This window comes from Strigops habroptila, chromosome 4 (assembly GCF_004027225.2).
Source record: "Strigops habroptila isolate Jane chromosome 4, bStrHab1.2.pri, whole genome shotgun sequence".
NCBI lineage: Eukaryota > Metazoa > Chordata > Aves > Psittaciformes > Psittacidae > Strigops > Strigops habroptila.
This window is the reverse complement of record NC_046358.1, coordinates 2345570-2415570: the sequence shown is the minus strand read 5'-3', so window position 1 is coordinate 2415570 and position 70001 is coordinate 2345570. Positions and strand designations below refer to the sequence as shown.

Here is a 70001-nt window from a genome sequence, read left to right as displayed (position 1 = left end):
CAAGTGCTGGACTTCCTGAACCCTCTCTGGAGATGCTCTTCAATGTGTGACATTTCCCAGCCTGCCCAAAGGGAGGTGTCAGCTAGAACCCTACTCAATTGGTTTCCTTTTGCAATCCAGAGAGAGAAACAGGCACTTCTAGGACACAAGTTAACCCATTCTCAACAAATGTCTACATACACCAAGCAATTGCACCCTTGGCAGTACGTTATCTCCCTGTTGACTGTGATCTGGTCAGATATGCTGCAGATATCAGAAATGAAATGAGATAAAGCCTGCTTCTTAAACTTCTATAACTCAATGTTTTAACAAGACTCATCCTCCTTCTACGTGTCTCCCAAAAGCTGAGTGCCTGAGTATTTCCTGTGATTTTTAAGGAGAGCCCAGATGACCACCTAAGATTCAGACATTTTCATTTCAGACCGGATCAATTCCTTTCTGCCCTTTACAGCCATCCCTCTCCCATCTATTGTTTTCCACTCAGGCCTCATGACGCCAGAAGAGCACAAGAAGTTTGAGAGCTTGAATTCCCCCCACAACAAGTTTTGGATCCCATGTGTGTGGTTCTCCAACCTGGCTGTGAAGGCAAGGAATGAGGGGAGGATCCGGGACAGCGTGCTGCTTCAAGGCATCCTGAATGTGAGTGACAGGGAACAGGCAACTATTTGAGATCCTCACCTGATCCTCTAAGTGAAATTACAGGGATTTCAGAGTCAGGCAAGGAATAGGAATGATGAGGTAGGACAGTGAGCCAAACCTGTCCCTAGGGCTGTTACTCTGGAGGTCTCTAGGATTTGGATGGAAAGAGGAAGCATGTATCTGGAAGAGACCAGGAGAGGTCAAAAGCATCCCCAACAACCAAGGTCTCTTTGGAAAACTTCACTATTGAAAACTCTTAGACAGTCCTGGGAATCAGGCTATGCTCCACAAGACCTGGCAACCATCCCTGCCCAGCTGCAGAGAAAAAGGGTCCAGAGCAGCTTATCCTTCCTGGTATTCATGTGCAGAGAAAGTCACATTCTTTCTGTTGCCTGGAGTGAGATGTCTCCCTCTGGGCTATTTATCCAGACCCAGTGTATAGTCAGGAGAGAGAAATGGATGCTCCTGAGACATTCCTTGCCTAACCTGTTGGCTGCTCATTTTGGGAGGAGATAATTTCTGCTATGAGTTCGCCAAGGCACGCATGAGACTCTGGTGATGATCTGCTGGCGTGAGGCTAAGTTCCCCTTCCAGAGGAGATGTGAGCAGGTGGAAATGGGCTGGAGCAATGAAGGGCAGTGGGGCTGGAGAGGGTTAGTGTCCCCAGTAAGGAGATGCAAAGCTGTACTGACAGGCTCTTCATTTTCCTCACTGCAGGAGCTCAACACCTTGCGCAGCCAATGTGGGCGACTCTATGGGTACGACTGGATCAGCATCCCCTTGGTCTACACTCAGGTGAGAAGGGTTTCCCGCACCTATTGTAGAATCATAGAATCAAATAGGTTGGAAAAGACCTTTAAGATCACCACATCCAACCATTATCCCAGGACTGCCAAAACCACCATTAAATAATATCACATATCATTGCTCCACTGCCTGCTTGCTGCAGGGATCACATCGCTGAAGCAGTTTCTTCCCACTCAGCAGAGCTGAGATCCATCTGCCAAGCAAAGCTGCTCCAAGCAGGCAGAGCAGCTCTGATAGAGCCGTGCCACGTGTGTGAGAGTTGCGTGCATGTTCTCAGGTGTCTAATAGCTCCCTCGATGCAAACCCAGACAGACGCTTCGGCTCTTTTGTCAGATACAATCCAGCTGCTCAGATAACACTAATGCACTGCACAGTGAAACGGGAACAGCTTCTGTTCACGTGGCACTGAAGGTTAATGGGGAACACGCTGGGAAACTATTCCTGCACAGCCCCGTGTCCTGCACACTAGGAGCAAAAGCAATATCATAGCACATCTTTGCAGTACACAACACATTCTTTTTATAGATGCCCATCCACACTGTCATTCCAGGCACTCTCTATCCTGCCCATCACAAAACAGCCCTGCAAGGAACTGCGTGGCTAGCTCGAGAGTCTCGTGATGCTGGGTGGTTTTGTTTTGAGCCCTCTTTCTTGTTGCATGTAGAGACCATGCAAGAGCCTCAAGCTGCTTTTAATCTGAAAAGGGGAAGTTTCCAGTCCCGTGATTGCAGAGAAAAGCACAAAGCTCATTGCAGCCTGAAATCTGGGCAAGCAGGCAAGCGAATATAAAGCGCCCAACGTGAGGACCAGGAAGGAAGGAGCTAGTTCAGAGCAGCACTGCCAGGTTCCTCTGCCTGAGCTGGAAGCAGCCCTGCCAGCATGGGCTGAGCCACGAGGGGCTTGAAACAGCTTTCAGGAGAGGCAAAGACAGGAATGAAAAGAGCTCACAGCACCTCTTACCGCAGCAGCAGAACAACCAGGCAACCATGTGTCAGTCGTTTCAGCTCTTTCCATCCAGGATGTCACTTGCTTTCTTTCTGTGATGCCTACACAGATATCATTCCAGAGACAGCGTGGAATGAAATACAGTATATTTCATGTTACATATCTGTATTTCATATTACATAGCAATGTAATAGCTAAAGGGCAAAGAACATATTTAAAGTCAAAATGCACCTTCCTGCAGAAAGCAGAGGAGAAGCCAGTCATAAGCAGATGCTCTTTAAGGTCCCTTCCAACCCAAACCACTCTATGATGCTATTATAACTGAATCCAAGGCTTTCAAAAGGCTACAGATCCAGCAGCTTGTGGCTGCTCGGAGATGAGTGGGGTGGAACTGCAGAGAGGGAAGTCAAGCTGGGAACTCAGGCTCCTCTGGTGTGTCCGCTGGCATCTTTCCCAGGTGGTGACCGTGGCTGTTTACAGCTTCTTCCTGGCCTGTCTGATCGGGCGGCAGTTCCTGGATCCAGAAAAGGCATATCCTGGCCATGAACTAGATCTCTTCGTGCCCGTCTTTACATTTCTGCAGTTCTTTTTCTATGCTGGATGGTTAAAGGTAAGTCCAAGAAAATACATTTGCATCTGGAATCTGACCCAGTCTCCTGCTTTAATCCACACCTCTATGGGAGGAACAGCATTGCACTGTTCAAGGGATATCATGCTTGACTTCTGCCTAAGGGGAAAGGGGCAGGGATGACCATGGTGACCTTTGCTATGTGCTCTCCACATACAGGTGGCCGAGCAGCTCATCAACCCTTTTGGAGAGGATGATGATGACTTTGAAACCAACTGGCTCATTGACAGGAACCTGCAGGTAAAGTGAAGGCAGGGGCCTCCAGATGAGCCTCACCTGCAGAGGAACACTAAAGCAGGACTGTGCCTGAGTGGTTAGCAAGCCCTGTCAGTGCAAAGTTTTCCTGCAACACCTTCAGCATCCACCTCCCGTGCCTGCAATGGGGTGGAGAAGCAGTGCCCATTATCTTCATGCTTTCCTGAGGTGGCTGCATGTTAAGAAGGGCCCAGGAGCTCCAGAGGGAGATGACAAGGAGAGCAGGAGAGTGTAAGGCTTTCCAACAAATATGAGGGTGAAGGGGGACAGCTCAGTGCTCCCCCTCAGCAGGAGAAGAGAAGGCTCAGGGGAGGCCATAGAGCAGCTCCCAGTGCCTAAAGGGGCTACAAGAAACCTGGAGAGGAGCTTTAGACAAGGGCCTGTAGGAACAGGACAAGGGGAATGGCTTTAACCTGCCAGAGGGGAGATTGAGATGAGCTCTTAGGTAGAAGTTCTTCCCTGTGAGGGTGCTGAGGCGCTGGCACAGGGTGCCCAGAGAAGCTGTGGCTGTCCCATCCCTGGCAGTGTTCAAGGCCAGGTTGGACACAGGGGCTTGGAGCAACCTGCTCTAGTGGAAGGTGCCCCTGCCCGTGGCAGGGGGTTGGAACTGGGTGAGCTTTAAGGTCCCTTCCAACACCAACCATTCAATGATTGTATATGTAGTGTTGCTCACCTCGTGTGATGCTTCTGCTGTCCCCTGCAGGTCTCTCTTATGGCAGTGGATGAGATGCATCAGAATTTACCCATTCTGGAGAAGGACCTATACTGGAACGAGCCTGATCCTCAGCCTCCCTACACCGCAGCCACCGCTGAGTACAAGCGCCCATCGTTCCTTGGCTCAACTTTTGATATCAGGTGAGCACAGCCATGGGGTGTAAGAACAGCCTGCGTTTACATCTCGGAGCAGGTCTTGTGCAGGGTATTATACTTGAAGGTAAGAGCAAGCAGTAGTATTTTCCTCCATAATCTGTGAAATCTCACTCTAAGAGACTTTTAGGCTCATTCAAAGACAATTGCCAACATCCTCCACAGAAAAGGATGCCTCTGACCTCTTTTCCATGCCCTCCTTTCCTATGAGCATCCCTACTGTGGGGGGCCTGACATACCTAGTGGCAGCACAGGAAGAGATGCTTGCCACTGGCAGCAACCTCTCCCCCAAAACCCACCTCTTTTTGTGGCAGCCTAACAGCCTGCTCTGCCTCTCCCCAGCATGCAGAAAGAAGAGATGGAGTTCCAGCCCTTGGAGCAAATTAAAGAGAATGAGGAAGCCAACCACTCCACACCGTTACTGGGACATCTGGGCCGCCTCCTCGGTGTCCAGTCACCCAGCTTTTCCAGGTCCTCTTCCCGGATGAACCTGCTGCGCAGGAGAGGAGAACCCACATCTCCTTTCTCCCATTACATGTACCAAGACATGGGCAAGGCTGGAAGCCCTTGTGGCATCAATCGGCCCAGGGGAGACTCCAACTCCCAGGAACAGTGGGACAGCGAAGATGGGAAACTAAGGGAGTTTGATGCCTTCATGTCGACCCCATTCTATGAGAGACCTGGTTTCTACAGTGCTCCACAGACACCCATCAGCTCTATCCCCATGATTTTCCCTTCTAGACGCCAAGGCCGCAAGAAACCTCCTGCACTCTCCAGCATTGCTGCGTGCTCAACTTCTCTTAGGGATGTTGTCAGCACCTCTCCTTCCAGAGTCAGTGATGTGTATAAGAGCCAAAGCTCCCTGGGCTCGGGTGCAAAGGAAACATTTATTTGGCCAACAGACCGGAGCAAAGGTTCTGACTCACTGGTTGTAACAGCAGAAGAAAAGAGCAACTCTTACAGTAAAGGCAAAGAAAGTGCCACCACAGGAAGTCCAGGAGCTCAGTCCACAGCATCGGACAGCCCTAAGCTCCCCTTCTTGGCAGAGTCCCCAGACTATGAGAAGCAGGGTAGCTTCAAGAGCCTGAAGAGCTTGAAAGCTTCTCACCCTCCCTGGCTAACCCTGGAAAGCACAGCGTCACCCACTCCCAATTCTGAGCACTCAAGTGCCTTTCACACCCCCAGTAACAAAACCCCTGGAGGCAGCACCTCCTTCTGCTTCTCCTTCACTCCTGTAACATCCCCAGTGCTGCAGAGGTCCCACATGGGGAATGTGGGCCCTGATGCTTGCAGCCTAAGTTTAGAAGATGAAGCCAGCACTCCAGACCAGCATCCAGCAGAGGCTTCCAGGAACACAAGAGACTCTGGAAATGGAAGCATTAATGCTCCCCCTACAAAAGAGACAAGAAGAGCTGAGAGTCCATCCCCCAATGACTCTGGCATCTCACTAGCTGAAGGCGACTACGTGGGGCTGATGGAGGTGATCATGGAGACCAGTGAAAGCACATGTGAAGAACAGATGGATCAGTACAGCTAGAGGAGAACAAGAGACACAATTCTGTTGAGATAATGCAGTATCTTTACACTTGGCCACGCTGGCACTTGCCCAAGCAGGGCAGCGCAGCCAAACCACCTACTGCTGGAACATAGAGCTAAAGCCCAGCCTAGGCTAAAGCCAGCACTAAAGACTCACTGCTACTGGCCTCGGGTACAGTAGCAGGCACAACTTCAGTGTTGCAACAATAAAACTATCAAAACTCCCTCTACATCTGTAGCAAAAGACTTCTGAGTATGAAGTATTGCAGATACTCAACAGCAGAACGCTATCTCAGCAGGTACCAGCCTGGAGAACCTGCACGTGTAGCCCAGAACAGAAGAGGACTATAATTAATAGAGACATCTCCCCCCACCTCATCACAGCAAGAATTGTTATGTGAGCTTTATGTTAGTGTTTGTCACAAGATCCATTACACGTCTCAGGCAGGACTTGCACTACTGACAAGATACTCCAGGGAAAGGGACTGAAGCAAGTCACACCATTTGTGATGCAGACTCACAGTGCCTCAAAGTCATGCCTAGCAGTGTTTTCCAGTACTGGAAAAATAATGGATTAAGGCAAAGCAAGTGTCTACTAGACCAGGTGGCTGCAGGCAATTGGATTTGCCCTGCACATTGCTTTTAAAGTTCTGCATCACATCTGCCACGGATTTGACAAGGCTCAGAGTAAGTTGCTTGGATGGCAGCAGCCACCATACAGCTCTGAGTTTTTACTGTCCTCCCCTACCAAAATAAAAGCAAGGCTGAAGTCCAGGACCATCTGCTTCATTTCCTCATTTTAGTTTCCATGCAACAAAGGAATAAGAATAGAAAAACCACATTCTTCTACTTCTGCCTTCAGAAACAGCTGAAAACGTCCCGTATCACAGGGGGCATGTGACAAATTCACTTCCCACATCCCTCCCCAACAGCTGCCCACTCTCTGCCTTCCCAATACTGTCAACCTTGGCAAATACCACCACCACCTGCTGCAACTCCTGATAGTGTCACCAAGGCAGTTCCTCCAACGCTGCTGTTCCCGTTCAGCTTGGTGACAGTACACAGCTCAAGACTGGATTGACAGTACGTTTTCTCCACTCACAAGTGTGGCACCATTTGTTAGGCAGGCAAAATGCCAAGCAAGGCACAAACACCCTCCTCCCCCTTCAGTTACCTCATCTAAATTCACAGGGACGAGCTCAGGAAGTCCAGATTTAAGCTTTCCTTCCCTTGTGGTTTATGGGAACAGCTTTGCTGGCAAAAGCATTTAAATCACTTGGGTCACTAAAAACCTCCTGCAGTGGAGCCACTACACTGGAAAACCCAAAGAGACATTTTTATAAGAGCACTAAGCAAATAAAATCTGATCCCTCTAATATATTCCTTCATGGAGTAATATGGAAGGACTGAAGAGATATGAAGAGAAGGAATAGGGAAGGAATATATTATCCCATCCACACTCTATCCCTGGTAGTATTCAAGGCCAGGTTAGGCAGAGCTTTGGGTGACATGGTTTAGGGCAAGGCATCCCTGCCCATGGCAGGCGATTGGAACTAGATGATCTTAAGATCCTTCCCAACCTTAACTATTCTATGATTCCTTCATGCCCAATTTAAGCCAACTGTCACAAGAGAAACTACAAAGCACAATCCCACAAGTGCAGGCCTCTTTTTATCAAGAGAAACAGCAAAAGCCAACTTGAACCAAGTCACTTTATTGGATGGAGGGCGATACACAAAACACAAGAGAAAAGAGGGGTGATATTTGGTACAGAGTATAAGAACTGTTTATCTAGATAGCTGGAGATGCATGCACAGCTGGACAGTGAAGTAGGAGTCCCACTGAAATCCAGAGGGTGGCTCTTGACATGACTTCAGCTGTCACGGTCGCTGTCCCCAAGGGTGTGCTTGTCAAAGAGGTACTCTGCCATGCCATACTTTGGTGCCCCCATCTTCCTCAGGTTGGTCACGTGGTCACCCAGCTCCTTGATGGCTTTGACCTGCTCATCCAGGTAATGAGTCTCAATGAAGTCACACAACTGAAAGGGAGACAAAGAGAGTCTGAATTTAGGCCTGGGCACAGCTTATTCTGCTGCAGCAGCATCTGAAATCCTACCCAGCCTCTCCAGGGAGAGGAGAGGACACAGAATGACAACTTGAAAGCTACAGCCTTTAGTTTTGCCTTGGCAATGCCAGAACAAGACCAACACAAAGCCGGCTTAGCTAGGCACACTTGCTCCACAACCCTGCAGTACACCAGCTCAGGAAGCCTCCCCTCTTCCTCACCATGAGAAACAACAGCAAAGTTACTGAACAGATTTAGAACCCCCACTGCACAGCATTTTAATTCACCACCATGAAGATTCACACCTGTACAATGGTCCAGCTATGTTTCTTTTTAAAGAGTCCTCTAACTTCAGCAGGACACTGCCAAGAGTCCTTTGATTCAGAAACATTCTAATCTCTTCCCAATACTAAGAAGCCTCAATCCAGCCTTGCCAGTAACTTCCATCTGTGAAGAAACCTGTGTTTACAGGCACCGTGTTCTGAAGTGTCAGGGCTTTTAACATTTGGAAGCAGGAGCTCCAAAATCTTATGACAAAAAAGCCTTATGACAGAAAGCCTTTACAGGAATCCGCTGGTTTAAAGCCAGAACTCATCCCCCACAAAAGCAAGACTTTTTTGCAGAGCTTAATACATTTCTCTTCTTCAAGATGCATTCTGTTCTGAGAGCAACAGAGCGGTTTGCACAAAGCCAAGCACCCACTGTTTTGTAAGGTGGGCCTTAGGCACCCTAAGACACTACAACCAGTCCTCCTAGAAGGAGATGGCAACAACCATACCAAATAGTAAAGGTACAAGCCAACACCTCAGTCTTTCCCTTTGGAAAGGCCGTACCACCAATTCACACCCTTTTCCCACCTTCAGTAACATCACGGACACATGACTTGCCCCCAAACCCACACTATCAGACAGACATCTGCAGAGCTCCATTCTGAGCTTCCGCATCCACTTACATGTGGATCATTCTTTTCAGTTGCCAGTTTGTGCAGCTCCAACAGTGACTGGTTCACATTCTTCTCCAGGTGCAGGGCACACTCCATTGCAGTCAGTCCATTCTCCCAGTCATCACGATCTGGCTTCTAGAAGGGGAGAGCACATGACCACATTTTAAGTACCCACAGACCAGTAGGGAGCAAAGTCTTTCAGATCAGTCTCAAAGCCTATTTAGAGCAAGTTCAGGCATTTAGGCATCTTCAAACGTTTGGCAGGCACACAGTGCACACTCAGAACGGGACTGTATGTCCCAGACCTGTCCCCATTCCCTAGGTTCTCCTTGTAGGCAAGACAGCTAACAGAGCTACTGCTTTCCTCCTCCTGTTAAAACCTAATGGCTTAAACATCTGCCTGTGTAACTAAGGCAGTGGGCAGAGTCACAGAAACAAAGCAGTTAAGACACCGGGACAGGCCAAGTCTAACCTTCAGCTCAGAACTGCCTAGTAGTCTGGTGTTTCCAAGCACTCATGACTTACTAGTAAGCAAGGGAATTCTTCTCATGCTCATCACTCATTTTGTTTGCCGTTTTCCCCATGAAGAGTTAACTTGAATTAAACTGGCCTTACAACACTGCTTGTTTTCTGCTATTCTAAATTACCTGATTAAACTAACTTCAGGAAGACAGAACTATGAAACCCTGCAGTGAGCTTAGGAGACAATGGAAAACTTGTTTCCTATTCCTATGGCAAGTAAGTCAAAAGAGTTCTCTACAAAACAGCAGAGAGAATACTCACCATCAAATTTAAGATAGAAGAACCGCTTGTGTTCTAGTTACCCTCACCCTACAGGAAACAACCTAGGGCCAGGCATCCTCTTCTTACATAGAAAGTATTTTTTATTAGTCGATCAGCAAATTATCAACTTACTACCCATCTCTAGATTTCAGGCTGAGTGCCACACAGATCACAGCAATGCAGTATGTTTATCTACAGTCAGCTCCTTCTGGGAGAGGATCCACAGGGAAATTCACCCTCTTCCAGCCTGAAGACAGGCCACAAGTCTAGTTCGGCATTAGACAGGACAACCCATAGCTCCAGTCCTTACCTTGATGTCCTGCAAGAAGATGCGCCCGCCCCTCTGGTTCTGCAGCTTCATCAGTTTCTCAGCATGCTCACGTTCCTCGTGGGACTGATGCAGGAAATACTTGGCAAAGTTTTTCAGAGCCACATCATCCCGGTCGAAGTAGTAGGACTAAAAAAATAAGGACTCATATAGTCAAGCCCCCAAGCCTCGCTCCAGCAGCGACACAGTCAAATCTACATGGAAGCTTTGGATCTGTCCCCTCTCAGCCCTGCTCTCAGGGTGGCTGGAGTCCAAGGCCAGCAGCAGCACTGACATCAAGGCAGCCTGGCAAAACTCTTTCCTTAGGGGCAAGTTAAATTTTCCTAACTAGGATTAATTTTTAACCTGTATCCCTACCATTAGCACAAATAAACGTTATTTCTGGTTCAGTTCTGAAGATACAAAAAAAACCTCACATCCCACAGATGACTGTTCTGAGCACCACTCAAATGCCTTAAACACAGCAGACTTGAAAAGCCTTTTGCAAGGAGATGGAATAGTCCCTGCTCCCTTTGTTTGCCTGAGTTCGTTTACAATGATCACAAGCTATTGTTCTGCCTTGCAATACCACATAAGGGTGGCCAAGTTCAAGGTACTTCTGCAATAAAGCTCCTGTGGTTCCCCAGGCTTATCAGGGATTAGACTAAAAAGTACAATTCCTTCTTTTTTGGAGAAAAAAAAACTAGTATCACATTTAAAAGACAAAAGGAACTAAAATACATATTCAACAGCGAGTACAAGATTACTTTTTTTTGAAAGCTAAAAACCTGTAACAGCAGTTAGAAGCCTTCACACAGCTTGTTTGTTCTTTGGTCAGAGCCATTAGGCAGGATTCAATGGGAAGCTTTGTATCAGCTGCCAGTTATTTAACCAAACTACTGCAGAATTCTCTGCTCTTAAACCAGCAGCTTGCTTGGGAGGTTGGAGGCAACACACTGGTGCTTGTGTACCACTAGCATCCACCAACATAATTACATTCAACTCGAGAGGTTCAGACCTTCATGGTGACACAGAAGCAAGCTGTGAAGCTCTACAACTCCATGCCACAACAAACTACCGTGTCACCAAAAAGTCTCAAGTTACCTGCACATCTAAAGCACCACGATTGCTGCACAGAGGTCAAGAGCTGCTGGTTGGACCAAAGTTACTCATCTCGGCTATGGCTAAAATGGGAATCCCACACCACGTCAGGCATGTGAGCACAGCGCCAAGGAAATCCCGGATTCTTACTAATTCACTTCAAAAAAAACCCATGAACTATGAAAAACCTCGCCTCAAGAGACAAGGACGCCTGTGGGAAAGGTGCCAATCGCTTCGTTACTCAACTCCTGCTATCCAGCCCAGCCCCAAGGGCAGAGCCGCTTGAAAGCCGCTGAGCTGCGCTGATAACGAGCCCAACAAGGCCAACGGACGGAGCTCGGTTAACGTGTAACTGCAGCTCGCCACTGAGATAAAGGCTTCACCTATAGAAAACAAGCGGCCGCCCCACCCCCAGGGAAGGCTGAGAACGCCCCTGAGGCGAAGGGGGAGGAGGAGAAGGAGCGCGGCTGCGCCCGCAGGCACCACTCGGCAGCCAGAGCCCCGCTCCCCGCCGGCCAACCGGGGCACCGTGCGCGCCCCCAGGCTGGACCCTCGTGTAGAGCGGGCAGCGCCAGGGGACTGCAGCCCCACAGCTTCCATCCCTTCCCTCATACCCTTACCCTTCCCCATGGAGGCCTCACGTTGAGGGTGCGACGCTTCTCCGCCCACCCCGGCAGAGCCTAAACACAGCGCGGGCTCGGTCCCTGAGGGGAGAGGCCGCACCGGGCCTGGCCTAAACCCCCAGCCCCGCTACCACAAGCGCTCGGGTAGACCTGAAGCCCCCCCCACCTCCCTGTTCACCCCACACCAGACAAGCCCCGCTCGGCTCACCATGCTGAGGTACACATAGGAGGCGTAGAGCTCCAGGTTGATCTGGCGGTTGACGGCGGCTTCGCAGTCCTGGTGGTAGTTCTGACGCACCTGAGAAGGGGGCGCTGCCATGGCGCTGCCTTTCGGTGGGGTGTGAGTCGGTGAAGGCCGGCGGGATGATGAAGGGGGTTAGCGGTGGCGGCGGGCCCGAGCGCGGCCGGTTCCGTCCAAGCACTGTTGAAGCAGGAACCCGCTCCGCTCTGCCTCGCCGACGCGCTCTGACCGGCACCAGCCCCGCGCCGACGCTTTTATACCGACGCTACCGTCACCGCGCACGGCCGCGCTCCGCCTCCCGCCGCGCTTCTGCTGGCCCACCGTGAGTCAGCACCTCCGGCGCCCGTCACCGCGGCCTCCGGCCAGCTCGGAGCCCCCAAACTCCAAACCCCGGTGTAGGTGACCCCCCCCACCCCGGTCCCGGCCTAAACCTGGAGGCTTGGGGGTGTCTGTGAACCAGAACGCGGGGCTCGGGCCCCAGCAAAGGGAGCAGGCTTTGCCCAGGGGTGCGCCCTGCGGCCACGGTGTGTGGGGTTGGCTGGTGGCCCTGGAGAGGAGCGCGCTGGGGGTGAGCACCAGCGGTGGTGAAAGGGACCGTAGGCAAGAAGGCTGGTGAGAAAACAATGTTTCTCACCTTCAGATGTGATGTTGGCCTGGTGGGGAGGTTTGGGATAGAGGGCTATAGTGAGTTCAGACAACACCAAATATCATAGACTGCTTTGGGTTGGAAAGGACCTTAAAGCTCATCCACTTCTAACCCCCTGCCACAGGCAGGGACACCTTCCACTAGAGCAGGTTGCTCCAAGCCCCTGTGTCCAACCTGGCCTTGAACACTGCCAGGGATGGGGCAGCCACAGCTTCTCAGGGCACCCTGTGCCAGCGCCTCAGCACCCTCACAGGGAACAACTTCTGCTTAAGAGCTCATCTCAATCTCCCCTCCGGCAGGTTAAAGCCATTCCCCTTGTCCTGTCCCTACAGGCCCTTGTCCAAAGCCCCTCTCCAGGTTTCCTGGAGCCCCTTTAGGCACTGGAGCTGCTCTAAGGTCTCCCCTTCAGGAGCCTTCTCTTCTCCAGGCTGAACAACCTAGTAACCAAATAAAGAAGTAATTGATAAATCAAAGGTCAAATGGAAAAAAATGAGCCTTCTGATAATGAGATGATTATTTCAGCCACTTTTACAACTACTGCAGCCACTCAAGTTTGTGTGGTTTATTTTCAATAAACATTGGATTATCTTCCTTTCTGAAATTTTAAGCAGATTATTTGGATTTGGGAGTCCTTGGGCAAGGTTGGATTTGATAATCTTAAAGATCTTTTCCAACCTAGTTGATTCTATGATTCTGTAAGTGGAACCTTGAGGGCTAGAAACATCCTACTTAAACCAAGATCGTCCCATAACATCAGGCTCCCAAAGTCTTGGCTTTTACTAAGCCAACGCTCATATTGAAATACTACAAGTTACTGAGCCCGTACACTCGGATTAAATCAAGTTTCCTGTAACCAGTTCCTCCTTTAAGGTTTTATTGGGTGTTTGAACCTTCCCGGCAGTGCATGATGTCCCATGCATGACTGCACAGGCGTCTGTCTGCATGTGAAGGGCAGCACAAGGCTTGTGTCAGCACAACGGCACTTCTCAAGGTTCTCTGAACGCCTGAAGGAACCAGCAGGCAATGGCTTCATTTGCTTTCCTGTTTTCAGTTGCTTCTGTCAGTTAACCATCAGAAGGAATTAAGATCTATAAGTTAACTTGGGGCATACCTATCGCTTCAGGCTGCCAAGTACATTTGAAATCTCCTGTTCTCCTCCCACACAAATGCTTATGTAAAGATAAAAAGTCTTAATGGCTGGATGGACTTGCGTTGCTGTTTTCACACCGTAGTATTTCTACTAGCTTACAGGTACCTCAAAACAAACCTTGTGTTTGGCTGAAGAGGCTTGCCAGAAGCTAGGAGTTGTACTCTGGAAACACAGACTCGTGCTTTACCTGACACTCTATATATATATGTGTATATATATACATGTGTGTACATATATATATACAGACTGGGGGAAGAGTGGCTGGAAAGCTGCCCATGGAAAAGGACCTGGGGGTGCTGAGCAGCTTGTGCCCAGGCAGCCAAGAGGCCACCAGCAGCCTGGCCTGTCCCAGCCCCAGTGTGGCAGCAGGGCCAGGGCAGGGACTGTCCCCCTGTGCTGGGCACTGGTGGGGCTGCACCTCAAATCCTGGGTCAGTTCTGGACCCCTCACCCCAAGAGAGACATTGAGGGGCTGGAGCGGGGCCAGAGAAGGGCCCCGGAGCTGGTGCAGGGCCTGGAGCACAAGTGTGATGAGGAACGGCTGAGGGACCTGGGGGGGTTTAGTCTGGAGAGGAGAAGGCTCAGGGGGACATTATCACTCTCTACAAGTGCCTGACAGGAGGATGGAGCCAGGAGGGGGCTGGTCTCTGCTCCCAAGGAACAAGGGATGGGACAAGAGGAAACGGCCTCAAGCTGCACCAGGGGAGGTTTAGATGGAGATGAGGAACAATTCCTTCCCCAAAGGGTGCTCAGGCATTGGAACAGGTTGCCCAGGGCAGAGGTGGAATAAACAGTCTGTGGAAGTGTTAAACTGTGTAACAAGGCCCTTATTGACAAGGGTTAGTGGTGGCCTCGGCAACCCTGAGATAACAGTGAACTTGATGATCTTAAAGGTTTTTCCAACCTAGTCGGTTCTATGATATTGGTGGTTCGTTTCAGAGTACATTTCAGTATCCTAGAAAGACTAACCTTGAACCTACAAATTGTTTCATGACAAGGCTGTGCAATGGCACAGTTTGTAAGCAAAAGAACAAAAATTGCATTAATAATAGGAATATTTCCTCTGTCATTTGGACAGTCTGTGCCACCCGTGATTCAATGTCAGTAAGATTAGGGAAGTCTGCTTTCCGGATCAGCTGCAAATTGCACAATACACATTATCTTTGATGACAGCAGATTTATGTGGCCAGAAGAGGAAACTCCGGGTTGTGCAGCCTTGTGTCATGGTATCTTTGTGACCAAGGTGAAGAGTTCTCAGTGCTCCGTTCTTACAAGAGGTTAGGTTCAGCTATACTCAGACCTTTTCTGTCAACTGTGCAACTCACTCTCTCAAAAACTATTATCACATCGTGTTTTAATTTTAACTTTATTTCATGCTGGTTTCTTATGGTTTGGTTTAAGCCACCTTTTATCTTGTGCTTTTCATGCCTTTATAAGCGTTCTTGGGGAAAAAGGCTGCTAACAGCATTACCACACTCAGGCCAGACATCCCATCAAAGGACATTCACATTAGTTGCAAGCTCATTTGTTGCACCTTACAACACTTCACACACTACTATCCTATTATTTTCAGTAGGTAATAGTTAATTGCATGCCTGACTTATTAAACTATTAATACTTATTAAACTATTGGAGTTAGAGGGGAGATCCTGGCCTCTCGCATTCAAATCCAATAGATTAAAGATAGGAGAAAGAGCCTGGTAATCCAAATTCTTCTTTCAGTACACTTTCACAACATCACAGCTGCCCAGGGACTGATCCATCCTCTCAGCTGCACATACAGTGTTGCTTTGAATTCATGTTGGCTCTCAGCTGCTTGGTCTGAAGTAGAGGCATCCTTCATGCTGCCCACAGGCAAGAGTCAGCGTATTGTCTGCCTACACAAGCTTCAAATTGTTGAAGACAATCTCTGTTTTCCCTTGGATAAGATCCTATTATAGACAATGGAGCAAGCTCCCTTGTTTACAGCTTAGCTGCTTTACACAGAGCATAGACCCCAACACCAGCCAATTTAGGGACAGTAATGCTTAGCTTCCTCACAGGACAGCTGGAGAGGACAACTAGAGTGTGCAAAAATCATCACAGCTCCTCTGATGAATGTTTCCATCTACATAAAGAAGACGATTAAGTCAGGGAACTGGTGGACAGTGGACAAGGTATGCCTAGATGCAGAAAAATCCACCAAAACTCCATTTGCGCACACCTCAGTATCTCAGCGGTGGCACGCATCGTGTGTATCATAGAATCACAGACTGGTTTGGGTTGAAAGGACCTTAAAGCTCATCCAGTTCCAACCCCCTGCCACAGGCAGGGACACCTTCCACTAGAGCAGGTTGCTCCAAGCCCCTGTGTCCAACCTGGCCTTGAACACTGCCAGGGATGGGGCAGCCACAGCTTCTCTGGGCACCCTGTGCCAGTGCCTCAGCACCGTCACAGGGAAGAACTTCTGCTTAAGAGCTCATCTCAATCTCCCCTCTGGCAGGTTAAAGCCATTCCCCTTGTCCTGTCCCTACAGGCCCTTGTCCAAAGCCCCTCTCCAGGTTTCCTGGAGCCCCTTTAGGCACTGGAGCTGCTCTAAGGTCTCCCCTTCAGGAGCCTTCTCTTCTCCAGGCTGAACCAGCCCAGCTCTCTCAGCCTGGCTCCAGAGCAGAGCTGCTCCAGCCCTCGCAGCAGCGCCGTGGCCTCCTCTGGGCTCTCTCCAACAGCTCCACGTCCCTCTTGTGTTGTTGCCCCAGAGCTGAAGGCAGTACTCCAGGTGGGGTCTCAGATTGCAGAGTAGAGGGGGAGAATCCCCTCCCTTGACATGCCGTATGCGTCCATCGTCTGTCTGTCTGTCTGAGGGAGTCCCTGCCTCAGCCAAGAATAAGTAGTTATTAGTTTGGGAGCCTGGAGTGGGGTTTAAAAGGTGAAGACATATGGTTACAGCGAGTTTCCACACACAGGGCCATGCACAGCACCATGCAGCAAGAGCATCTGACGTTGGCAAAGACTTTGCATAGGGTAGGGTGTAGGGTATGCTATTAAAAAAGGGAAAGTTTCCATGACACACCAACTTTAGTATCGTTCATACTGACTCTACCTGTGCCTATCTTTCCAAATGACAGCAGTGATCTTACTGTGAGCAGAAAACATGACTTTTAAACAGATACTGAACAATATTTGCCCAAAGTAAATTTTGAGCTTGGACTTGATGATCTTAAAGGTATTTTCCAACCTAGTTGGGTCTATGAATAACAGAAGCTGGATTTTTGCTGATATCATCCTTGCGCTAAAACTTGGCATGTGACTTAGGCAGCCGCTGGACCTTCAACAAGAGGGCTCCCTTGATATGAGCAGAGAGAGCTTGCTGCAGTTGGGCAATGCTCAGGAATGCACAGAGTTTCATTTATCATCTGTAGAAATAGTTCTCCTCTACCTTTAAAATGCTCGGTGGTTTTGCCATGCTAGTTTTACAGTTGGAATAACAACAGGTCTGAGTTAAACAGCAACTGTTCCAAATCCAGTGAGCAAGAGAGAGCTGGGTATGCCTCGAGTATTATATCAACAAAAATATAGTAACCTTTTTTCAAAGCTCAAAGTCCTGTAAGTAAGATAAACTGTACATCCAGTCAAATATTTGTTATGGAGACCTTCCAATCAACCCACAAACTGCAGTGTAATTCAGCTCACAGACTTTATGTAAACACAAAAGCAACCCTAAACTTGGCTCCGAGGTTGGTCATGTGTCTGGAAACTTGACACTGATCTCAACTGCGAGCTTTGAAAGCCAGTTTGTTAAAAACATCTGGGTTCCACTTGTTCTCTAAGATACCCTAAAAACAGAACCACAGTTAACTGCAAATTCCTCCTCTAGCTCCTGGGGCAAAACATTTTACAGCCATTTCTTTTAAGTGTCTGAATTTCTACACGAGGGAAATGCAGGTTTTAGGCAATAGGTTTGCACTGGGTACTTACAGCACAGATGCAAACGCTTGTGTTATGCAGAACTGCTGGTTCCTGGAAACACAGTCCTAGGAAAGACAAAGGATATCTGAAGTTACTCTAGGAAATATGCTTAGAACACTAAACCTTTAGGCCATAAGCCCTAAAGACACAATAATCTCTTAACAGTCTGTGCTGCTGCAGGGGTTTGTAGAGAAGTAAAACAGAACTCATTTTAGACAGACAGTTTCTAAGTTGTGTTCCAGTTTTCTCTCTCAGGAGCATTTTGCACTGTCTGTCTGAATGAGGCTGCAGGAGATGATTTGTTCAGAATACACTTTTAATTCAAGTTTTCTTCTTTAACATGCCTCTAAAAATGTGTTTAGAGGCAAGAGTGAGGAAGAGCCATGTTAATCCAATAACTCCATTCCCCCGGCACCGGCCAGAAGCTGAATTTGGTGAACTTTCTAACATGTTTCAGCCCAATTTAACCCAATTTCAAGACTAACTCTGCTCTCTGTGATTGCAACGCTCTGCTCTCAGTGACAGCCTGTGCACTAGGTGAACATACCATAGCTTTCACACGACAGCTTTATTAAGTTGCAAAAGCCACAGTTAGTTTAGCATTGACATTCCACAATCCACAGCATTTGCTATACTGTCATCAGCCTCTTGTAGTGTGATCCACTTCCTTCCCCTCTCAGATTTAGAGTCTTAAAAACAAGGGGGTGGGCATCATTCCCATTCCCTGTTTCTGTTGTGCTTATTTTTCTCCACAGATATTAAAAAGCTGGGAAAAAACCCAATGCTTGCAAACAGAACCACCCAGCTAAAGTCAACAACTGTAGGGAAATTTCTCAACACATCACAAATCACCTCCTTCCTATAATGAATTCCCCTGCAAAACACTGGTAGGTGTTCAAGCCTTCATGAATGATTGGGCAGTGTCATTCCAAGCAGGATACACAGGCAAAATGTCATTTTTCATAGAATCATGGAATGGTTTGTGTTGGAAGGGACCTGAAAGCTCATCCAGTTCCAACCCCGTGCCACGGGCAGGGACACCTTCCACTAGAGCAGGTTGCTCCAAGCCCCTGTGTCCAACCTGGCCTTGAACACTGCCAGGGATGGGGCAGCCACAGCTTCTCTGGGCACCCTGTGCCAGTGCCTCAGCACCCTCACAGGGAAGAACTTCTGCATTATATCCAACCTGAACTTCCCCTGTTACAGTTTGAATCCATCACCCCTTGTCCTATCGCTCCAGTCCCTGATGAAGAGTCCTTCTCCAGCATCCTTGTAGTAGCCCCCTTCAGACACTGGAAGCTGCTCTGAGGTCTCCACGCAGCTTCTCTTCTCCAGGCTGAACAGCCCCAATGTTCTCAGCCTGTCTCCATATGGGAGGTGCTCCAGCCCCTGATCATCCTCGTGGCCTCCTCTGGACTTGCTCCAACAGCTCCATGTCCTTCTTACATTGAGGACACCAGAACTGCACACAGTGCTGCAAGTGGGGTCTCATGAGAGCAGAGTAGAGGGGCAGGATCACGTCCTTCAACCTGCTGGGCTGAGAGACAAGCTTCAAACAGATGTCTATCCCCTCTATCCCACAGGTTCCCAGCACAGTGCTTACAGCATGTTGTGGGGTTATCAAGCAGGAATAAGTCATGGCCCTGCACTTGGTCAGCAAGAAGACAGGGGCTGGTAGTGGAAGTAAAGCAGCAACACCAGCGCATAGGAGATGGAACCATGCAGCTTTCAAAGCTTCTCTATTCCATGACTGTGTCTATAAACCAGGGTATCCATCTGCCAATGCATGCTCGTATGTGTAATTATTGCTCATCCCCAAGATGCCACTTTGGCAGTTTGTGCGGCATCAAGTTGGAACAGACATTCTACAGCATTAAACCTTCCAGAGTAGGTGGTGGTTGCTATTATATTTAGCCACCCAAAAAGGGGCAGGCAGGCAAATGCTTTCAAGCATGATGAGAAGAAACAAGCTTTTACAGGGAACTGGCAGTTAAACACCAGCTTAAAGAACAAACACCAGCTTAAGGAACATGCACCAGCCCGATAAAGCACCAGCTCCACCAAAAAAACAAGCAGTGGCCCATGGCATGATCTCTGGCAGGACATGCTGATGGGGAGGGCACCTCCAAACTGCTGCTGTTGAACAGGTCCCTCCAGGAATTTATTTCATGGCTTATTTGGAGGAATCAAAGAGATTAGGTTATTTTAGTGGCTTAGAAGAACCAGAGGCATGTTTTCTACAGAGGTAAGGCATAGGTTGGTGAGGGCAAGTTGAAAGCGGAGGGAGATTGCTGAGCGTTTGTGGGAAAAGCTGGTTCCTGCTGTGCTGTAAAGGGACACTGAGGACACCCATGTGGTTTATGCAGCTAAGCTGCAGCCACAACTCCACAACCTACACACACACACCTTTCCTGCTGGGTGTAGTTTCCTCCTAAGCCACATCCAGCCCCTTGGCAGCAGGGTGAAAACATTTAAATGCAGGTTGAAGCTGGATCTGTTCCTACATGTGCTGTTTGTGGAGCAATGAAACTGGACAGAGACAGAAATAAATGTGGAAGATGGTCAGAAGGGTCTATTGGGGCAAGACCTGACCTTGATACTAATACATAGGATAGGGTATAAGGACCACGTATAAGTTGTCTTCAACTCAGCAGATGTTGGGCAATGCCCACAGATGACGACATTCCACCAACCAATAAAACAGTTACAGAACAGCCCACCCACTCCATGCAGGCAGCCAGATAACATGGAAAGGCAGCTATAGGAGTATGTACGCTACAGAGAGTATACAAACACCTTTGCAATCACATCTGGCTATTTCAGACCATAGCAGATGCTCTGCTGAACAGCCCAGGAAGAACCCCTAAACCCAGCAGACCACTGGCCTCTTAAACCTTGGCCATTGCTAATGCTGCCCTGTAGTTCTGGTCAGCTGGAAAGATACTCCCACTAAAAGCTGTTATTATCAGTCTCGTGTGGCAGCAAACGATGGCAGTCTGCAGCACTCTCAGATATTTCTAGGATAGCAGCCAGCTCCATTTCAGGTTCAAGACAACCAGAGAAATGCTCTGTCTGGTCTAAGGACTCAGTTCTTCCACTCAGTTGCTCTATGTGATGAGCAGGCTTGCTCAGTCATGCATGGCCACGCTGCCCCAAACCTGTCTAAATAGGCAGTGATGACCAAGACTGAAACTACTCAAATCAGGAACTTTCCAGTCTGACCAGAAAAACACAAGATTTCCCCTCCACACTTGTTTAGCACAGGCTAGACTCCCTGCCTTCTGTTCAATGCTCTCGGTTGCTTCTAGAAGCCATTGTGAAGGAGAGGAGTAAGCCTGGAGTAAAGCTACACCATGCAGCTGAAACATTCACACAGCTTGAAGCTGTCAAAAGGGGGAGACTGTAATCCTCATACACACACAAAACCCCACACACATACCCCTTACTTGCCTCTTTTCCCTATTTCCAGCCACCCTGCTTACCCCACACTAGCTTCAGTGTTCATCAGGGTCTCTGCAGGCCAGCTCAGCTCATGAAGAAGGAGGAGAAGAGGAAAAATCAACCTTTTTTGGCCAGTTTCTGGGCTTTGCTTTGCCAATGAATGGATCTAACAGGCTCCAGAGTGCAGTGCACGGTGGGAGGACAGCAGGTTGCTCGATCAGCTCAAGCATTCAGGTTATGCCTTCCTGCTGTGGATGAGGGGTGGTGGCCAAGCTCCATGGCAATGGGAAGCAGAAGGAGAGGGGAATAAGAAGTGAATTGTTTCAAATAACACAGCCTGATCCCTGAGAGCTATATATACCATATATATACCATATACACCACAGTATATGGTGCATACTTGAGAGCTAGAAAACACCCTTCCTGAAAGCAGAAGATGCTTTCTCACACCTGCATGGCCAAGGCATATGTACCCAAAATTTCATGGGCTATAAATCCTTTGCCTAATTTGAAGATATTAAATCACGCCTAAAAAGGAAGTGCCTGCAATGAGTTCTCTTACAAAGCATTTCTGGAGTCAGGAGGTGCAGGTTGAGCAACAGGCTGACATCAGCTAAAACAACAAGCTGGAGGGAGTGGCTCTGATGCTGAACCACGCGGATGTTCCTGAGGTCACCATGTAAAACATCACTCCTGATTGGGATGAAAAAAGAATTGCAGCACTGTTACTTAAGACAGGAAAATTTGTCAGTATAGTTCAGTTGTACGAACTGCCTCAGCATGACCATGCAAAAAATGTTACCAGCCTTTTACTGGAACCATAGAATGGTTTGAGGTGGAAGGGACCTTAAGATCATCCAGTTCCAACCCCCTGCCACAGGCAAGGACACCTTCCACTAGGGCAGGTTGCTCCAAGCCCCATCCAACTTGGCCTGGAATTCATAAGCAAGTGCATCCCAAGCCACAGCAAGGCTTAACTAGCAGTGAAGCCTGCCTGACATAGGCAATTCCTACTTCTTTCCCTGCTCCTGTAGCCTCACAGCAGCAGATCTTCCCTGGAGAAGATGCTGTGTGAAGCCCGGGTCCTTACCCAGCAAGGAGTATGCACCCCAGTCCTTGCTCGCTTGTTATCCTGAGTGCCTTACTTCCAGAGGAAAGGGTCAAATGGATTTGCCATCAAACCTCATGGTTATTTAACTCCTACTCTTACCACACTTCTCTTTGATCAGTCAATTCACTTCCAGAGACAAGGAAAAGGCTGGCTCACTGCCCTGTTAAGCAGTTTTGGATCTAAGGTACCCATGAGCCAGAAATGCCCCTGCCTATCCTTTGCCAGCAATTGTGACTGGTCCAAACAGCTGACAAGCGATATTTGCTGCTCCTGCTGTTGAACCATAGAGTACCATTAGGCCTCCCTGTAAATGTGAACATTTCTACATGAACAGGGTGAACCAGGCTTGTAAAGGAAAGACAAACATCCACTTCCAGTGTTTTCTACTGAAAACCCTTCTCCTTTGCATTATCACCTTAGTCCTGCTTGCAAGGCCCTGTGTCATCATAAACTGCCTCATGGGGGAAGGGTTCAGCATCTCCTTCCTCCACTCCAGAGGCCAGGAAAGCAGCTCGATCCAGAAGTGGCTCAGTCTAGGAGAAAGGAGTAATTCCTAAGCTATTTCAACCTAAACAACAAGTCACATCACAGTCACACAACCACACAGAAGCCTACAGTAACAGAGCTGACAAGCCAGGAACACAGATGGAAACTGAAGAGACTGAAAAAGAAGGAGGGAGGGGGCTGAGAATCTGTTTCTACATCCACATCCAGCATAAGAAACACCAGTGCATGGGGAGACTGAGGAATGGGAAGAGAAAGTGACACCATCATTAGTTTTGATCGTCTGGAAACCTTTCTCTTCTTGCACTAAGTCCTTCAACAGTGCCGCCTTTCAAGAACAACTGGTAGGAGGCAGTTCTATCCCTTTCCCCATAGCAGCCCCAACCATACTCAGACCTCTTTTGGATTCAGTCTGTTTGTGCTTTCCCCTTAGGTATCAGGATTGAGCAACAGCACCTACGAAAGCAACCAGACCCTAAGGGCTGGGAATTGGGAAGCGGACAGAACCTCCTCTTGACCAGTACATGACCTTTATCCTTTCCCTTCTTGAGAATGAGATGGTATTTCATTTCCAGGAGTGTTTTGTCCGATGTCTGCAATAACCAAACTAAGAAATGCAAAGAGCACATTTTAAAGAACATCTAGCAGATGGTCCTTGCATTATAGGACAAGTCAGGGGGGATGTAGAAGGTGACAGCACTTTGCCTGAGTTCCAGAATACAGTTGTCTTGTGAAGAATGCTGTCCTTTACACCTGTTTCTAGGAAGAGATCAGAAACAGCCACCTGAGAAGTCAGTCAGAACTCCCAGCACTCCTCCTCCTCCTCCCATTTCAACCCTTTCCCCCAAATGCAGAGGTTTAATAGCATTTAGGGAGGGTGTGGAGGGGCCAGTATCAGTACCATTTGCATAGCCAACACACCTGCCTAATCCTGCTATCATAAAGCAGGAAAGCTCATTTTCCTGTATGTACTTTCCACTTTGTTGGTATTCATACACATTAGCTTTGCTTCCTCAATCTGTACAACTGTGTCGTAACTCATCTGAACCTTCTCTCCCTCAGCAGAACCAATCTGAGCGACACTTCACCTCATTTCTCTGCCTAAAGGCTGTCTATAACATCTGGAAATCTCCCTGCTCTCCAGCCTACCCCAGCCCAGACCAACTCCAGCTCACCATGACCTCAACTTGCCATTACAGCAAACACACCCTGCCAGCAAGTAGTGACAGGAGAAGGGGAATGGCTTTAACCTGCCAGAGGGGAGACTGAGATGAGATCTTGGGCAGAAGCTCTTCCCTGTGAGGGTGCTGAGGCGCTGGCACAGGGTGCCCAGAGAAGCTGTGGCTGCCCCATCCCTGGCAGTGTTCAAGGCCAGGTTGGACACAGGGGCTTGGAGCAACCTGCTCTAGTGGAAGGTGTCCCTCCCCATGGCAGGGGGTTGGAACTGGATGAGCTTTAAGGTCCTTTCCAACACAAACCATTCTGACTCTATTAAGCTTTAGGCCCTTGGTGTCAGCGCACCTCAGGGGAAGAAGGAAACAGTGGTTAACAAGAGAGCAGAGCTAGGTACAGCCCTGAACTGCCCTTCCCCTGCTCCCAGCCCGGCCACTCACTCCTCACGCCCATGAGCAGCACACACCAGAACCACAAACCAGCACCCACCGCGCAGGCACCTCCTCCCCGGGCACGACCGGGAGCCACCGGGGCGAGGGGGGGACAAAGGAACCACCACGGCACCTGGCCCCGTTACCAGGGCCAGCACGGCCTCCCCTCCAGGCAGTGGCGGGGTAGCTCAGGCCCGGGACGGAGGTTACACACCGCTGTGGGGCCGAGGGGCGGCCGGGGTCCGGTGCTGCCCGCGGGCTCCCGGTCCTCGGCCTGGGGGAGCCCCGGCCTGCGCTGCCGCGACGCGGACGGCAGGGGGCGCTGCCGCCAGAGGAGCCCTCAGCTGAGCCAATCAGAGCGCTTCTATGCCGCGGAGCATGCTGGGAGATGTAGTCCAGGCCTCCACCGCTTCCGGTGCCTGCGGGAGCCGTCCGACGGGTGCTGTCGGCCGGTTCGCGTATCGGTGTCTCCCCAGAGCCGCTCGGGAGTATGCGGGGTATTATCCCGCACCCCGCAATGCTACCTCGGGCTGTGCGAAGGAGCCGGCCTGCCCCCGGATTGCGGCGGGGGCGGTCCCGCTGTTGCTATGGCCGCAGTGGCGCGGGAAGATGACGTCACAACAGCGACGCCAAGCAGCACCCGCGGCATGCTGGGAAGTGTAGGCGAGGGGGAAGGCTCTGCTATGGTTGATGTCTGCAGTGATGCCGGAACTAGATGAGCTTTAAGGTCCCTCCTAACACAAACCATTCCATGATTCCATAAGTACTGCATATTCACCTTAAGGGTACTGCCCCTCAGCTGCCATTCCCCAGCTCCTTTACCCGCATGCTGCAGGAACAGGCTCCCAAGGGCTGGGGAGGAACATGGGAGCAGTTACTGGGCTTGCAAAGAATGGGACTGGGAAACACGTAGTTCAGCTGCACATTAGAAAAGGAGTGGGCAAGGACAACTCGAACGGCTTCTACAGACACCAGCAAGTGGAAAGGGTTGAGTGCTGGAATGACAGGAAACAGTGCGCAGCCAAAGCAGAAGCTCATTGCACCCAGTGTATTAAGCAGGATATAATTAATCATAGAATTACCTAGGTTGGAAAAGTCCTTTAAGCTCATCAAGTCCAACTGTTCCCCAGCACTGCCAAGGCCACCACTAACCCATGACACTGAGGGCCTCGTCTACACGGAGTGTGAACACCCCCAGGGACGGTGACTCCAGCACTGCCCTGGGCAGCCTGTTCCAATGCCTGAGCACCCTTTGGGGAAGGAATTGTTCCTCATCTCCATCTAAACCTCCCCTGGTGCAGCTTGAGGCCGTTTCCTCTTGTCCCATCCCTTGTTCCTTGAGAGCAGAGCCCAGCCCCCTCCTGGCTCCATCCTCCTGTCAGGCAGTTGCAGAGAGCGAGAAGGTCCCCCCTGAGCCTTCTCTTCTCCAGACTAAACCCCCCCAGGTCCCTCAGCCGTTCCTCATCACACTTGTGCTCCAGGCCCTCCTCATCCCACACCTGCAAGTTCATTTCAAAAAGCAAAAGCTTTTCATTAGACCTCCCATTACTATGTTATCCATACCTGTGCTGAATGCTTCATTATTCCTTTCACCATAGGTGGCTGTTACCTGTGTGAGGAACTGTTTTGCATCCCAATAGGGCACCGTAAGATAAAGATGAAGGAAAAGTTTCCCAAGCTTTTATCTTCTCCCACTTGACCAAGGTAGCTTGGTGGTGACCTGGGGCTGTAACACGGAGTGAGGACAGAAAGCAAAAAACCAAAACCAGAAGAATGAAGGGAACAAAACACTAAAAGCAATACACAAAGAAAATGACAAAGAGAATCTTGCATTTGTTGATCTTTCCTAAGGTTCATTGAGTTCAGACTTTCCTGCATGTAAGTTAAGATATAACATAATTTTAGTTTATCTTAGTCACTCAGCCTAGGCCCTCTGTTCTCAGCTTGTACGTCAAATATATACCACACGAGTGAACTTTGCATGTCCCAGACATGTATTTATGTGTGTTTTGGGCTAAGAGTCACCAGGGTATTTAATAACTTGCTAAGTATGTACAATATTTGTTTATACTGTATCCAGACACCAGTATACTACAACAGTGCGTATGTGCTTTGTAACACTGTGATGCTGCCAATACCATACCCATCAACAAGCATTTTATAACACAATTAAGCAGAAAGAGCTAATTAAGCCACGAGAAGGGAAATGAGGGCTTGTGGTATAAAGACAGAAACAGATTATGGGAAAACATACACAAGTAGGAAAGTCTTTAAGGTAAAAACACAGGATGAAAATCACAAAAGATGTCTGGTGGGAGCAGAACAAGCAGGAAGGATGCGTGGTGAAACACAAACAAGCCCAGTCCTAAAAATGCCATAAATTGTGAGGAGATGAGATTCCTCTCACTATAGAGGGTATAGCAAAGCTGGCTGCTAAATAAGGGAAGTCTTTTACACTGTACAAAAGGTTTTAGTTTTCCAAGTTTAATACATACAATCACACCCGTATGTAGTAGTTGTTTAAATAGGACTTTTCTTTAAAGCATCTTGGTTGAGAGTTGTCTCAATAAGCATAAGCTGCAAAAATAGACCTTTCTTCTGCATTTGGGATAGAGGAGACGGGTTGAGGGAGTTGGGGTTGTTCAGCCTGGAGAAGAGAAGGCTCTAGAGAGAACTTAGAGCAGAGGAGAAGGATCCTTCTGGAATGGGAACCATCTGACCTGGGCTTCTGTTTCATTATATGGTGAATCGCCTTGTAAGTTGACTGCTTTCTTTCCCCAGTGATTACCAATGAACCTGGCAAGTTCAGATGCAGATATTCCTAACAAGTCACCTACATTTAAGTCAGGCAGTTCCCATCATTTGTGTTTTCATTGTCTGTTGTGCCAGAAACACATTATCTTTTCACTTCAAAGAAAATCACTGCGAAAACACTCTTCTCTCTACCATTCTCCGTAGAGCATCCTTCACCTCTCTGTTCCTCAGGCTATAAATGAGGGGGTTGAGCATGGGAAAAACAAGGGTATAAAATGCAGAGATCACTTTGTCTGTGTTCATTGAGTGGCTGGAACCAGGCTGTAAATACATGAAGAGCAGGGAGCCGTAGAACAACCCAACAGCCATGAGGTGGGAGGTGCAGGTGTAGAAGGCTTTGTGCCTGTTGTCTGCCACATGGATCCGGAGGATGGTGCTGAGGATGCAGGTGTAGGAAACAGCAATGGCCAGGAAGGTGCTGGTTTGTATAAAGCCACACAGGGTGAAGAGGAGAACCTCACTGATGTATGTGTTGGAGCAGGAGAGCTCCAGCAGTGAGGGAATATCACAGAAGAAATGGTTGATCACGTTGGAGCCACAGAACGACAATGTGAAGGTGAAAGATGTGTGCACCAGCGAGGTCAGACCTCCACTGAGATAAGCCCCAGCTACCATGATGGTGCAGACCCTGCGGGACATGACAACAGTGTAGACAAGAGGGTGACATACAGCCACATAGCGGTCATAGGCCATCACAGCCAAAATGAGGCACTCGGCATCAGCGAAGGCAGCAAAGAAAAACATCTGTGTTGCACAGCCAGTGAAAGAAATGGTCTTCTGCTGTGCTAACAGACTCACCAGCATCTTGGGAGCAATGGCAGATGAACAGATAAGGTCTAAGAAAGATAAATTGCTTAGGAAGTAGTACATGGGGGTATGAAGGCAGGCATTGAGCTGGACGAGCACGATGAGGCCAACGTTCCCCACCGAAGTGGTGATGTAGATGAGTAGGAAGAGCCCAAACAAAGGTATCTCCACCTCCAGACGGTTGGTGAAACCCAAGAGAATGAACTCGGTCAGTGTGGTGCAATTTTCATCAGGCATTTCATGACCTTGTGTTTGGCTTCGTACGTATGAGCTTTGTCAGGGGATCAGTCCTAGTGAGTAAGCAATGCACAAACACGTTACCTCCTTCACAAGACAGAAATGTAAGCATCTCGCCCAGTTTCAGAGGAGGAAACCAGTGGCTTAGATGATGCCCATTGAAAAGAAACCTTAGGAGGATATTCAAAGAGAGCTTTACACAATTTATATCATAAATTCCTTTCTGTATATTCCTTACATATATATATGGACAAGGTGCTGGGACATGGAATCCCAGACTGGTTTGGGTTGAAGGAACCTTAAAGCTCATCCAGTTCCAAGCCCCTGCCACGGGCAGGGACACCTTCCACTAGAGCAGGTTGCTCCAAGCCCCTGTGTCCAACCTGGCCTTGAACACTGCCAGGGATGGGGCAGCCACAGCTTCTCTGGGCACCCTGTGCCAGCGCCTCAGCACCCTCACAGGGAAGAACTTCTGCCTAAGAGCTCATCTCAGTCTTCCTTCTGGCAGGTTAAAGCCGTTCCCCTTGGCCTGTCCCTACAGGCCCTTGTCCAAAGCCCCTCTCCAGGTTTCCTGGAGCCCCTTTAGGCCCTGGAGCTGCTCTAAGGTCTCCCCTTCAGGAGCCTTCTCTTGTCCAGGCTGCCCCAGCCCAGCTCTCTCAGCCTGGCTCCAGAGCAGAGCTGCTCCAGCCCTCGCAACAGCTCTGTGGCCTCTGGACTCTCTCCAACAGCTCCATGGCCCTCTTGTGTTGTTGCCCCCAAAGCTGAAGGCAGGACCGCAGGGGGGGGGTCTCACGAGAGACATCTAGTCTAGGTCATGCTTTGCCTAGAAAGGTAGAACCAGGTGGTCCTTGAGTTCCCTTCTAACCTGGTGTTCTACAGTTCTGTGATATGAAATAAGACCTCAGATGGTATTTTATTTAAGAGCTAGAGCATAGTGCAAATATAGAAGCAGCTTTGTATGATACATCACTTGATGAAAACATCGAGTATAACATTTTATATACTATAAATTATATATTTGAGTATAGCTGCTACACATTTACCTGTGTGACCAGTAGAGCAAGGAGTTCAGGCACAGTTAATAATGATCTTTGAGGCAGCAGTGAAGTTGAACACTGGAAAAAAGATTGAAATGCTGGAACATAAACAGATTTATTACTTTTTTTAGACAAAAAGACAATTATTTTGGAACACAAATCATTGAGTCTAAAATGAAATATTGCCTCTCATTCTGGGATTTCTTACAAGTATTTTGTGGGTTCATTTTCCTTAGGCTGATTAATTCTTAAGCAATTGAAAAGAAAGCCATGAATATGGTTTTTAAGCATCCAAGCACAAATACTTTTAGATTTTCCAAGCATTTTTCCCCACTTTTTTTTTGGTCTGAAACTAATTGAATTTGAATTAGACTCAGTCCTCTACAAAATTAATTTTGGGTCTTCATTTTCCCTTTCCAGAAGTGCATCATTTAACTTAACTTTGCAAAAGTTAAGATACTTCCCTGCTGATGCCAGTATAAATTCTAGGCAGGGCAGATCTCTCTTATTCGCCTTCATATTTGCAGGAAATACAAGGATTGCAGAAGGACATTTAATAAAGGAACTGCTAGCAGGTCAGTTAAATAGTCCTGTAAATATCAATGCTAAGTAGAAAAAGGCACAGCCAAACCAGAAATGTCTATGTTCCTGAATTACATATATAATAATCTAAGCTGACTCATTCAGGATAGGACACTAGGTGGTTACAGTAGAGCCTGAGGGGTCAGAAAGGACGGTTAGGTTCTCAGCAGTGTTTCCAGGCACTCTGAATCTTACCTGTATTTGGCTTTCTAAAGGTTGGTCTGAGTGCATCATCTTTGGCTCCATTTATAACCACTGCAGAGGGGTAGGTGGGATGCATCATATCCTGGCTATGTGCATCTGTTGATGAGAAAGGAAGCCTGCGTGACCAATATCCATTCACTGCCAAAAGTTTAGATAGTGAGATGAATCCCATTTTAGACAGGTTTGTTTGATCTTTTTTGAAGATCCTTCATTCTTGGTGCATCCTAAAACCTGAATCGCTTTCTAGATGTGACCGTTTACTCTAGACGATGTCTGGGGTGACTCAGGTATCGTGATTCCTAGAATAAGGTGACAAGCTCTGCCAAAACTCAATTGTGTTTTATTTTTAGCTGAGACCAGTTAACCAGTGACCATGTAACATTACCACTTATTTTAACACTATCACAGGTAATTTAAGAGGTTTCTGATGAAAGTAAGAAAAAGAACCTTTCTGCTCTGAAAAATACTCCATAGTTACGCACATGTGGCCATTTCCTCCTATTTTCAGTGGTGGTTCATGCTCAGAAATTAAGGCAGAGAAAGCCTAGAAGCTGCTGAGTGGTCTTTGATGAGGACCTGCAAGAGGTATCAGATCAAAATTTAGGTGTAAAAAATAAAAATAACCCAAATTCCCCTCTTTTTAAAGATATATTCATATTTATTGTTTTCTTTTGTTATGATGCCACAAAGCTTTTCTGAACCTGCGATTCATCCAAAGCAACTGACTTAGAGCAATTCCTACATAACTCTCTGAATGGAAGGAAATTTTATTCATTAGGAGACTTACCTACTAGGGAAATATTTGGTTTATTTTCCTGGATGCAGGAAATGTTTCTTTTGGGGAATGTCACAGATTTTATATCTTCCTTTTGGACACGGGAGACCGTGATGTTCTCTAGGGAAGAGTAGAGCAAACAATTAAAGTGCTAAAGAGACTGGTGCTGTCTCAGTGTGGAAATGTTCCAATGAAATGATGTGCTGTAAAGGTATTGTACACACTCTTGCAAATGCTATTAATACTTCTTTTGACTGGAAACCCATACAGAGTACTGGTTTTAAGCTTCAAAACAGTGTTGAAATAAGGATGGGCATCTTGACAAGACGGAGTCCCAGCCTCTGAGCTGGAGTCACAGACACAAAGTCACCATGACCTTGAAGCAACAGCTTTAGGGAAAAAAGAATTTCAAATGCACCTCAAAATGATTGCAACAATTTAGAAAATGGAATTCCAGCAGCCATTAGAACTTCTGGTAACAGGATTATGATCATATCAAATTAAAGGTGCTTATTCACACTAGCTAAGGTCCGTATGTCATACAGAAATTGCACACCCAGAGGAAGATTTAGAGCAGTTTGTTACTTTGCTACTTACATGAAGCAGTAGTTAAATCTCCTTCATTAATATAAAATAAAGGAGCTAAACCTTGTTCTTTCATAGAAGAGTCCTGATATTGACTGTGAATAAAGAATATCAAGCAGCTGATGGACAGATACAATAAAAAAAAAAGCTTTAAATTCAGCCACTCTTTGCTAGCAGATGTTTAACTTGGCAAATGTGCAAGCTGATATGTTTTTCTAGGAGGAAACTTGGACAACTCCTTCAACATTTTTATTCTCCATCTAACAAGCTTTATTTGCATAGCTTGTCTTCTTCCTTCTATCTTGTCCGCAGGTGCAGAGGAAGTTCAAGTTGAATATAAGAAAGAAGTTCTTCCCTATGAGGGTGCTGAGGCATTGGCACAGGGTGCCCAGAGAAATGATAAATGCTCCATCCCTGGCAGTGTTCAAGGCCAGGTTGGATGGGGCTTGGGCAACATGGTCTAATGTGAGGTGTCCCTGCCCATGGCAGGGGGTTGGAACTGGATGATCTTAAAGTCCTTGAAGTCCAACCCAAAACATTCTACGATTCTATACATGTTCATAGGCAAGCACGTAAGGTCTTAGAGTTGTATTTCTTCTGAACCCAAGATATTCCTCCCAGTAGTCGCCAATAACATCTAAATGGAATGAGGACAGCTTTGTATAGCATGCAATTTGTGTTGGGCACAACATCAGACCTCAAAGGCTCTGGAGGTCAGAGGAACCCTCAAAATGCATGAAAATTCATCTTAACTAGTTTTAGGCATCTAAAAGTTACTAATCTAAGTTAGCTGGGTTCTTTCAGTTGTCATTGGCAAGAAATGGGCACTTCCAAAGGGTTATTCATCCCATTGTAAAGTAAGTTTAAGGAAAATAGCATGTTTTGCTTTCTGCAGGTCTCTCTGTCCCTACACTGACTACAAAATAAGTCCCAACAGTTAGGTTAGGCTTGCTTAGTTGAATTTTCTGCTTCTGGAATTATACCAAACAGATCCTTTCTTCCTATCCTTATACCCTGTCCCCCAGCACTTACACAGAACACAGCTAGAAGCTCTGGTGTAAAGAGTTCAGAGATTACATTCCTGAGGCAAGACACTAGATCTTGACCAGAGCAGTCACATGGGAGGAAAGCAGAACACCACAGCAGAACTGATTCTTAGTTGTCCCATTTCAACAGCCTGTGAAGAGATGGGAAAGCTCCACAGAGGCTTTGAAGACATGGGAAAGCTCCAATGAGGCTTCCAGTAGCCAGTGATGGATGTGTCTGGACCTTCTTAAACACTGGGCAGAGGCTAAACATGACACAACAGGAATGTAATAGATGCTCTGGTTTGGGAGGGGGTGATGTGGGAAAGCCAGTCCAGAACAGGGGGAAATTACCATGTTTGGGTTGTTATTCATATCTCTGCTCTTTCATTCGATATTGGTAATACGGGGTTTATCAGTCAACTTAAACAATTAAAAGTTACTTCTCTAAGCTTAAACTTCTACTGCTCTAGTAATCCATGTAGAGAAATAAACATTCAAATTCTAGGAAGTATCCAGAGTGCAAACATCTATATACAGGCTGTGGACATTGCTTATCTGAGTTCAGGAGAGAACTTTGTCTCTCTCTTCTGATCCAGTTGTACTTTCAGGGACAAATCATGTGTCTAATATTAATCAACCATCTAGTATTAATCTCAGATGACCACAGACTGTAAATCAGTAAAAATATAACTTAATGGTGCAACAAGGAAGACCGGCAGTGATGTGAACTACCTTTAGATTGAATAAGGAGAATGTGGATAAAAAACTGGTGCCGGTGGATAAAAAACTGGCTCGATGGCCGCACGCAAAGATTTGTGGTAAATGGCTCGATGTCCAGTTGGAAACCTGTAACAAGTGGTGTCCCTCTGGGATCGGTGTTGGGACCGGTCCTGTTCAACATCTTTGTCGGCGACATGGACAGTGGGATTGAGTGCGCCCTCAGCAAGTTTGCCGACAACACCAAGCTGTGTGGTTCGGTTGATACGCTGGAGGGAAGGGATGCCATCCAGAGGGACCTTGACACGCTTGTGAGGTGGGCCGATGCCAACCTTATGAAGTTTAACCAAGCCAAGTGTAAGGTCCTACACCTGGGTCGGGGCAATCCCAGGCACTGCTACAGGTTGGGCAGAGAAGAGATTCAGAGCAGCCCTGCAGAAAAGGACTTGGGGGTGTTGGTTGACGAGAAGCTTAACATGAGCTGGCAGTGTGCGCTTGCAGCCCAGAAACCAACTGTATCCTGGGCTGCATCAAAAGAAGCGTGACCAGCAGGTCGAAGGAGGTGATCCTGCCCCTCTACTCTGCTCTCGTGAGACCCCACTTGGAGTACTGCGTACAGTTCTGGTGTCCTCAACATAAAAAGGACATGGAGCTGTTGGAGCGAGTCCAGAGGAGGGCCACGAGGATGATAAGAGGGCTGGAGCACCTCCCGTATGAAGACAGGCTGAGAGAGTTGGGGCTGTTCAGCCTGGAGAAGAGAAGGCTGCGTGGAGACCTCATAGCAGCCTTCCAATATCTGAAGGGGGTCTACAAGGATGCTGGGGAGGGACTCTTCCTTAGGGACTGTAGTGGTAGGACAAGGGGTAATGGGTTCAAACTTAAACAGGGGAAGTTTAGATTAGATATAAGGAAGAAGTTCTTTACAGTGAGGGTGGTGAAGCACTGGAATGGGTTGCCCAGGGAGGTTGTGGATGCTCCATCCCTGGCGGTGTTCAAGGCCAGGTTGGACAGAGCCTTGAACCACGTGGTTTAGGGCAAGGTGTCCCTGCCCATGGCAGGGGGGTTGGAACTAGATGATCTTAAGGTCCTTTCCAACCCTTACGATTCTATGATTCTATGATTCTATGATTCTATAATATGGTTAAGTTGTGAATATTCACCTGTTTTTTCACTTCTCCATATTTGCTGTGAAGAAGGTGTTTCTTAGGAGGAAAAAAGGATTTTTTCCTTAAGCAAAATTCAATTATATTATTACTGTGTGCTTTTTTACTGTCTGCAATGCAACCAGGGCAGATTTTCCTGTCTGTCTTTTGTATGGTGCTGTCAGATATGAAAATGTGCAACATGAAAGAGGTCGTGACTGATTTCTTTTTCTCCTTTAAAGGTACTATCCAGTTGTAAAATTCAGGTTGGGTTATAGTTCTGGCTTTAAAATTCCCAATGTTTTGGGGATCAAAAAAGTTACCATTTACTATTCCAGTGCCATTATTTTTTTATTCTATGTGCAAAAGACAGAATCATAGAATTGTAGAATCACAGAATGTTTGGGTTGGAAGGGACCTTTAAAGATCATATAGTTCAACCCTCCTGCCATGGGCAGGGGCATCTTTCACTAGATCAGGTTGCCCAAAGTTATGTGCAAAGATGCATGTATCTGTCACTAACACCTTCCTTATACCCATGGGGCATTATAAATTTGGAATCAAGACTTTCAAACCTTCATACCCAAGACTCCTATTGCAGAAAGCTGAGTAAATCTGATTATGCTTTGCTAAGGCACCTTGTTTCCTCTAAGTAGGCTGTTTTCCACTGAAAATCTTTTATTCTCTTAAATACTTTGGCACATACAGTATGTGAGATCATAGAATCATAGAATGGTTTGGGTTGGAATGGACCTTAAAGCTCACGTAGTTCCAGCTGAGATGAGCTGTTTAGATGCAAAACAAATTTTAGAGCCAACATAAACACCAAGAACAAGAAGATTAAAGATTAACATGTAACTATCATTCACCTTGGACTGCACATGCAGTCCTTTCCAACCCTTACAATTCTATGATTCTATGATTCTGTGACTGGAATTCAGCTTGCATGTGTATTGTTTTATGAGGACCAGCAAAACTTGAAACAGTGATTCCCCTCCCTTCATGTCAGCTCCTTCTAGTCCTCATATAAAGGCTGATCGTTTCACAAGGCCAGCAATCCTCTGCATGTATGGCCCCATGTTAACCTGCCAGAGGGGAGATTGAGACGAGCTCTTAGGCAGAAGTTCTTCCCTGTGAGGGTGCTGAGGCGCTGGCACAGGGTGCCCAGAGAAGCTGTGGCTGCCCCATCCCTGGCAGTGTTCAAGGCCAGGTTGGACACAGGGGCTTGGAGCAACCTGCTCTAGTGGAAGGTGTCCCTGCCCGTGGCAGGGGCTTGGAACTGGGTGAGCTTTAAGGTCCCTTCCAACCCAAACCAGGCTGGGATTCTATGACTTACGAGGATCTGTGGCCAGAGAGAAAATGTCACGTATGTAAAACAACACAAAAAGAAAGTGCCAACTTATTGTCAGAATTATAGTATTTCCTGGAAAAGAATATTCTTATTCTTATTCATATTTCTCTGCTTATGTTCCTGAGGGTTTTTTTCCCCCTGAGGAACTCTGTATTCATGAACCAGAGATCTCAGCAGACTGCAGCCATTGCATCACTCTGATTCCTCTGGGACACCTACAGCATTTAAGGGACACTGGTTGTGGAAGTTGATTGGGAAGACATTGCTATTCCTTAGCTGACTCTGCACACCATCTGATCTGTAGTTAATGCCAGACAAGGAGGGGCAGAATGTGCCAACTTGATGCCATAGTCAGAGCTTCTCTAAATGCCTTTCTGTGTCCAGCTTTCTAGCAGCATTTGTTCCTGAGGAAATGAAAGCATCATTTTTAACCTTAGTTTCCAAGGTAGGAAACATATTTATAGCCTGAAATGTTATAAAGTCTGACAGACTGTTTATTGTGTCACTGTTTTATTCTCTAGCCTTACTCTGTACCTGAAATCTTGCACACAGAATGCACATAGTTATAGTCTCTGCTCGTATACAGAACAGTAAAAATTAATGAATTTTTATATAAGGAATGCTAAAAGGAAAGTCTACCCCCAAAAATGCAGTCATAGAGAGGAAAATTGTTTTGACCAAAGCTGGATTCTTTTCTTATTTTGGAAAATAGGAGAACAAATATTTGTACATGTCCATGTGGCTTCTTTTCCTAACACATGGAGACTTTTGGACTCTTGCTCCTGGAAATTTGTATTTAGTCAGATATTCAGTACTGACATTCAGGTCAGTACTTCACAAGAGAAGTCTCTGCCCTTGGCTGGCGCAGATCTGTGATAGCTTCAGTTCAGCCATTCTCTGTGGTTACAGCAGGTGCAGGTTGGTTTGAGTCTTAAATGTGCATTTGAGTCCTAAAGGTGTGTTTAAGTCTTAATCTCAAGCCACCAAAATCCACTGAAGTTCTAATATTGGCTCAGTGAGCACTGAAATGCGGGGTTACAGCAAAAGAAGAATTGTTTAATAGCATCTACTTATACAGACCATAGTGTTCGTCACTACAAATAGTCAAACTGCCTTTAGAACTTCCTATAGCACACAAAATTAATAGCAATCAAGCAGTTGGGCTCTGAAAGTTGCTGCTAATCAGTTCAACTACTGTAACTGTCTGAAAGTACACTTGATTTCTCAGTACAATGCAAATAGCAACAACTCATGAGACTTGTTTCAGTAAGAAGCTCCATCATGCAAGCTCAGGTTAATACACCTGCAATTAACAGTTATTTCCTACAGAACTCTAAACAGGAATGTCAAAACAAGAGCACAACCTGAAAACAAGAGGCATTTTTCTTCAAGTCAGTGTTTTAAGAGAAGTGAAAAGGTGGTAATGAGGTTATAGTGTTCTTTCCTTTGTTTCACCCATAGATATGCTGTTATTTAACATGGCAGGGGGTTGGAATTAGAGGATCTTAAGGTCCTTTCCAACCCTAACCATTCTATGATTCTATGCCTATAGAGTCTGATTGTCTGATTTGTCTGACTTAATATTATCCCCTACAGAGACAGACTTCTACAGCTTATCTAATCATTGTGTGCTTTTTATAAGCAGTGATAAGAAACCAGCACCTCTAAGAGGAAAGTCGTTTCACCCCAAAGTAAGTAGACATTTCAAGTGGCTTATGTGAATTTTGCCTTAAAGTGCCTATTTCTTTTTGATGCCTGTAAATGAAGCCTTGAACAGATACCTCAAGTGCAGCTATCCACCTAGGAAGCAGGTTCAATTTATGTGCAGCTCCTTTTTTAACACTGGACAAAAGCAAGTATGATTTTTGTCAGGACAAACTTTCCTCCCTGCCATTAGCACAAACAGGCTCAGGGACACAGGGCAATGTCCGTGACTACGCTGCCCCTGCCTTCAACTTTGAATTGTTATGTTTGGAATCAGCAAATAAGCTTTAATGAAATTAGCATCTGCTTTTTAATATAAACTGCTTTGCTACATGGATTTTTGTTTATTTATTAAAATTTGGGGGTATCTTCTTATGGGGACTTCTCAGAATTGCAGTGGCCAACTTAAGTGTCGTTCTTAGAAGCTGAGAGCTTCACTATTGAAGAACAAGAGAGCAGATAACCAGAATCATCCTATTATTCCTCCCAGGCACCATGCACACAGATAAGCATTTGAGGAGAATTGAACAATAGAACTAAACAGAAAAAGCTCAAAAAGATCAGAAAGACTAACAAGTTTCTCCTCTTTCCTGGAACAATCTCAGCAATGGAACAAAAGTAATCCTTCTTTGAGACTGTCATTACGGAGGTGTTAAATGGATAACAGCAAGCTTCTCAAGAGAATTAAGCATTTAGTTCTTGCATAGTAACAGGCAGCTAGGGTTCTGTTAAAATAAAGCAGCATGCCATTTTCTTCTATTACATCCCTACCTGACATTCCCAGTATCATTATGACTTATTTATTCCTCTATCCAGAGTTGTAACTTACTTGTGTTCTTTGATTTTTCTCCCCTCCTAAAGACTCGTGTTCATTCAGGCTATGGTCAGAAGAAACAATGCAACTGTTGATGAGTTCATTCTCTTGGGAATCACAGATATCTGGGAGCTGCAGGTCATTCTGTTTGTGCTGTTCCTTCTGATCTGTGTCACCTCGCTGTTGGGGAACCTCGGCATGATTGCTTTAATCAGGCTTGACTCTCGACTCCACACCCCCATGTACTTCTTCCTCTGCCACCTCTCTCTGGTAGACCTAGGTAATTCCTCAGCAGTTGCTCCCAAAATGCTGGTGAGCTTCTTTGAAGAAAGGAAAGCCATCTCTTTGCCAGGGTGTGCAGCCCAGATGTACTTCTGCGGATTCTGCATCATCACCGAATGTTACCTGCTGGCTGCAATGGCCTACGACCGGTACGTGGCCATCTGTAACCCCCTACTCTACATGACCACCATGTCGCAGAAGGTTTGTGTGCAACTGGCTGTGGGATCCTACTTAATAGCTTCTGTGAGTCAAATGGTGCTTGTCAGCTCAGTGTTCAGTGCGCGCTTCTGTGGCCCTAATTTCATCAACCACTTCTTCTGCGACATTCCTCCACTCCTGAAACTTTCGTGCTCCAGCACTACTGTCAATGAACATGTGCTTTTTACCATTGCTATTCTTGTTGCACTCAGCACTTTAGCATTCATTGCTGTCTCTTATGGTTATATCCTTACCACTGTCCTGAGGATGCGCTCCTCAAAGGGCAGGCACAAAGCTTTCTCCACCTGTGCCTCACATTTGACATCAGTCTCCGTTTTCTATGGGACTATGATCTTCATGTACCTCCGCCCCAGTTCTACCTACTCCCTGAACCAGGACAAAGCAGTGTCTGTTGTCTACACCATGGTGATTCCCATGCTGAACCCCCTGATCTACAGCCTGAGGAACATGGAGGTGAGGGCTGCTCTCAAGAGACTCCTAAAAAAAGTTCTAGTTTCCTTTAGAGATCAAGCTGGCAAAGAGGTGTCATATAAACAATATAAACTTGGACATTCTTGAGTTTCAGTCCCCATTTGGCTGCTGACCATTGAAACTACAAGAAAAAGATGATAGCAATCATGAAGACCCATGTGTTTGTACATGTCATTGCTGTAAGATATAGCAAGCCACTTTCTCCTCTGTCAGGGTGTAGCTATACTATCTGATTTTAGCCTTAAACCCACAAATCGTACTCAAAGCCCCACTTGCACTCCTTCCCCACATGCCACCCATACTGTAAAGAGTTCTCTTTATGTCACTCCATAAGGAACTGTATTTTTCAGATTGAGAAGCATCCCTCACATTTAGTTCCCTCCAAGAGGGAATGATGGGGCAAAGAGGATATCCAGGTCCCCATGGATATGTGCTAAGAATAAATCTGGGCTAATATGTTTGAAACCAGGAACATCTCCAGTTGGCAGTGCAGAAGCCAGGTTTAACCTTACTAATGAGCAGTGCTGGTTTAAGATCAAATAAATGAATGCTACATATGTGCATTCCCCAGATAAGGTTTAGCAATCACACACAGCTCGATGCAATTAATTCTATGTGACATCTTTATAGGACCCTTTGCTGATACAGAAAACCCATCTATTTTTAAGAGACAAACAAAAAAATTTGCAAGTCCCAGCTGTGGGTTTAAATAGAAAATGTCATCTAAGGTGATGGATCACCACGCACAAATACTTATTCATTAACAGAACCAATGCCAGACCACACCACACCAACTGAAGCCCTTAGGAGCAGCAGAGAAAAGGAGAGCTTTTGTTTCAAAATACTTGTGGGGAAGCTCTTCTTATGTGCCACACTTGGGAAAAGTTACCTTAGGAGATAAATATTTCACTCCTTTGATAATGAAGATTATCAAAGAGGGAGAAGTAAATATGAGATACACAAAATTAGGGACCTGAATCTTAGCTGTGTAGAAACAGTGGTTCAGACACAGCTGTGACACAATGTTCATCTTAGAAAAGAGATTTAGGAAGGTGACTAGTCCCTAGCTTGTTTTCAAACACACTGAATGCACCATCAAAAAACAGTGGACATAACTTACAATGATGAACTGTCAAATTAACAGCGCCATGATGGAAAGCCAAATTTCACCCATGGTGAGGAGGGCACCAGAGGTGCTAAAGATGGGCAGACTTCAGAGATGGTTGAAGGGGAAGCATTGGGCACCTCTGGGGAGCAGAACCTCATGAGGACAGCAGTACCAACGTTCCAGAAACACCATGGGTCTAGTTTACCTGGGTACCAGGAATAACAAAATCATAGAATAGTTTGGGTTGGAAGGGACCTTAAAAGTCATCTAGTCCAACCCCTAGATCAGGCATGAATGTGGCAAAACTGGAATGAACATGGGGAAGTGATCAGGGTGGGTCATTTCTTTGGGAGGAGACAATGGTGGAGTAACTGAGGTATCATGGCTGATGAGGGAAGAGCAAGAGAAGTGGCATTAAAAGGGGCCAGTGGCCACTAAGCAGGCTGCTGGTCAGTTTATCTTGCCAAGTTTCCATGCTTGACCACCACAGCTGGTCCCATCCTGCTTTTGAATTGTATTCACAATGATAAGCTATGCATTTATGACTACTTCTGCCAACATCTGGGGTTTAGAGCTTAGAAATTCTTTGGGGAACAGATGCAACTACATGCCAGGTATAAGCAGTGCAATGATGTGACCAGTCAACTGTGACATCAAACTGAATGCAAATCTTGTATCCACATTGCCATGTAGAGACAGCAGGAAATGCATACACCTAGTAGAATGAGAGCTCCTAGTAACTTCTAGTGTATGAGATAGGTTGGGAACAGGAAGAAAATACCTTTAAGGAGAAATGGAGCACAGCATCAGAGTCCAGCCTGAAAACCAAGTAGTTTTATGAAGAAAAAAAAAGGGGATTTAATATTGGAGATATTCAGGGATATTTCATACCTGGGTTAGACAGAGTGAGCAGTGTTTTCAATTAGAGTCCAACGAAATTTAGAAGTAGAGGATCCATCTACAATGGGCCATCAGGAGCAAAGGGAGGTGGGCCAGGAGCAGGGTTAGAGACAAAGCTGTGCTCTTGATCCAGGATCTATCCAAGAGGTAAAGACACAGCTGCAGCCAGACACATCTCCAGTGTAGTCAAGGAAGGATTGACAGCCCTAGACTAAGCTTAAATAGGGCTCCTGGGCCATGGGCACGGGCATGTGTGTGGAGTGGTCCAGGTGAGAATCATCAGGGCCATTAAGTCCTATTAGTGCCCTCTAGCATATTAGAGCTAAACATAAACCTCATTTTCTGAATTGGTTGAAATACCCACTTTCCATGATAATAAGTTTTTAAGGATACAGTTACTCAGGTAGAGGAAATACAGTTTCTTATATATGAAGACAGAGTACTTAAAGTGTGGCTACAAAGAGGACAAAGGCTCTCTATTCACAAGGAGCTGTATGGAGAAGACAGGGGGCAACAGGTACAAATTGCACTGGGAGAGATTTCATCTCAATAGAAGAAATAAATCTTTTACAGTAAGAACAATCATTTACTGGAAAAACCTCACCAGGGATGTAGAGTCCCTGTCACTTGAGGATTTCAAGATGCAATTGGACAGGGTGCTAGATAATAATAGATGATGATTCTATGAAGTGCCACTAAGTAATAAACACTACTCCATGTGTGTGTGCATATGCATGTGCAGTCCAAGGTGAATGATAGTTACATGTTAATCTTTAATCTTCTTGTTCTTGGTGTTTATGTTGGCTCTAAAATTTGTTTTGCATCTAAACAGCTCATCTCAGCTGGAACTACGTGAGCTTTAAGGTCCATTCCAACCCAAACCATTCTATGATTCTATGATCTCACATACTGTATGTGCCAAAGTATTTAAGAGAATAAAAGATTTTCAGTGGAAAACAGCCTACTTAGAGGAAACAAGGTGCCTTAGCAAAGCATAATCAGATTTACTCAGCTTTCTGCAATAGGAGTCTTGGGTATGAAGGTTTGAAAGTCTTGATTCCAAATTTATAATGCCCCATGGGTATAAGGAAGGTGTTAGTGACAGATACATGCATCTTTGCACATAACTTTGGGCAACCTGATCTAGTGAAAGATGCCCCTGCCCATGGCAGGAGGGTTGAACTATATGATCTTTAAAGGTCCCTTCCAACCCAAACATTCTGTGATTCTACAATTCTATGATTCTGTCTTTTGCACATAGAATAAAAAAATAATGGCACTGGAATAGTAAATGGTAACTTTTTTGATCCCCAAAACATTGGGAATTTTAAAGCCAGAACTATAACCCAACCTGAATTTTACAACTGGATAGTACCTTTAAAGGAGAAAAAGAAATCAGTCACGACCTCTTTCATGTTGCACATTTTCATATCTGACAGCACCATACAAAAGACAGACAGGAAAATCTGCCCTGGTTGCATTGCAGACAGTAAAAAAGCACACAGTAATAATATAATTGAATTTTGCTTAAGGAAAAAATCCTTTTTTCCTCCTAAGAAACACCTTCTTCACAGCAAATATGGAGAAGTGAAAAAACAGGTGAATATTCACAACTTAACCATATTATAGAATCATAGAATCATAGAATCATAGAATCGTAAGGGTTGGAAAGGACCTTAAGATCATCTAGTTCCAACCCCCCTGCCATGGGCAGGGACACCTTGCCCTAAACCACGTGGTTCAAGGCTCTGTCCAACCTGGCCTTGAACACCGCCAGGGATGGAGCATTCACAACCTCCCTGGGCAACCCATTCCAGTGCTTCACCACCCTCACTGTAAAGAACTTCTTCCTTATATCTAATCTAAACTTCCCCTGTTTAAGTTTGAACCCATTACCCCTTGTCCTACCACTACAGTCCCTAAGGAAGAGTCCCTCCCCAGCATCCTTGTAGACCCCCTTCAGATACTGGAAGGCTGCTATGAGGTCTCCACGCAGCCTTCTCTTCTCCAGGCTGAACAGCCCCAACTCTCTCAGCCTGTCTTCATATGGGAGGTGTTCCAGCCCTCTTATCATCCTCGTGGCCCTCCTCTGGACTCACTCCAACAGCTCCGTGTCCTTTTTATGTTGAGGACACCAGAACTGGTTCTACATTTTGGCTAACATACACTTTGTAAGAATACAGGATATTCATATGAGACATGAATGATGGCAGTGACTGTTGGAGTGGCTCAGGAGACATATGAAGCCATCTACAACTGGTCTGTATAGTTATAGTAAGCAGTAAAAGTCAATCTTTGTCAAGGTTTCAATTGAAGTTCAAGAGCAATAGGCATATGAAATAGTTTTTTGAAGGCATATCACGAATTTCAGGAATCATTTCTCTTTAGGAATAGATACTTGAAAATGATTAATTTTCATCCCTCACTGGTTGTATGAGATTAGCCAGATATGCAAATAGGTGAAGTGTAATTTTCAGTGACAAATGTGAAGTGCAAATGCACAGACAATTATTAGTATGGGGATTTCATTGATACGGGGTATTTTCCTTCACTTTATTTGGACTCCCCACTATTTGATTCATTCACAGGGACAGCTTTATACAATTCCAGGCATCCTGCTGCAAAAGACCACGTCAAAGAAGACCGTATGTGTAGAGATGTGAATGAGCAACTGCAGGGAAAGACTGGAGGTTCTCCTGAAGCAGCAGGATAAAAAAAGATCACCAAACAGAGCTTGCCAACAGTTTGGTGCCTGCTTGAGCTGGCTGTTCAATGATAGAGCTGTCTGTGCTCCCATCCTGCTGTTCCAACAGGGCAGCCCCACTTCCAAGAATATGAGAGTAGCTCTGTGGTGAGAGATGGGTCAACTCAGGGGTATCGATTTCTGATGGCAGCCAAAAACAGATGTTCAGAGAAAGAGTATCAGAAACTGGATGAGAGTGTTATGATCCTTCCCTGTTAAGATTTTTCCAGCTCTGGCAAAGAAAATCACAGCTGGCTGACAAAGCTGCCTCTTTCTAGTGTTACTGGGCACAAGATAAAAAAGAACATCTTGGTTTTGAGGAACACTTGGTTTTTAAGCACCTAGCCCTAGGAGAGGGTTACAGATGATGGCCTCTCCTCAGAGACAAGCACACCTCTTTATCCTGGCTGAAGATGCTTATATTCCTAATGGAAGCAGGTCCAAAGTGAGGTCTTATTTCCCCTCAGGCCTCCAAAAGTTTGTCTGAACTTTTGGCACACCTCATCCAGCACGAACACCTCATCAAAAATATGTCATGAGATAAACCCAGTCACTGAGCCCAAAGTTTTGCAGTTCAGACAGCTGAAGTTATGTGTATATATATATATATTTACTGAATCCTGTGCAGTTCCCTGAGAACTCTTCTGACTTCCTGAGGTGCCCATCTTGGGTCCAGGCAGATGGATGGGGAAGGAGATGGATGGGAAAGAGATGAATACCTGGTGCCAGGGGAAACTATCTAGCCTGTCTGTTCCACCACTGCCTTCCCACTCCGCTGGCCCTTGACAAGTCATTTCATCAAATATAGGTATTTATCTTCCTCTCTCCTGACAAAGAGGTCAACTACTGTCTAGAAATGCTGATTCCTCTGAGCTGATTATGGAGGAAGTGTTTCCCTTGTGCTCTGAAAATGGCTATTTTCCCTGTTAACTATACAGAAAGTTAGTAGCTTAGACCTAGATAACTAACTTCAGGACATCTGATGAGGATTTCACCTTATGAGATGTATCAGATTCTGCATTTCCTGATGTCTTCAGACCAAAATCAGAGTATTGGTGTGCTTTACCCTCACAGAAGTCATTTGGCACAAAATAGGAATAACTGGATAAAATTCCATGTTTAGACAATCCTCTTGAAACTCCACAAATCTACTAAGATATTTGATCTCTTGAGATTTGAAGTGTAACGCACAGTTCAGCAAGTCTTGAACAGGCAACAGGCAATTTTAACAACTTTTACTGCAACTAGAATTGTTTGTGACTTAAAAGTATACTTGGGCTTGTGCTTCTAAGAAGTAATTGCAATGTTACCTCTGGGACCACTTCCCTTTGGCATTTAAAATTAGTTATGGTGTCTCAAAAGGGAAAATCTGAAATGCAATTTCAATTCTTGCACTAGTTTGCTATCACTTTGGATGAGTTAAATCCTTGTGAAGGACCAAACCACTCCACATTTATTTTTTTATTTACAAATGTCTCACATTTCTTGAGACTGGGGAGGGTGTCTGCAATTTTGAGGATTCTGCTATCGGTATTCCCACTATTGGATGAGCTTCAACCTAGCTGCAGATTCAACTTTTTCAGGTACAGAAAAAATTCTTTAATTTTACAAAACCTGAACAGAAATGTGTCAGGATGCTTTCAAGGTATTTTGATCTATATGAGAATTCACATAGGTCCAAGATATGTTTGTCACTGCTGATAGATATGCTGTGATATGATAATGGTTTCTCTAAGAAACCTCTTTCAACCTTGAGCAAAGTTCTTAGCTTATTTTTGCCTACTTTTTCTCACCTCTAAAACCTAAATGACCCTCATCCTTCAAACTGCTTTGAGATCAAAAGATGTAAAGTTCAGAGCTTGTGCAATCTACTGAAGTTGATAATATAAGGAGAGGATTTTCAGAAGGAGGTAAATGATATAGAAGCACAGATCTCAAGTCCATGAAACTTCTCATGTCCTGGATGATGCCTCTAGATGCCTCTTTGTCCTAGATACTCCAAAGTATTTATAAAACTAAACCCTATATAAAATCTCACTCTAGTTATTTATACTATTGCTAGAGTACATTTCCCTTCTCCCTCCCAGAGGCTTGCAGTTTTCAGATCCTGCAGGATGTTGTTTCATGCAGTATGATATTCATCAGAAACATTGCCACAACTGGTTTACTGAAGGCAAAAATTAATTGTTCTTCGCCTGCACAGTGTAGTTAAGTAAATTAGAAATGACTGAACAGAATCAGAAGTTCAATGTAGCTTTTTATGTTGGCACAGGCTTAAAAATGGCTGTGTATATATGTGTTTAAATGAAAGATGTCTCTCAAGTTCTACATCCATTTTAAGCATGATGCTGGATTTCATGTTATTCAGGTTCTTATTGTTGACACCATAACTGATAGAGTCCACCTAGTCTAGCAAGATCATGTCTTGAATAAGAATTGGATTAACCTCATTAAACATTAGGGATCAGACCCATCTCACTGAAATTTAGGTGTTTCCATATGAACTGTTGCCATATTTGCACAGGTGCCAGTGAAAAGCTGGTTGCTACAAGTCTTCTGCAGCTCTTTTATCGTACGTGCTAGTCCCATACTGGTGTCTCAGATATCACAGTACCTAAATTAGCAAGAGGTGTCAATGCTTTGGCACCTTAATCCTTCCTTTCAAGACAGGAGGGATGTGCCTGCTGTGACTGACCAAGAGATAGATGCTGAGTAGTCTGAGCTCCCTGGGCTGCAGTGGAGACAGAGTCCTCCAGCTGTATGGACTAGGGTGGCAGCTCAGCCATCTCACCTACCTGAGACAGTAACCTTGGGATGCAAACTGCCTCCTTGAATTGAGCTTTTTAGCATTATTTATCAACCTCCCTTCCAGAACAGTTTCTATTTGGGAAAGATGCTTCATTTTGCAATATTTTCTCTTGACGGCATTACTGCTCATTCAGGTTGCGAGAGTCTGCTTAGTCTTAAACACACAGGATAGGATTCAGTTTCAGCTTAAGACATCAGATTTAGGCACCTACATATAAGCATTTATCTGTAAGCCATACATCTAAATCTCTGTCATGACTGAGGAATAAATCAGGTGCCAAGGTTAAGTCCAGAAGGCTACTCAGGTTCTCAGGAACAGCTGAGAAGTTGAGATGAAGTTATCACCAACTATCTGGTGATCTGAATCGCCCTTTAGAGTCCATTGACTGTATCAAGTAGGCATCCAAGTAATTTGTTCAGCTCTAACAGCCTGGTAGCACTTGAGACATCCTGGTGTGACCTGTCATTTGTCCAATTTTTATTCCAGAGAAGGAACGCAAGCCCTGCAACATCCCTGCATCAAATGTGACAGCCGCCTTCAGATGTCTCAGATACCGTGCAGCATATCAAGTGACATACAGTATTATTAGTGTAAGCATTCTGCTACTCACCTTTTACTTCATGAAGATTCAGGATCCAACAGCTGTGATCATATACTACTCAGAAACTTTCATCTCATAGTAAAGCCTTAAAACATCTTAGCACAGTGTAAGAACAGAATATGAACATCAGGAGCTATAGTGATGAGAATGCCATAAGATCCTAGATACACATTAAGGTGGTTGGAGATATTTAATTTGCCAGATGTGGTCTGTGTGCTGAAGTTTGGTTTTATTGCAGGAAAAGGACACAGCTTTCTGGATATTTGTCCAAAAGAGTAGATGTGTGTCATGATGAGACTGCCTGAAGGATTGTTTCACTCTAGAAGTCTATTCCATGTTTCTTACCATGTTAAGAAAGGGTATCAAGAACTGGGATTTTAACACATAGTTTTTTGTCTAACATTGAATTTTTATTTCTAAAGAGGATAGTAACTTTGTTGGGCATTAAAATGTGTATAAATTAAGCATTCTTCTGTTAAATCTGTGTACTTAGACTGCAACCAACACGATCAGGGGTTCAGCTAAATGTACCATGAGAAAACTTACTCAACATGTTCTCATTTCTCTGGTCACCATAACATATAATATAAAATAGATGTTATGTTGTGTCTTGTACATTGTTTTCTATGTTCTCTCTTCTTCAGAGCTCGTTACACTTATCTTGCAACTGATTTGAGTTGACTTTGTTACAATTTCTTATCTTGACAGCTAAACCACTATAATAATAATGGCCGAGGAAAACCAAAGCGTAGTGACAGAATTCATCTTTCAAGGCCTCTCCTCCCAGCCAAGGACACAGACTGTTCTTTTCATAGTGTTCCTGGTTTTTTATCTGCTCACAATTGTTGGGAACACCATGATCATTGCAGTGATCAGAGCTGATTGCCAGCTGCAGTCACCTATGTACTTTTTCGTTGCCAACCTGTCCTTCTTAGACATCTGTTACGTCTCCAGCAACATCCCCCAGATGTTGGTGAACCTCTTGACCGAGAAGAGGACCATCTCCTTCTCTAGATGTGCTGCTCAGATGTATTTCTCTCTGGCTTTTGGCATAACAGAGTGTTTCCTGCTTGGGGTCATGGCCTACGATCGATATACGGCAATATGTCACCCCTTGCTCTACACCACTGTCATGAGCAGGAAAGCTTGCATCCACATGGTCATGGCTTCCTGGGCCAGCAGCCTGCTGAGCTCCATGGTGCTCAACAGCCTCACTTTGCATCTACCCTTCTGTGGACCTCACACCTTGAACCATTACTTCTGCGAAGTGCCGGCAGTGCTGGCCTTGGCCTGTGCTGACACTGCCCTCCTGGAGTTGGTCATCTTCATCTTCAGCATCCTCATTGTCTTCATCCCCTTTCTTCTGATCATCACCTCCTACGCCTACATCCTTTCCACCATCTTGAAGATGCAGTCTGCACATGTGAAATCTAAGGCCTTTTCCACCTGTGGATGCCACCTAACCGTGGTAACCATATTCTATGGGACAGCCATCTGCATGTACATGAATCCCAAGTCAAGGTCTCCACAAGATAGGGACAAAGTGGTTGCAGTGTTTTACACCATTGTAGCCCCAATGCTGAACCCCCTCATCTACAGCCTCAGGAATAAGGACATGAAGTGTGCCCTGAGAAGGGCAGTGAATAGACCCAAGTCCCTCTTTATTTAAAGGCTTTGCAGGGATTGGTGGTATTGCTTTGAGTTCTGTGAGTTGAAACAGTGCTCAAATGTGATTATTTCTCTACCTGCAATTGTTCTAGATGTATTTTTACAAAGACTGAGATGAAATAATAAATGGGCTAAATCCAACAACACCTAAACAAAAAGACCTACCATACAAGGTCTAACTTGTATGCAAGTTAGTAACTTTCTAAACAACATTTGGGATTTGGCCTTAAAGCCAGAGACTAAATAAAGACACTGTGACTTCAGCCTGCCTCACTGGCATTCGTTTAAAATAGAAGTGGGAAATGCCAATAGCATCATGAAATGAAAGAAGAATTAAGAGTTAAAGAACTGTGAGAATAAGAGCTTTATATAAAGCTTTAAATGTCTTTTGTTTCTGAAGAGTTTTGTAATTAACTTCAGAGCATACAAACATTTAAGTTATGTTGCAAACATGAGCTGCTACTATGATTTCTCTGCAGACCTGGAGAGCTCTCAATGTCTGTTACGTTGGTTAGCAATCAAAACTGCCATCTTCTCCAATAAAGGGTGCAGTTGTCTGCAACTAATATTGACCCCCTTGCACTGTGAGCATTTTCTCAACCCTGTTTCCAAAGAGATGTTTGTGTTGGAAGGGACCTTAAAGCTCCTCCAGTTCCAACCCCCTGCCACGGGCAGGGACACCTTCCACTCGAGCAGGTTGCTCCAAGCCCCTGTGTCCAACCTGGCCTTGAACACTGCCAGGGATGGGGCAGCCACAGCTTCTCTGGGCACCCTGTGCCAGCGCCTCAGCACCCTCACAGGGAAGAACTTCGGCCTTATATCTAACCTGAACTGCCCCTGTTCCAGTTTAAACCCATCACCCCTTGTCCTATCACTCCAGTCCCTGATGAAGAGTCCCTCTCCAGCATCCTTGTAGCCCCTTTCAGACACTGGAAGCTCCTCTGAGGTCTCCATTCAGCTTCTCTTCTCCAGGCTGCACAGCCCCAATTTTTTCATAACCCATAACCTGCTTTGCTTCCTCTGTAACAGATTTCTGCCCCTCTTGATTCCTGCTGCATTTCAGTCCAACTCCAGGTCCTCACAGACTCTGATTTGAGTAGGACACAATCAGACATGAATATCAGAGAAAGGTTTTCCTTCTATAACTCAAAGACACATCATTAGGTTTTAAGTAACCCAGGCAAGATGAAGAGTATTTTCAGACCTCCTGAACTCTCTGACAATTAAACTAACCTTTTTAAACATGTGCTTTGTACTCCCATTCATGCAATACAGGTGGTTTTACTCCTCACCCACTAGCTTTCTCAGTCATGGACCACGGGGCATCCTGCTTTCTGTGGTGTGGGTTTATTTGTTACTCAGGGACATTACACCCAAAATCTGGATGCCATTGGATGCCACTGGAATTCTAATTTTGTATCTGAATCCCTCACTGACTACAGAGGGAGAACGCCTCTCCACAGCTGATCAACCTTCTTATGTGGACATATTTCAATAAGTAAAGTTATGGAATAATTAAATATGGAATATGGAAAATGTGGAATAATGTTGTGGAATAATTCAAGCCTAGAGAAACCACAGAAAGTCCTTCATCAATGGACTTCAAAGTCTAATAAACCAATGCTTGAAAAGAACACAAGAACAAGTCCCTGTGACATTGAAGATATACAGCCAAAGGAGATAGAGTATCTTTAAAACCAAAATCTTGTCTTTCCCCTCAAACTTTGTGGTCCCAACTGTTCTGCTTTAAGAAATATCCTCCAGCTTTGTCTCTTCTTCCTTCTGCCTGTCAAATAACCATCACCAGAAACATATGAGGAAGGTATCGGGAAAACTAGATCAAGCATATGGAAAGTTAGAACATGGTGGTACCCATAATAAGACTAAATAAGAGGCCTTGTCTAGCAGTAGGTGGAGGCAATAGTCATAGCATGACCCACTGGAAGCCTTTTAGCAGGCCTGAACTCCAACATTAGCTAGGTCATTAAACCTATTTACATCACAAATTACACTTCTCCGCTTCCCAAAACAAGGAATTCCCCTGGGGGCCAGCCACCCAAGAGTCATCAGCTTAACGAGCCCTTCTGGGCATCGTAAAGAAGCCTCTAATGATCTTGAAACCTTCTTAGAAAGCTCATAGTAAACCTACCTCATTCTTCCTAACAAGCCCCTGGGGACAACTTCATAGACACTAAGGAGAAGGAAACTTTCCTCTTTGTTAAAGACAATGAGCACTTCTAAAGCAGTTTAATTTGTCACAACTCCTTCATTCCCTGAAGTTGGTGGTTGGAGAGTTTATGGGTTGGCAAACTTCTTTCCAGTCCTCCACTGGGTCAATACAGAAGTGGCCACTAGAGTTTGAAAGATTACAAGATCTGTGCACCACACCAGCAGCAACTGAGAAAGCAGCTGCCCCTGGCCAACAACATCTGGTTGGCAGAAGTCACTTGGCACCTTACAAGTTCTTTGGACATCACAAAGGGTCCATCAACAGCCACAGCCATGGCAGATGAACAACTAGATTCAGGGTTTATCAGTCAGAAGCAAAAGGTGATGTGGCTGAAGACAAAATACAATGGCCCCTCCAGAAATAAAACTACCTACAGTCCAGGTCCAAGGTCCATCAAGGAGTCAGTTGCAGCCAGGCGCACCCCTACAATGAGGGGTCCTAGTCCATGGGAGAGGGTGAGTGTGCATGTGGTAGGCGAAGAAAACACCAGGTGAGGCTGATCAGGACCACTGTGACCCATTGTTGCCATCAGGGTCCTGACCCACATGAACTACTTGATTTTGAGGATGTCAGCTCTGCTGGTGGTTCTCAGCTGCTTTCTGCTGCCTGAGGGGCTGAAGTCTGTGAGGTGGTCTCCTCCATAGCTGGTGCTACCCATAAAAGCATGGCTTGATCTGCAGCCATACAAGGCTCATAGACTCATTGACCCATAGAATCAACTATGTTGGAAAAGTCCCTTAAGCTCATCAAGTCCAACTATTCCCCAGTACTGCCAAGGCCACCACTAACCCATGTCACTAAGGGCCTCATCTACACGGTGTACGAACACTTCTAGGAACAGTGACTCCAGCACTGCCCTGGGCAGCCTGTCCCAATGCCTGAGTACCCTTTGGGGAAGGAATTGTTACTCATCTCCATCTAAACCTCCCCTGGTGCAGCTTGAGGCCGTTTCCTCTTGTCCCATCCCTTGTTCCTTGGGAGCAGAGACCAGCCCCCTCCTGGCTCCATCCTCCTGTCAGGCAGTTGCAGAGAGCGATAAGGTCCCTCCTGAGCCTTCTCTTCTCCCACGGCAGGAGCAGCTCTGCTCTGGAGACAGGCTGAGAGAGCTGGGCTGGGTCAGCCTGGGGAACAGAAGGCTCCTTAAGGGGAGACCCTAGAGCAGCTCCAGTGCCTAAAGGGGCTACAAGAAACCTGGAGAAGGGCTTTGGACAAGGGCCTGTAGGGACAGGCCAAGGGGATTGGCTTTAACCTGCCAGAGGGGAGATTGAGATGAGCTCTGAGGCAGAAGCTTTTCCCTGTGAGGGTGCTGAGGCACTGGCACAGGGTGCCCAGAGAAGCTGTGGCTGCCCCATCCCTGGCAGTGTTCAAGGCCAGGTTGGACAGAGATTGGAGCAACCTGCTCTAGTGGAAGGTGTCCCTGCCTGTGGCAGGGCGTTGGAACTGGATGAGCTTTAAGGGCACTTCCAACTCATACCAATCTAGGATTCTACAAACTGATTACAGGAAACTGAACAGTAATACTCTACCACTGACAACTGCCATCCTGAGCACAACCTCCATCGTGACAGCAATACAGGCTGCCACCCACCCTTGGATGGCCACACTAGATGTTAAGGCTATGTTTTTCTTACCGTTCTGCTAAGAGGAGACATCAAACCTGAGGTGTCTCAGGGGAGTCACACATGAGGAGATGCTGAGCACAAAGATGGCCATCCTCTTCAACCCATGATTTCCTTCCAGTTTCAAGACCCGTATCTGCACAAGGGTATTTAGGGCTCAAGAATCAGCATCAGCAGGATGCCCAAAGCCCCAAGGGTCCTGCTCTGGGTGGCTGCGCTGCTGGCCTGGTACCCACAGCAGGGCTGAGCACTGGAATGATGCGGGCTGTGACATCACTTGGCTGTTCTCAGCAGCGGGCTCTGACTTCACGGCAACACATGCCACTATTCCACAGCTCCCAATGTGGTCGTCATGGTCCCTGCACATGAGCAGCAACAGCTTTCTTCTGGGCCTCAGCATCCTGATCCTGGCTGCTGGGGCCATCCTGCTCGCCATCAGCCATCGCCTGTGGAGTCGCTTGTGGCCATGGCACCCACTTGGTTCCAGCGCTGGTAGTGGCTGGCCCCAGGAGGGTGACTGTGCCACACTGCTGTGCCCACAGGGTGATGGCTGGGGCCAGCAACAGTGGAGATGGAGGCGGAGATATGGAACAGCAGAGCCATGTAAGTCCCCTACGGGTCCCCTCAGAGGAGCCCAGCCAGATGTGGAGCAGGCTGGGTATATGGTCCCACACTCAGGAACTGCCCCCTGGCTTGCAGATAATGCTGCGTCCCCCCTGTGCGGGCCCTGGCGCTGCACTCCTGGCTGCACCGACTGCATCAAGGCTGCCCAGGAGCTGCAGGAGCTGGTGCTGTCAGCATGGGCTAGGAGAGGACCTGCAGCCGCTCTGGATGCTGGCACATGGCAAGCGCTATGGCAGGACCTGGAGGAGCTGGTGGAGCAGGACCAGCTGAGCTGCTGTGGCTCTCCCAATTACCCCGAGAGCGTCAGTCCCCCCGAGAGCCTGACAGCAACACTCCTGACTCGAGATGGAGGAGCCCCTGTGGAGGTGAGGTCTGTCTGCTTCCTCGAACCCATGTGTGCTGGCAGAGTCTCTTCAGCCCTGAAGATGCACGTAGCTGGGAAAGCTCTGGAGATACGGCTGGGGGCCCTGCCCATGCCAGTGCAGCAGTCCCAGGAGCAAGCAGCACAGCAGCAGGGCTGCCGCCGTGTCCTGCCAAAGCTCATCCTGCCAGGACAAAGCCAGCCCTTGCTGCGGCACGAGCTGTGCCCCTCGATGCAGGCCAAGGCAAACGCTATTGTGGATACCATCAAGGAGAAGGAAGTGCGGAGGCTGTGGGGAGACCCCAACCCCACTGAGGAGTCCCTGGCACTACTGATGCTGTGCCCTCCACCGCTGCTCGGTCCCCTAGACCCAAAGCTGCCAAAGGAGAATAGAGTGGGGGAGCCCAGGGCCCTAGGCAATGCCAGCGCAGTGGGACAGCACAAAGCAGGACAGCAGGAGCCACAGAGCACACACAGCTCTGAGGAGAAACCAGCCATCCAAGCACCAGAGGAGGATGCACTGAGGAAGAGCCTCCTTCACCTGGGCAGGGGTTTGCCACCATGGGACAAGGAGTGCCTGTGGCCTTTTGGTTTAGCTTCCCCTACCCTTCCCAGCCTGGATAATGGGGCAGCAGGACCAGAAGCAGGACCAGCTTCCATCCTACTGAAGAAAGATGTTGGCTGTCAGATTAATGTCCCCACACGAGGCAGAGTCCAAGCCCACACTGAGGACAGGAGCTGGTCCTGTGCTACAGCACCTATCAGCATCGCAAGGCTGGAGCTGAGCCAGAAGGTCCACAGCAAACTCTGGACACATACAGCAAGAAAATGCCTGGAGATAAAACTCCAGATGTTCCCCATGGCAGTACAGAGGTCCACGAGCATGTTGCATCGCTCACTGGCCAAACTGAGGCAGGCTGGGGCTAGGCACCTTTGGCCACTCAAGGACCCTGCCCCTCTGCCAAAAGCGAAGCAGCTCATCCAGAAGGAATGGGTCATGCAGCAGCAAGTTCAGGCATCCCTCGCCTGCGCTATGGTCCCCATGACACCATGCTCCTGCCTGGACTGCGTCCCCTCCTACAGCCCTATTCCTGGGGATGAAAGCAGCCAGGCATCCCTGGAGGCCAGGACACTGCCCAGCACATTCTGCAGCTCTGGGAATGAGATGGGCACAGCCACCAAGGATGCACCAAGGACACTCTGCAGGATGGTGAAGGACTCGGCAGGGCAAGCATCCATCCTTGTGTCCCCAAGCCTTATCCCAGCATTCCCTGCTATGGACACCAAGCCAGAGCCAGGACAAGGAGCGCACGCGTGGTCAACCCATGAAGGCTTCATGGCACCATCCCCAGGAGCCCCACAGAGCCATTGTGGCTGCTGCAAGGAACAAGCCAGACCTGCTGATAGCAGCTTCCCAAGCGGGATAGCCCCTCTGGAGAACACCACAAGCAGCACCAGCAGGGAAGGGAGCACACCATCCAAGCCCCGGGGTAATGAAGCAAGCCAGGACAGGCAGAAGTGGTGGTCCTCGAGGAGGCAGAGCCCTGGCAGCTCCGAGAGCTCCCTAGGCTGTGGGACATGGTCCCAGGGCACCTCCAGGAGCACAGACAGGCAAAGCAGATGGACTCCCGATGGTCTCTCACAGGGAAGCCCACCTGAGATGGCTCCAACCTCAAACCCCTGTGGCCCAGAAGGCATCCCCAGCCAGCACAGCCCATCCTTGCAGCAGCACTGCAGTGCCCCTGTCACCAGGCATGTATGCTCATGCCAACCATGCCCAGCCCAGGATGCCCAGGACACTGCAGCAGCATCGACTGGCAACACCCTTCGTGTGGTGCTGGAGAAGATTCGCCAGCGGCGAAGGAAGGTGTCCTCATCCCCGGAGAGCTCTCCCACTGAATACAGCTGCCATGGTGCGGAGAGGCAGGGCCAGGCTTCCCACGGCTCCTGCTCTCCATGAGCCCTCTGTTCTTGTAAACAAACATGTTTGTGGTTCTCCAAAGGGCCATGCAAGTGGACTAAACCCTGCTAGAGGGGCAGCAGGGTCTGTTGGGGATGGGAAAGGGAAGGTGGGCTCAGGGGCACTGGGGAAGCTGTGCTGTCCCAGCAGGGGGACCTGGCCGAGAGGAGAAGCCTGTGCAAAGTGGTTGCTGCTCCTAGAGATCCTCCTCAGCCCTGCTCTGGCCAGCCCCTTCCGCCACCCTGCAGGACAGGTCCTTTGGCTAAACTTCACCTGTTCTCCAAGCCTTTCCTGATAGCAGCTCCCTCCAACGCCAGCACACAGTGTCCCTGATGCTCCAGCCCCATCCCAGGCTAGCAGAGCATCCCAGGGACCTTTGGGGACCACAGGGCTCTCTGAGTGTCTGTAGCTGCCTCTCACAAGCTTATTGACCAGACAAGGTGATGCCAGTGTCCAGCTGTGGGGCTAAAATCCTCGATGCCTACAGCAGGTCTCTGGGCCAGTTCCTGTGCTGTCATTTCTATGCTGTGCTCCTCATCCTGAAGCTCTCCTGCTCCAACACATACATCATGGACCACCTATGTGGCTGTGCTCATCACCTCAACCATCCTCCTCATTCTCATCTCCTACATCTGCATCAAAGTTGCCGTCTACAAGATTAAGTCCAAAAGCAAATGGAAAGCCTTCTCCACCTCTACTTCCCACCTGACTCCTGCCACCATGTTTTATGGAACAGGCTTCTTCATGTACTTACCACCCACTTCACAGTTCTCTATGGAGCGCAAGATCATCGCTCCATTTATGCTCTGGTGATTCCCATGCTGAATCCTATGATTTATATAGGATTCAGAGAGGTCAAATAAGCCCTTTCAAGAGCTGTAGCAGGGCTGTATTTCTCTGAGTACCACAGAGATTCAGGAGTCCAAACAGGTCTAAAAGGACCTGAGAATTGTCAGAAGAGAGTAATTAAATGTGCAAGTAGGTTGGCTGTCACTGACAGAGGAAAAAGGCAGCCTTATAAAAGCCTTCCAATATCTAAAGGGGCCTACGAGAAATCTGGAGTGAGACTTTTTACAAGGGCCTGTAGTGACAGGACAGGGGGGGAATGGCTTTAAACTGACCCCAGAAGCAGAACAGTGCTCCAGCCTATACTGAGCTTCCTGTGTGCATTTTTTGAAGCACACACTGTCACTTTGTCCACACTGATGCGTGTCTTGTGATTTGTCAGATGGCTTTGGGATATTTGGGGTTTTTTAAATGGTTTCCACTGTCATATTACCAGAACCACAGGAAACCCCAAGAAAACATCTGGGACTCTGCTTATAGCAGAATCACAGAATGGTTTGGGTCAGAAAGGACCTTAAGATCATCTAGTTCCAGCCCCCTGCCGTGGGCAGGGATGCACCACCTGGACCATATCACCCACTAATAGAGCAATAGCCCCTATTTATCAGCAGAGAACTTCTGATCTTTTCACTCAGTTGGTGACTGGTAACTTCTGATCTATTCACCTTACTCTAAATAGTCTGTATGTTTTATGGCGCAGGAGCTATGGACCAGGAAAGATACTTTGGGTCACCTTGCATGCTATTAAAACTCATGCTTAGAAAACCAAATCCCAACTGTAGTGTAGGTTATGGCATTGAACTCTGTGGGAAGCTTCATAGTGTTACAGCTACATGGGTAGCCCCAACTTCTTAATGCTTGACTTTGAAGTTTAGGTGGTCTCAGATGGAGTTACATGCATTTTCTTAAGCTGGTGAGATAGACTTTAAAACCAAAAGAAAATCCCAGAAAATCCTGAATGTATTCAGAAAAAGCTCTTTTGATCATTACAGTTGACTTTTGAACCTGTGACCAACAGCTGTGAATGGATGAAGCTTAAGTGATTTCCACTGGTTTAATATTAAGAATGTGCATTGGTTAGCACTGAGATACAAGTTCCTGCAGTGAAGTCATTAGCTTATCTTTTACACCAAGACAGCAACAACAAAAAAGGCCACTGAGACAGACATCCTTGACATGTGGTTTTAGTAGGTAGTGTGCAAGCAACAAAGACACAACAGTGATCTAGCACCCGGCACAACAGCTGGAATGGCACACCACAGCACTTTAACACAGCCCAAGGTCCATCTCAAGTGTAAGAGTTTATCATCCTAGCGTAGAGCCTTGTAGCTAAGAGATACACAGATATATAGCCACAACATGGAGCAGACTGCACAGCACCCCACCTCTCTGCACATCCATTTCTTCTTTTGTCAGCCGTGGTTTCACTTTTTGCCTGATGTGAAGCACTGTTCTTACTTATGGACTCACACAGACCTAAAGCACACTCTGTAAATCTTCCTTCAGTCTGCCAACACTGGGAAAAGCCAGAGCAATGGTTACAAAGCCCATGACTACAAAACCTCCCTTTCCCCCGTTGGCCATAAAAGGAGTCTTAAAGCTGTCTAATATATAGAGGTCAGCACTGTTGACATCTCTACTTCAGACACTGGAACAGGCTGCCCAGGACAGTGGTGGAGTCATCAACCCTGGAAGTGTTCAAAAGCCATGTAGACAAAGCCCTTAGTGACATGGTTTAGTGGTGAACTTGGCAGTGCTGGGGAACGGTTGGACTTAATGTTAAAGGTCTTTTCCAACCCAGTTGATTCTATGATTATGGGAGTCAATTCACACCCTGGCAGACTGATTTTGAGATATATGGTGCAAACTATGGCCAGATAATTCCTGATGGCACTGCAGGTGTTGCAGTTGGATTCTTGGCATGCTGGTTGAAAACACACCCAAACTGATGACTTTAAATGATGACAAAGGAGCCTTTCTTCCAGTCAGCCTCCCACAAAGGGTGTGCTTATGTTTTCTGCAGGAGCAATGCCATCCATAAGAGGCATCAGTCCTATAAGTTGCTTTAGTACAAAAGAATGTGTATCTTAAGTGTGCCTACAGGACCATTTTCCAACATTCATGCTCCAAGACACGTGTCCAAGACCTGTGTATAAGGCTCACCTGTGCCTGGTGGAGAATAACATTACCAGCTGAAATCATCTCCTCCTGTGATAGTGACCAAAAACTGTGCCATCCAGCTGGTCTCCTGGAGGTGCATGCTTCTTTTAACTCCAAAGAGAGCCCAGAGAAGGAGTTTTGATTCCAGCATCTAACTTTTAGATTGCTAAAGTTAGAGAAGATCAGTCACAAACCACAGTTCCTATCCAGTTGGTGGGGCTCCAGAGGGTGCCAGAGACAGAGAATGATGTTCTTGTTCTTGTGTTGTTAAAGCAGTTCTTACCTGGCTGATCACTCTTCTCAGGGCACATTTAACTTCTTTGTTCCTCAGACTGTAGATTATGGGGTTTAGCAGGGGAGTGAGGATTCCATAGAGCATAGAAACTATCCTGTCCTGATTAGGCAAGTAGGTGGAGGAAGGCCGTGCATATGTGCAAATGGTGGTCCCGTAGAAAAGGCATACTGCTGTCAAGTGAGACCCACAGGTGGAGAAAGCTTTGTGCCTGCTCTCAGAAGAGTTCATGCATAGGATAGCTGAGAGGATGTACACATAAGAGATCAGAGTGACCACAAAGGCGCTGCCCCCAACGGCCCCAGCAACTGTGAGAATTACCAGTTCCCTACTGTAAGTAGACAAGCAGGAGAGGGCCAGCATAGGAGGGATATCACAGTAATATTGGTCAACTTCATTAGAACCACAAAAAGAGAGTGTAAAAATCAAAGATGTGTGCAACAGGGAGTTTAACAACCCTGCTACCCAGATGCCAATGGCTAGGTGAGCACACAGCTTCATACTCATGATATTCATGTACTGCAGTGGATGGCATATTGCAATGTAACGGTCATATGCCATCACAGCCAAGAGGAAAATCTCCGTGCCTACAATATCAATAAGGAAAAACAGCTGGAACATGCAGCCATGGAATGAAATGACCTTGTTCTCAAGCAGCAAGGCCTCCAACATCTTTGGCACAGTGATAGTGGGACATAAGATATCCAGTAAGGATAAGTTGCCAAGGAAGAAGTACATGGGGCTGTGCAGATGAGTGTTTGTGCTAATAGCAACAAGGATTGAGATGTTGCCTGCCACAGTGGCCAAATAAATGATCAAAAACAACACAAAGAGAAGCAAACGAACTTCTGGAGCATCAGAAAGGCCTACAAGAACAAATTCAGATCCCGTTGATAGGTTGCCCCTCTGCATCTTATCTTTCAGTGTGGAAATGATTGCAGAGGTTTACCTGCAAGAAAGACGTAGTTGTAACTCAGTTAAAATTGCATCTCCTTTCTAAAGAGTGTGATATTTTATGGTCTGTTTTGCAGTTCAAAAACATTTGCAAGTTTGTATTGCCACACTCGAAATCTAAACTTTACTCACATCACCCAAAGGCAAAATACAGGTATTAAGCTTAACAGTGATTAATCAAAAAGGTTTAATTCTTGCAAGCCAAAGTGCTGACAGTTGAAGACAAAGATACCTCCTCTGTGGTGGCTACCTTGGTTGGACAGCCCCAAGCAATCCAACTGGGCTTTGAAAGCAGCGGTACTCTGAGCAAGGGGAGTGGAGACAGATCTGCCAGAAGGGAGACTGAGATGAGCTCTGAGGCAGAAGTTCTTCCCTGTGAGGGTGCTGAGGCGCTGGCACAGGGTGCCCAGAGAAGCTGTGGCTGCCCCATCCCTGGCAGTGTTCAAGGCCAGGTTGGACGGAGATTGGAGCAACCTGCTCTAGTGGAAGGTGTCCCTGCCCATGGCAGGGAGTTGGAACTGGATCAGCTTTAAGGTCCCTTCCAACGCAATCCAGTCTGGGATTCTATCTCTAGAAATCCTTTCAGCATAAACTAGGGTTTAGTGACAATAATAGTGATAATATCTCTAAAGGGGTCCAGATTACTAGCTGAAGCTAAAGGCCTGATTTTAAGCAAGTAATGCAATAAGAGAAGAATTATATGTCTGGTAATCAACACACAATATCCCAGATATTTTTTTTTTTGCTTTATCCAGTGGGATAGAAAGAGATACAATCTAGCATCCACTTAAAGACCTCCCTTCTTTCTATATTTTACCCTATAGAATTACAGAACATTTTTAGTACTTCCAGGACTAGCTGGACTTCCCATCCCCTTTTCCCAATTCAAAGTAGTCCAGGGTTGGCATTGAAGGATCTCTCTACCCTGCACTGCTACACTGAATTTAACTCAGTACTTACAGTAATGCTTTACCTTGTAGCCCTATAGAGAGATAAAGCAAAGTTTGGCACAAGCACCTCCTTGTTTCCAGATTAGAGCATGATCATGAGGTGATGTGACTATCAAAACAGATACTTATTTACGAGAGATACAGAGAACAAGTGAAATAGGTGACTGATATCCCATCGAAGACAGGCTCATCTATTGCCTCATGTTCTCACAACAGCTTGCTTCCACCTCAAAAGGTTCCAAAATCAGTTTAAACTACTGTAAGATACATTTTAGCAGAAACAAAAGGCACATGGTGCTTTAAATCACAACATCACTCATTCTTAATATGGGAAATTCAGGTGAAATACAACAGAAACCTAACACAGAAATACTCACTGCTACAAAGGATTAGTTACAGGCGCTACACAGTCATCCATATCTCCAGGAAATATGACTATCCTTTTTCTTCTTTCAACACGTGGTTAGAATATCTACATATGACAACAAAATGATTTCACTGTAGCCTCTGGAACAACAATCTATTAAGGAAGTGGTGGCTCCAGATTTAGTAGGACAGGAACACTCGTGCAGACATCTTGCAAGCACTGGCTAAACCTTGCCTGCAAGGGTGAGCACCTGTTTAATGAGCTTTTATACATGTGAAGATGTATCTGGGGAGGAGTCTCTGAAGCTTTTTTGGGTGCTACCTTTACTGCATCTGTGTCGCTTTCAAAGAATATTGTCAAAGGAGACTAATGTGATAAACTATTGCTTCACACTGAATCATTTGATTCCTATGGTATTCATGTTGCAGGACCTTTTTGAAGGGCTGTGGTTTGATACTTGAGTCTGCTCCCAGGAAAAAGAAATCAATGGTGTCCATCTCCCTAGGTCCTGCCAGCCCAACTCAGCCCTTCCAGGTTACTGAAGTTTTACATCTCAGGAGTCCAGTGTTCCAATTTCTTTAATCTAAACTACACCCTTAAAACTACTTGGTCACAAATTGCTCTCAGGCCAATTTGCCTTGCTCTGGAGCCTGAAGTCTATTGTTGACACATACCAGATCATAATAAACTGGGCAACAGCTCCTCTGCAAAGGCACATACCTTAGAAGAGGGCAGTGATAGCAGTGTCTTTGCAGGGTGAATGAAGAGCGGAACCTGAGTGACTGCTGCGGAGCAGTTTCAACACTAGCACAAGGGCAGCTAGCACACCACCGTGTGCCAGTGTAAATGCTTTCCATGTCGGCTTTATGGGCAATCTCTAATTCTTGAGAGAAACCTTTTAATTTTGTATAGCCCCTACAGAAATGACAGAAGATCAGCCACTTGTGAAATCCATGCACTACTTGAAGCAGATGTGTACCTTGGCGTGAGAAGGAACATAAATTACTAGCACTATGAAGAGCTGACAAAAATTCCCCTCTGGTTCCAGAAAGCATCCATGCATTATGCATTCATTTATTGGAGCATCACTTTCTATCTGATATACTGCTCCTATCCCACTATTACTTGCCCATAGCTTCTGCACTGTCAACATGAATGATACTGTCAATCATCCTTAAAGCCTGTTTGTCATGTTTGCAGTGCGCCTCTCTTACAAAATTAAGATTTCTGCATATATATCAGAAGATAAATTGGAGTTCTCCAAGAGTTACAAAGCACAGGCCTTTCCTGATGCAATTGTGTAGACCTGTGGCTGGAATAAATCCATATGGTCGAGGTCTTTATGTACTGCAGTTAACCCTAGGACCATCAGACTTGAGGTTTTGCAACAAAGAATGGAGCTAATCATTCTGTAAGAAGCCCAGATGCCAGAAAGAGATAAAGAGATCAATCTCATCCATAGGTGGGAGAAGAACTAGGACTGTGCCCTTCCAGCTTCTGAAACTGGTTTCGTGCCTCTTCCAGTGACAGTTACCCATCTTTCCGTTGAACAGCCACAAGAGGGCAATACCTCATGCAAAAACTCTGTGCGGTGCAAGGCTCAGAAAACGTTGCTGTACCGGTAGTCAAGAGATGACGTGACAATACCGGCCACGAAAAGGGAGCTCCTACTATTTGCTTTGTGCATTTAATCTGATGCTTACATCTGATGCTTACATCTAAAGCCCAGTGCTGATAATCATGGAATGGTTTGGGTTGGAAGGGACCTCAAAGCTCATCTAGTTCCAACTGTCTGTCACAGGGGGTTGGATCATTTAATCATTTAAAGAATCATTTAAGATCATAAGAATTATGTAAGACTTATGATGTGAACCTCTCCTTGGTGGTGTTTGTACTTTAACATGTTACCACACTTTAGAAGTTCGCATTTTGGTGAGATAGCTACCACATGTGCACCACTGGTGGCTATGAGTCATTTAGCAGGATGCCAGGCATTATGCTGGACTAAAGCTGGATTATCCCAGTCCCAAGCACAAATGCAGGCTGGGCAGTGACTGGATTGAGAGCAGCCCTGAGAACGACTTGGGGATGCTGGATGATGAGAAGCTCCTCATGACTCGGCTTCAGTGTGCGCTTGAGCCCAGAGCCCCACCATGTGCCGGGCTGCAGAGTCAGAGTGTGAGCAGCAGGTCAGGGAAGGGGATTCTCCCCCGTTGCTGCGCTCCAGGGAGATTGAGATGAGCTCTTAGGCAGAAGCTCTTCCCTGTGAGAGTGCTGAGGCGCTGGCACAGGGTGCCCAGAGAAGCTGTGGCTGCCCCATCCCTGGCAGTGTTCAAGGCCAGGTTGGACACAGGGGCTTGGAGCAACCTGCTCTAGTGGAAGGTGTCCCTGCCTGTGGCAGGGGGTTGGAACTGGAGGAGCTTTAAGGTCTCCTCAACACAAACCAGTCTGGGTTTCTATCATTTACCATATGCTTGCCAAGGCCTAGTGAATTCTACATAAGCAAACACTTCATAAGAAGAGCCTTACTAGCCTCCGCATACACTAGATACTGAAATATGTGCAGGAATTACAGCAGCTCTGAGACACTGCTTGAGAAATGAATTAGGCCTTAACCCTTAGCACCTGCAGACATGGCATACTGCTTGAAGAAAGGGCATTCTGCCTCAAGGCAAGAAAATCAAATACAATTCCCAGGTAGTATTCCTCATCTTGTAATACCTCAAAGCAGTGTGGAGATACTTGGATACTGTAAATCCCTCAACTGTTGCTATCCCATACCCCTAAGTTTCTGGCATATGTGGTATGGTGGAAAATCATGATGTGTCTTATTCACCCAGATAGCTCAGTCATCCTAAATCACTTCCTACAACTCAATGTGCTCATTTTGCTGTGGTCTCCACAAGAAACCCCAAGCTGAGGATGCACCTTTTAAATAAAATTCTTACATTATATTTTATAATAAAGCAGTCATTTCCCCCCCCAAAAGCACAACAAACCCCAAAATAAACTCTCCAAATTAAGAGACGGCACAAGGTTTTTGCCCACCCCTTCTGCTATGCCAGGACCATCCCCAGCACAATGCAACCAAAGCGATTTGATTTTGACCAGTTATGGGATTACTGAGCCTTGTTGAGTCTTGAGCTTTCCAGCTTGGAATGCTTATCATGAACCCAGACTGATTACAGACTTGGCTGCTGATAAAGCTCCTTGTTGTCTAATGTGTTTCTCATTTGTGTTTCAGACAGGAGGATTATTTGAAGCAATTCTGCTGTCTTCACGCTTAACAAAGGAATAATCCACAGCGCAACTCACACAGCAGATGGGCTCCATACTCACTGTCACGTTCCCTGACAATGTCCTCTCTTCTAAAAGTTAAATTTGGGATTTTATTCAAAACTTTGTTCCCTATTTGCCAAGTTCTGGCCAAAAGGAGCAGCCAGAATTGGTCTGTAGAGCAAGAGTCCTGGGACAGCTCTGGAGTAGCCTTAGCTTTGCCAAGAACCATTTCTGAGTTTCTGTTGTGAAGACCAGATAATGTGCCACCCCACAAAAGAGATACCTGAAAGTTGTTCCTGCCCATGGCAGGGGGTTGGAACTAGATGAGCTTTAAGGTCTCTTCCAAACTAAACCTATGATTCTGTGATTGAAACCAGTCCAATCCAAGCAGTTTAAAGCTGCCCCTACAACGGTGCAACGCAAATGCTCTGCCTGACCCATAGTCTTTAAGTAGAACTGATTAGACCAGGACCTCTTCAGTTCTCCTGGGATGTAACAAAATCAGTTTTCAAAGGACTTGATTGGATCACAGCATCATTTGCTAGAATAAGAGTGTGGGATATTTTGTGTTGCGGTCAAGGGCCTAAATAATATCAAAGAATGCCTTGTATCTAATGCTTCAAGAAGCAGATATATTGAAGGTTCTAGGCCAGGTTGGACAGAGCCTTGGAACAACCTGGTCTAGTGTGAGGTGTCCCTGCCCACAGCAGGGGGTTGGAACTGGATTATCTTCAAGTCCTTTCCAACCCAAACCACTCTATGATTCTATGACTTTTTGTCCTTTGAGGCAGTTTTTCCACTGTCCTTTACATTAAGGCAATAATCGAACCTGAGCATAAACCCACAGAGCTGCTAATTTCCAGGAGAGAAAGAACCTGAGATTTTAATGATGCACAGTGAAACCAATTTACACACACTTACAAACTCACCTGCCAAGTTGCACCATTGCAATTTGCCAGGCACCAACTTTTTAAACAGCATCTACTGAGGCCTTATTAAAACCATCCCAAGCTGTTTCCTGGAGAGAAAAATCAATTATATTAAATTGCTTGTCTTGAGACACAGGTTTCCCCAAACCATTTGGCTTCAAAATCAGAATGATTATTTCAAATCAATATTTGCAATGATCTGCACTGTGTTTCCTTATAGAGCAAAGGAAATAGCAGGCTCTTCCTTTAGACGATGTGTGGAACTGAAAGAAGGAAATTAGAGTTTTGTGATTACAAGTAAAGAAAGATATGAAATCCAGCACTGGTTCTGGTGGGGACTTTATCATCAGACAATGTTTAGTCATTTACTAATGGTTATCAGCCTGTTTTGCACAGTTTCCCTTCTGCCTCCCAGCACACAGGTTTCTTTAGAAGTGGTAAAGGCTCCATCCCTGGCAGTGTACAAGTCCAGGTTGGACAGAGCCTTGGGCAACATGGTCTAGAGTGAGGCATCCCTGCCCACGGCAAAGGGGCTGGAACTAGATGATCTTCAGGTCCTTTCCAACCCAAACCATTCTATGATTCTTAATGGGACACATTGTAATGTTGAGAGAAAAATGGAAGTTGAGAAATCCTGTGTTGAACAAAAATGTCCATCACTGACTGTGAAATGAATCCCCTCATATGAGAAAGCTTTCACAGTACAGTAATTGAGGTGTGACAGTGTAAATCCCAGCAGAACTCCAGGCTACACAGCTTCTACAGACAAACAGCAAGGTTCTTGCTAGTTTTAAGGTCCATGGATTTCACTCCACAGCCTCATGCCATGAAGTGGGACAGAGACAGACAGTTCTGGATTTCCTCAGTGGTCTCAGAGATCCAAACTAAAACAAAGACTGAGACACTGTCAAGGAGAAAAGTCACTCAACTTGGAGATGAACTGCTCAAAAAAAAAAAATCATAGAATCACATGCTGGTTTGGGTTGGAAGGGACCTTAACGCTCACGTCCTTAATTCAGAGGGATGGTTCTGCTCTAACACTTACCACCAGTGACTGCAACTCTGACTTCTCTCGAAAGCCCAACTGAGCCACTTCATTTTCACAGCACAGCCACTTCTGCTATTCCAGTCTGCCCTCACCCCCACACAGATAGGGGTATATCTTTCCCACAAGCCATTCCTGGTAGATAACTACATTCCCAATTATTCTCAGTTGATAAATCTTGTGACCTTACAGATCAGCATGGCAGAGAAACACAGATTTATAGATCAGCCACTTAAATTTCACTGTTCCCCCCTTTTGCATTTGCCACGGTTCTTCCTCTTTAAAAGACAACATTCCCGGATTTACTGCTTCTCCTGCAGCATCCAGTGGCAAGTTCAGCACAAAGCAATACTAGCACTGAGAAACGATTTAGAGGGGATATAGCAATTCTCTATGTCTTTGAGAAGGCCAACGAGCACTCTGCAGGCCAGTTTCACCATGAGGATACAAGTAATAGGAGCTGACACTATACAGCAAAAGAGCTTAAAATTAATTAAATATAGCTTAAATTAGTTAAATACCCCATAAATATCTAAAGCCTCTGTTTGTGAATAGGTTTATGAATAGCACTAAATATCAGAAACAATAAAGATAACTGGTTGCATCCCTTCTGGCTCCCCAAGCAGAAGGGCTCTGGCTTCCATCCCTGTCTCCTCTGATCCTGCTGCTCAACTTGGTAGTTTCCTTATATTCTCCCACAAAAACACACAGGGCCAGTCAGCCCAATTCAGCATCTACTGATCCTAAAGCAACAGTTCTAATTTAACACAAACTGCTAAAACCCCATAGCCTTCCTGAGAAACTGAATGATAGGAATGATCTGGTTTTTAGATACATAGAGTCATTACAAAAGGGAAAATAGGTACTTTAGCTGACCAAAGAGCCCCTGCCAGTTGCAGTTGCTGCGTTCAAGCAGCTGCAGCAGCATTTCTAGGGTACCAAGGACATTCCCCAAGCTTTGAGACACTTGGCCAAGGGCCTGGACATTGCTCACTTACCCTCTAACCGTAAACCTCTGCTAGCAGAAGCTCTGACCTTTTCTTGTAGACAGCTCTTGGCTACCTCAATCATGAACTTACTCCAACAACTTCTATGAGCTCTGACCTTTTGATGCCCCTGATTTATACCTGCTGAACAAATGAAGCAAACCAAATTAACAACAGCTGAATAACTAGACATGGGGCTCTGAAGAGACTTGCAGTGATTTACAACAACTGAAGGCTTTTCCACCTGCTGCCCATAACTGTGCTTACGCTGTTTTGAGGATTTGGTTTATAGGCTTCAGTGTCATATAGTCTTTATGGCAAAAGTTATTTTTACCATAAATGTTTTTACCCAGCTGGCATAGTTGGACTTCAATCCATTATTGTTCATCTAGTATTATCCATTTTTACATGGGGAAGTTTCAAAATGCCGGCTAAGTTTGGAGAGTTTGTATCTTATAACATTGAAGCATTTGCCTCAGTAAGATAAAACATGGTGCATGCCTGTTTTCCTGTCTAGTTTCATCTAATTTAAAATAGAGTGTTATTAAAAATGATAATGATTGTGTATGACTTCTGTAGCATACATTCTGAAATGCCTAATAAAAACTCTACTGAAATAGAGTCACAGACTGGTTTAGGTTGGAAGGGACCTTAAAGCTCATCCAGTTCCAACCCCCTGCCACGGGCAGGGACACCTTCCACTAGAGCAGGTTGCTCCAAGCCCCTGTGTCCAACCTGGCCTTGAACACTGCCAGAGATGGGGCAGCCACAGCTTCTCTGGGCACCCTGTGCCAGCGCCTCAGCACCCTCACAAGGAAGAACTTCTGCCTAAGAGCTCATCTCAATCTCCCCTCTGGCAGGTTAAAGCCATTCCCCTTGTCCTGTCCCTATAGGCCCTTGTCCAAAGCCCTTCTCCAGGTTTCCTGTAGCCCTTTTAGGCACTGGAGCTGCTCTAAAGTCCCCCCTTAAGGAGCCTTCTCTTCTCCAGGCTGCCTCAGCCCAGCTCTCTCAGCCTGGCTCCAGAGCAGAGCTGCTCCAGCCCTCGCAGCATCTCCGTGGCCTCCACCAGTTTTCTTTTTCTCAACAGAAATTTACCCCAAGTGACCTGGAGGTCATTTCAGTATTTCAACATTTCTCCTTCATAAAAAGGAAGATCACAGAAGTAGGAATTCACCATTAAAAAGAAAAATCATTGCCTGAGTCTTAAATTGGAATTAGATACTGCAGATGCAGATGATGCAGACACTTCTTCCGTACAGAAGATGGACAGGTACGGACATACAGATATGGACACATAGCTGGTGCTCTTTCCACTCAGCTCTTTCCGTGCAGTATTTTCATAGCTTTCCCTGTGCTCTGGGCAGATCAAATATCTTGGATCAGCGCTGCAGCACAAGCAAAGACAGTGGAGATGTGGGATGGAAATATCTCACCTAACAGTAACTAGGTGCTCAACTCTCTCTCTAGTGAAAGGCTATGTACAAGCAGATCCAGGGGACAATTTATGACTCCTCAGATGAGTTTCTAAGAAGGATGTGATTGTTTAGCTTCTGGGAGGGCCTGTTTCTTTCCTCTATATTAAAGGTAGCCAAGACAACTAGATTAGATCAAGCCACCTAATATTTAAATAGCTTAACTTCAGAGAGATAAATCCTCTCCATAGAGTTTGGAGGGAGCTTGGATGACTAGATCAGACTCAAACAACACTTGTACATGCTTACTGGCAGATGGTACCAACTTTTCACACTCATCCCTCTCTATTTTGTTCCCTTTAAAGGTATCTTTTTCTCTATCAAAAGACCTTGAACCACCCAGGCTCCAGAATGAGATGCTACAGCAGGACACCCTAATTGAGGTGGGATGGATCCAATCCTGAATCATTCCAGCACAAAGAAACTTACAGTGTTCTCCTGATGGCAGACACCGAACTGATGGATTTGGTGACCTAATTGCTACCCTCATAAAGGATCAAATTTGCTGAAGGAGTACAGAAACTTCATTACTGCAAGGTGGGAATCTCAATTCTTAAAAAACACATCACAGAACATCCTATTTTCTTCAGTCTTTTTCCCAAGCACTGTTATTTTCTCCCCAAATAGAATGCTGGATTGTGTCACTTCTTCCTCTATATATTGTCCCTTGTATGATTTTAATAACTCGCTTGTGTGAAAGAGTTATGGCTTTGTCACATCCTTTTATGTCTAAAGAAAATCCTACGAACAGTATCGCCACCATCTTTAACTTGCCTATGAACATCAGTATCAGTGTACGTAGTTACACCGAGTGTATGTACCTCTGCCATCTGATGGCAAAGCACAGCAATTGCATGTCCGAGAGAGGGAAAATGCTTTTACTGGATTTGTTTCTCCGAAAGTTGTGATCCCACATGAGTAAAACCGTTTAGAAGGTTTCAGGGTTTCAACATTTATTTTTAATATTACCAGTCAGATATATCTCCATAATTTGAAGATCTTATATTTTGTAGATAATTTACTGGTGCTGGTTGTTGGTAATGTATTATCTTGTGTTATACTGTATTGAATGCTATACCATTGCATTATATGTGTATGTGGTGATAGCAAGATATAAGACATACTCTGTTCAAATAGCCAAGTGTGATTCTAGCTGTAAGCTCCAGCATCAAGCTGTCCCAGGTTATTCC

The 70001-nt window shown here is 46.2% G+C and overlaps 7 protein-coding genes and 1 long non-coding RNA gene across 8 annotated transcripts in view; 4 read left to right on the top strand and 4 right to left on the bottom strand.

The window, feature by feature from the left end:
* LOC115606146 (bestrophin-1-like) overlaps nt 1–5701 on the top strand; it is an 8574-nt gene extending 2873 nt beyond the window's left edge. Inside the window, exons 4-9 of the mRNA XM_030481539.1 lie at nt 485–639; nt 1357–1434; nt 2849–3001; nt 3179–3259; nt 3978–4129; nt 4484–5701. Coding sequence (XP_030337399.1) covers nt 485–639; nt 1357–1434; nt 2849–3001; nt 3179–3259; nt 3978–4129; nt 4484–5678 — 1814 coding nt within the window. The 3' untranslated portion in view covers nt 5679–5701. The remainder of the gene's footprint in view (nt 1–484; nt 640–1356; nt 1435–2848; nt 3002–3178; nt 3260–3977; nt 4130–4483) is intronic.
* A 1669-nt stretch (nt 5702–7370) lies between these two features.
* Nucleotides 7371–12034, bottom strand: FTH1 (ferritin heavy chain 1). The gene is made up of 4 exons (XM_030481521.1): nt 11707–12034; nt 9778–9924; nt 8694–8819; nt 7371–7715 (listed from the first exon to the last, which is right to left on the bottom strand). Exons 1-4 carry the CDS (start codon nt 11815–11817, stop codon nt 7551–7553), a joined length of 549 nt encoding a protein of 182 aa, XP_030337381.1. The 5' UTR covers nt 11818–12034; the 3' UTR covers nt 7371–7550.
* A 2666-nt stretch (nt 12035–14700) lies between these two features.
* Nucleotides 14701–21309, bottom strand: LOC115606139. The gene is made up of 3 exons (XR_003990823.1): nt 19886–21309; nt 17489–17544; nt 14701–15641 (listed from the first exon to the last, which is right to left on the bottom strand). It is a non-coding gene; the product is annotated as an uncharacterized LOC115606139 (long non-coding RNA).
* Nucleotides 21310–27058: 5749 nt separating this feature from the next.
* On the bottom strand, nt 27059–29950 carry LOC115606137 (olfactory receptor 5AS1). Its single transcript, XM_030481519.1, has 3 exons — nt 29812–29950; nt 29041–29132; nt 27059–28050 (listed from the first exon to the last, which is right to left on the bottom strand). Exon 3 carries the CDS (start codon nt 27995–27997, stop codon nt 27059–27061), a length of 939 nt encoding a protein of 312 aa, XP_030337379.1. The 5' UTR covers nt 27998–28050; nt 29041–29132; nt 29812–29950.
* An 8007-nt stretch (nt 29951–37957) lies between these two features.
* Nucleotides 37958–38846, top strand: LOC115606138 (olfactory receptor 1019-like). The gene is given in 2 exon segments (XM_030481520.1): nt 37958–38806; nt 38808–38846. Coding segments are annotated over 2 exon segments (843 nt in total). The 5' UTR covers nt 37958–38002.
* An 8661-nt stretch (nt 38847–47507) lies between these two features.
* LOC115606136 (olfactory receptor 2D3) lies at nt 47508–48824 on the top strand. The gene has a single exon (XM_030481518.1). The coding sequence runs from the start codon at nt 47797–47799 to the stop codon at nt 48736–48738; it is 942 nt and encodes a 313-aa protein (XP_030337378.1). The 5' UTR covers nt 47508–47796; the 3' UTR covers nt 48739–48824.
* A 4424-nt stretch (nt 48825–53248) lies between these two features.
* Nucleotides 53249–55750, top strand: LOC115607757. Its single transcript, XM_030485399.1, has 2 exons — nt 53249–55283; nt 55347–55750. The coding sequence occupies exons 1-2, from the start codon at nt 53249–53251 to the stop codon at nt 55529–55531; spliced, it is 2220 nt and encodes a 739-aa protein (XP_030341259.1). The 3' UTR covers nt 55532–55750.
* A 2989-nt stretch (nt 55751–58739) lies between these two features.
* On the bottom strand, nt 58740–59741 carry LOC115607756 (olfactory receptor 5F1-like). The gene has a single exon (XM_030485397.1). The coding sequence runs from the start codon at nt 59739–59741 to the stop codon at nt 58740–58742; it is 1002 nt and encodes a 333-aa protein (XP_030341257.1).
* Nucleotides 59742–70001: the final 10260 nt, after the last annotated feature.

Coding starts and splice junctions, on each gene's coding strand:
- LOC115607756 (XM_030485397.1), bottom strand. CDS start 59,741: ATGCAGAGGGGCAACCTATCAACGGGATCTGAATTTGTTCTTGTAGGC.
- LOC115607757 (XM_030485399.1), top strand. CDS start 53,249: ATGGTCCCACACTCAGGAACTGCCCCCTGGCTTGCAGATAATGCTGCG. Junction 55,284..55,346: donor AGGCATCCCCAGCCAGCACA/GCCCATCCTTGC, acceptor CATGCCAACCAT/GCCCAGCCCAGGATGCCCAG.
- FTH1 (XM_030481521.1), bottom strand. CDS start 11,817: ATGGCAGCGCCCCCTTCTCAGGTGCGTCAGAACTACCACCAGGACTGC. Junction 8,820..9,777: donor TCTTCTTGCAGGACATCAAG/GTAAGGACTGGA, acceptor CTCCCCTTCTAG/AAGCCAGATCGTGATGACTG. Junction 7,716..8,693: donor CTGAAAAGAATGATCCACAT/GTAAGTGGATGC, acceptor TCTCCCTTTCAG/TTGTGTGACTTCATTGAGAC.
- LOC115606137 (XM_030481519.1), bottom strand. CDS start 27,997: ATGCCTGATGAAAATTGCACCACACTGACCGAGTTCATTCTCTTGGGT.
- LOC115606136 (XM_030481518.1), top strand. CDS start 47,797: ATGGCCGAGGAAAACCAAAGCGTAGTGACAGAATTCATCTTTCAAGGC.